General features: G+C 55.7%; 2 protein-coding genes across 2 annotated transcripts; one reads left to right on the forward strand and one right to left on the reverse strand.

The window, feature by feature from the left end:
• Nucleotides 1-10,534: 10,534 nt before the first annotated feature.
• On the reverse strand, nucleotides 10,535-28,727 carry NTRK1 (neurotrophic receptor tyrosine kinase 1). Its single transcript, XM_052636721.1, has 17 exons — nucleotides 28,516-28,727; nucleotides 25,214-25,288; nucleotides 24,885-24,956; nucleotides 23,235-23,303; nucleotides 22,350-22,495; nucleotides 21,981-22,123; nucleotides 19,334-19,466; nucleotides 17,471-17,797; nucleotides 17,052-17,069; nucleotides 16,826-16,878; nucleotides 16,447-16,549; nucleotides 15,805-15,951; nucleotides 15,362-15,492; nucleotides 14,983-15,155; nucleotides 12,504-12,744; nucleotides 11,997-12,155; nucleotides 10,535-10,720 (listed from the first exon to the last, which is right to left on the reverse strand). The coding sequence occupies exons 1-17, from the start codon at nucleotides 28,725-28,727 to the stop codon at nucleotides 10,535-10,537; spliced, it is 2,388 nt and encodes a 795-aa protein (XP_052492681.1).
• A 2,265-nt stretch (nucleotides 28,728-30,992) lies between these two features.
• INSRR (insulin receptor related receptor) lies at nucleotides 30,993-46,676 on the forward strand. Its single transcript, XM_052636720.1, has 22 exons — nucleotides 30,993-31,077; nucleotides 34,329-34,880; nucleotides 36,429-36,732; nucleotides 36,826-36,968; nucleotides 37,159-37,303; nucleotides 38,143-38,357; nucleotides 38,623-38,749; nucleotides 40,620-40,858; nucleotides 41,070-41,237; nucleotides 41,330-41,525; nucleotides 41,722-41,763; nucleotides 41,841-42,061; nucleotides 42,317-42,453; nucleotides 42,538-42,700; nucleotides 42,936-43,041; nucleotides 43,730-43,782; nucleotides 43,963-44,192; nucleotides 44,876-44,986; nucleotides 45,116-45,275; nucleotides 45,572-45,701; nucleotides 45,823-45,957; nucleotides 46,433-46,676. The coding sequence occupies exons 1-22, from the start codon at nucleotides 30,993-30,995 to the stop codon at nucleotides 46,674-46,676; spliced, it is 3,906 nt and encodes a 1,301-aa protein (XP_052492680.1).
• The last annotated feature ends 10,947 nt before the right edge of the window (nucleotides 46,677-57,623 follow it).

Here is a 57,623-nt window from a genome sequence, read left to right on the forward strand (position 1 = left end):
TTATGGTGGCAAAATATGTGTAATATGAATTTTATCATTTTAACCATTTTTAAGTGTACAGTTCAATGGGCATAAAGTACACTCATATTGTTCAACCATCACCACCAGCCACTTCCATAAGTTTTTCATCATCCCAAACTGAAACTGTGTACCCATGTAGCTATAAACTCCTCATTCCTCCTCCCCAGCCCCTCTAATTATACCTTCAGTTTGCATGACTTTGATTCGGTACTTCATATAAGTGGGATCATACATTATTTGTCCTTACAATAGGTATCTGGCTCGTTCACTTCGTTCAATGTCTTAATGTGATGCTGTTTTGTTTTTGTTTTTTAATTTGTTTTTGTTTTGTTTTGGCGTGCCATGGGGCTTGTGGCATCTTAGTTCCCTGACTAGGAATTGAGTCCAAGCCATTGGCCTGGGCTGTGAAAACACTGAATCCTAACCACTAGGACTTTCCCAGGGAAGTTCCCCAAGTTTGATTAGTTTTGACAAATGTGTCATCTGTCAAAAACTGTTTTTAAAAAACGTTTTCCTCTCTCCAAAACTTCCCTGTGCTCCTTTGCTGATAATGTGCCACCCGCTACTCCATCCTCACTCCCCAAAGCCAGTCCTATGAAATCTCTAATCTGCTGTCACTGTAGATTTTTCGTTCTAGAATTTCATATAAATGGACTTATACAATGTGTATTCATTCATGTCTAGCTTCTTTCATTTACCATAAATTTTATGTTCCTTGCTTACCACTGAGTGATATTCTATTGTACAGATATATCACAATTTGTGCCTACACCAGTTGATAGGCATTGAGTTTTTTTTTTCCAGTTTTAGGCTATTATGAATAAAGCTACTATGAACAATCATACACGAGTCTTGTGTGAACATGTTTTCATTTATTTCTGTAACTATTTAGAAGTGGGATTGCTGGGTTATAACAATTATGAATTCTTCGTGTATTCTGGTTTCAAGCCCTTTGTCGAAAATATCTATCGAGAATCTTCTCTATCAGAGAGAAAGGCTAGTGTTGTTTAGTTTGGTGCTTCAAGTGATGGGAGGTGAAGGGAAGGTTTGGATTGGACAGTGCTGCTCACTTTGGGGAAAGAAGGCAAGGTTGGATGTTGCTTCTCCTGACTCCAGAGTTACCAAAAGTCTCCAGCAGGGGACAGCAGAAACCAGAGGACAGATTCCGGGTCCGGAGGCCAAAGACCATAGAGTGGCAGTATGTCTGAGGCCAGAGGGGCTTTGAAGGTCCTTTGATGGATCACTTCCATGGGGTAAATGGGGAGACAGAGGGCTAGAGAGGAAGAATGTGGGCTCCTCCCTCCTTCACCTGGCTCACTTGTGTGGTGACCCAAGGATGAAAAAGCAGATAACCAAGGAGGGTCTTGGAATGCAGGAATGGAAAAAACAGACCCTTATCATCCTTCCCTCCCCTATGTTGTAACTATGAATGGAACAATATAACCTGTCTCCCCTCCTACCCTATAGGAAGGAGGTATTTGCCTTACTCTACCCGCCCCTCCCCCACCCAGTACACGCGCTTCATCCAATCAGCAAATGACACGCAAGACCCCCATGCCTTGTACCCTGGGTATAAAAGTGGATTAAGGATCCCCATTCAATGTCGGTTCTCCCTTGAGCTGGCCAGCTGTTCTAACAGCGTCTCCCATTCTAATGAACTTTATTTCCCTCTCATTCTGTCTCATGTCTGGAAAATTCTTTTCCAACATGCACCTGGACCATGACAACTTGTTCTCATCTTTTCATATTCAGCTCGACTGTCCTTTCTCTGGGAGACTTTCCAGCTTCTCCCCAACCCACTCCTGTATATGAAAGCTTAACTTGCCTCTCTTTTGCTAAACTCTTAGTTCTTCAAGTACTGGGGCCAGGTTGATATCGTCTTTGAGATCTCAGGGCCTGGTACAAAGTAAGTACTCCATGAACTTTAGAGTGAATGGCTGCCACCCTGTGCAAAGATCTTCCAAGCCTCTGCACCAACTCTGCCTCCTGGGCCCAGCCCTGTAGCGAGAAGGATGGAAGTTCCCCTGTTGCCTCCCTGGAAGGTATAAGGGAGTCTAAGGTCCTCATTTACCCTTTTGTTCAACAGCACCGGTTTTTGTGTTTTCCTGTTGTTGGGCTGCATACCACAGTCCTGCAAACCCTGTAATTTCCCAGCCCCAAGATCAAAGAAAGAGCCCAGAGTTATTGATAAAGACATCAGTGGTGTAATAGATGGGGAATCTTACACTTCTGAAGCAAAGTCTTGGAGCCACTGGGGAGGTGGATGTGGTTCCAGTTATAGAGGAATTGACGTCAGGTTGGTTCATGGGTTAGCAGGGTAGCCAGCAGAGGGGCTCCCCCTTTTGATAAACTACCACAGTGAAGATAGTTCTGACCTAAAGATTAGAACAATCACTATCTGGGGCCAGAGATGAGTATGTAGCCGTTTACTGATTAGGCTCTATGATTAAGAGGGAAGGTCAGTCATAGGAGCAGGATGTAGGTGAAGCAGGGACTGGTCAAGCAGATGTACAGAGAGCAAGAGAACAGCCAACTTGGGTGGCCTGATACTGGCGCCTAGTGCCCAGAATACAGAGGAAATGACATCATGCTGATGTTGAAGGCAACTACTAACTTTTATTAAACAAACCCTACTGATTACTAGACACACTTAGAAGATCTTTTCATTTAATAACTTACTAAGAGGAGCAGAGTTTCTCCCCTCAGAGAGCTCACATGCTAATCCAGGAGTTAATTATTGCTTCATTCATTCATGAAAAAAGATTCGGTGAGCAACCATTATGCACAGGCATAGGGTCTAGAGATATGAACAAGACAGGCAGAAACCTCTGCCTAAATATGAAAGGGAATGAAATGAAGCTTTCATCCCAGTAGTAGTGCCAGTGAAGAGCTGAGAACAAACTCAATAAAACCATGATGCGTCAGAAGACAGTGTTATTACAAACAATAAAGAAAAACAAAACAGGAAGAGCCATAGGGAGCACTGGAGGTACAGTTTTTTTTGGAAAGGTGGTCAGGAAAGTCCTCACTGAAAGGGTATCCTCCAGGTGAAACCCCAAATGAGGTGAGGGAGGGAGCCATGCAGATTTCTGGGGTAAGGGCATTCCAGACAAGGGAAGAGCATGTGCAAAGGCCCTGGGGCCACACTAGCTAGGAGACTGGAACCTAGTGAGTAGCAGGGAGCCTGCTGGGAGTTGTTGAGAACAGAGGAGCCTGGAGGTCAAATCTACAGGGCCTTGTAGGTTGTAGTAAGGCTGTTGATTTTTCTCTGTGTAAGACAGAGGTTATGAGACAGAGGAAAGACGTGATTCAACTCAGACTTTAAAAAGAATGACTGTTGTGTTTAAAAAAAAAAAAAAGAAAAAAACAAGCCTGTAAGGGGCATGGTTGGAAGCAGGGAAACTGGGGGAGGAGGCCCCGGCACTGATCCAGGGAGCCATGTGATGGTATGGATGAGCAGAGGTGTCAAGGAGCGTGTGAGCTCAGAGCACAGTAGCAAGTGCTAACGAAGGGCATGGGTGCCTCTTCCCTCCAGGATGGGGAGGGACTGCTGAAGCATTCCAGAGGCCTTAAAAGAGTTTGGAAAGGGCTGGAAAGGACTCCCTGATCCAGCTTGGAAAGAGGAGCTGAGAGTTGACTCTGGGCTGGTCCCACGGTCACCTGGACATACAACTCATCTCAGGCCACTCTCTGTCTCAGCCACAGCCACACCGAGGTGCTCCAGATCACACAGACACAGGGAAGCAAGGGGCCTGCGGTTCTGCCCCAAACACAGCCCATGGGAGCGGAAGGGTCCCTGAGAGCCTCTCGGGAAAACCCAAAAGAAGAAAATACAGCAGGCTCTAGCTGCTCTCCCTGCCTCTCCAGCCGAGCTCATTGTAAACGGTTGGCAGCAATGATGATGACACCGGTTAGGACGACCCACTCATAGGGCATGTGCCTGGCTGACCCTTTCCCTCTCCTTTCTGGATGTTAGTGGAGGGGAGGCTGAAATACAAGCTGTGGCACACACACACCCCACCCATTGCCCGCCTTCCGGCCTGAACTTCCCTCCTTATTTCGGGCTCCCATGTTCCTCCCTGGGTAGTCTCTGACTTGAATCTGCCCAAAAGTCCCCAGCCCTATACTCCTCCTCCCAGCCCTGCCCACGGCCTGCCCGCCAGGCTGCCTGGCACTCAAGCTCCGTCCCTCACTCCCTCCACTCTAGCTGTAATCACAGCTCAGCCCAGACCGCCCCCCCCCTCTTGTGAATAATTGGGGCTGATTTAGGGGCTATCAGGGGAGAGAGGGGGGGGCTAATGGAGTTCGTGGGGGGCCGCCCTGGTGATGAGGGGAAGGTTGAGAGGCAATTAGCAGGGCTGACAGCCTCGGGAATCACCTAACGTGCATGCCTGCCCGCAATAAGGGCTAGTGGAGGGGTGGGGGCGGGGGCCTGCTCCACCCCCACATCCAGGGGTGGACTTGGACTTAAGAAGGGAGCTGGGCCCTCCATCAGCAGGAGGTTGGAGGACAGACAGCAGAAGGGACTTCCAGAAAAACAAGGGCAAGGGAGGTGGGGGGCACTATGGGGAGGGAGGGAGGTTGATGGGATGAGCCAGGAGCTTCTGGTCCTCCATTGCCCCCCACTTCCCAACACACACACACACACACACACACAGGGCCCAGGCTGAATCCTATCCGTCGCTGGGGACCAGCTCCTGATTAATACCAACATTAGTCCTGAACACTCTCCCCTCCTGGCCCCCCTGTCATTAATTACCTCCTCTCCCGGCCCAGCGCAAGGGAAGCCAGCTCCTTCGGGGGAAAAAGAACAGAGTCTGCCCCCCTGCCCAAGAAGCCACTCTTGCCCCCTCCTCCCTGCTGCTGGAGAAAGAGAAGAGAGGAGTCTGGAGGGAGGGACGGAAGGAAGGGAGGGAGACTGTGCCCCTCTGTCCCCAGCACCCCCACAGCGTCCTCTCATCCTGGGAGTCTAGGTTTCGTCCCCACCTCTGCAGCTGGCCTGCCAGGAGCTGAAAGACCTCTGGCTGGGAGAGAGGCCCCGTGGATGAGGCGGACAGTCAGATCCCCGAGCTCCCTGCCCAGCTACATCCCTGGTATTTCCTAGTCAGGAGCAAGACGCTGCACAGATGTGGGCAGAGAGCCCAGCTAACACAAACCTTCACATAGGGACGGCCACATACAAACACAACCCCTGACACACTGGGGCCAAAGTCGCACTGAGTGTGAAGGGGCTCACACACTCTGCTGCGGGGACTGCCCTCCACCACACGCAGAATCACACCAGGAGCGTTCAGTCAGCTGTGTGGAGAGGGGCACATAACGTGTCACAGAACATTCGGGTGTCAATGGAGGAGGCATTGCCTCACATGAAAGTGTATGAGCCTCAGAAGAAGGGATGCCAGCCTTCTCCTCCCTCCCTCCCTCTCTCTCTCTTATACACGCGTGCACACACACACACACCTTAAAGCAAACGGTAGTGAACTGAAACCAAGCCCACATCTACCCCAGCTGTCCAGCCCGGGGCACCAAACCCTATCTCCCCTCTCAGCCCTTGCCCCCCGAACTGTGTCTCTGAGTGCTTCCTTTGAGAAACCCCAGGCAGCCCAGTTCCCACTCAAGGACAAGGGGTGCAGTGGCTTCATGAGATTTTTTCTGAGGCCCTCCCAACACCCCCGTGAGCCCCGTTATAAGACCGAGTGAGCCTGGAGACTCAACAATCGATATCCCTCAAAGATGAAGATGCTAATAACTTTATCCCCTCTTGTCCTCCAACTCCCACCTACATTAGCTCTGACCACAGGCCCCAGGCAGCTGGGACCTGCAGTGGGCGGGCCTGGAGCTGAGTAACCCCTTCAGATCCAGGTGGAAAGCAGGAGGGCAGACCGCTGAAAGGACTTCCTGACACTCAGGATCAGAAGGCCACAGGGACAACAGATAGAAAGCCTCAGAAGCATGTTTCCCATCCCTGGTTGTATACACTGGAGATTCGACTCAGAGTCTGGGAGGATTCATGGCCTCAGAAGCACCCTGCAGAGGTGCCAAGGTCTGAGTAATCCCTGAGGGCTGCCCAGAGGAGGTGAGCCAGGAGGGGAGTTGCCACCTGGGAGCTGACAGAGTGGTGAATGGGGGCTGCTCTGGCCCTGCTCTCCCTGCAGACCTGGCGCTCAGCCTTCACCAGGGCTGGAGACCCACAGCCCACAGAGTTTCGGGGAAAGAGAGAAGCCCCTTCCTCCCTCACACACTTCACAGCCAGGCTGGATCTCTCTTTAAAGCTGCTGCAGCTGGAGGGGGTGGCTGGGATCAAGGGACAAGAGCTCCTTTTTGGTGAGCAGTATCCCCCCAAAAGTCTCCCCAGGTGGTGCCAGTGGCAAAGAACCCACCTGCCAATGTAGGAGACATAAGAGACGCAGGTTCGAGTCTTGGGTCAGGAAGGTCCCCTGGAGAAGGAAATGGCAACCCCCTTCAGTATTCTTGCCTGGAGAATCCCATGGACGGAGGAGCCTGGCGGGCTACAGTCCACAGGGTCGCAAAGAATCGGACACGACTGAGCATCTGAGCACTCACCCATGCACGTCCCCCCAAAACATTCTTCCTGCTAGCCTGGCCTATCGCACCCCAAAGACCAGGGCCAGGCCTGGGACTGGGGGTGCTCAAAACCTGTCACAGGGAAGAGAGGAGGAGGTGGAAAAGGAGGAAGAAGGGTGGTGGGAAAGGGAAGAGTGAAAACAGCAGACATTCACAGAGCACCTACCACCCACCGCTCGGGCCCCACTGGAAGGGGTTGTTTGAACCTCATAATGAGCCTAGGAGATTGGTGCTGTTATCATCTGCATTTTGTAGAGGAGGACGCTAAGACACAGAAAGACTGAGTAAGTTACTCAGCATCACCCAGCTGGTAGGTGCAGAACCCGGCATTCTGGCAGCAGAGTCTACAGGGAACCAAGCCCTGGAAAAAGAGGAAGGGACCCAGCTGAGTGGAAGGGGAGCTGAAGAGCCTTAGTCCAAGGCACCGTTAGAGGCAGGGCTCAGAATAAAACACACTGCCCAGGGACTCTGGCCTGAATCTGGCACTCTCTAGCTTTTTTCTCTGCCCCGTGCATGCACCTCTTGTTTCTTTGCGTGGCCCCAGGCTGCCTCTCTGTCTGCTTGGCCCTCTTTGCCCCTGTGAGCTCCACCAGCATCTCTGGCCCCGTCTTATCTCTGTCTCTCCCGGCTCCAGGTCTCTCTTCTCCCCACTGCCCCAAAGCTGAAGCTGCTCAAACTTTCCATCTTAGCACTGGAGTCCATCAGAACTGGGGTGGGGGTCTGGGGACAGAGAGAAATGGTCTGGGAGGGAACTGATGCTTAGAGCCTCGGAGTCACCTCACTCCTCCTGGAGGGAGGCTGAACTGCCTGGTGGTTCAGCCTGGCTAGACTGAAAGTTGGACTTTCTGAGTCCTGGCTCCTCCTGGGACTGTCAGCCTTTCTCTCATCGAGCAGGTCACTTAGGAAGTGGGCAGGACAGGCTTTCTCCAGCTGGTACTTAGAGAGTCCTTGGCCTGTGGAGTCCGGAATTTTCTCTAGGCTCTCTCTTCAACTTGGGGGTTCAAGCAGACCCAGGACAGGACGCTCTCTACCCAGGCTGCCCCAGCACTCTGCCTGCACTGTTCCTGGAAACCTAAACGGATGCCTTGTTCTCCTGTCGGGAACCTCGCCCCCGAGGGAGCAGGCAGGAAGGAGGCAGAGGCTGGTTGGGAAAGCTGGAAGTCTTGGACGCCTGGGTTCTGTAGAGAGCCCATCCCCCTGCTGGGGCGCCTGGGGACCCACGCTGGCTGCTGCACCGCTGTTTTCTCCTCTCGGTGGAGGATTTGGCAGAAGCCTCCTTAGAGAAGGGAGTTCTGGGTTCTTTCCTCCATGCTGGGTGTTCTTGTAGGACCCACCAGCTCATCTGAGCCTCTGATTCCCGACCGAGACAGCTCTCCCTGAGAGGGAGGGGTAGAGGGGTAGAACCACGAGAGATGCAGGGGCCTCAGATGTCTGATCCCCACAGCCTCAGGTGGCTGTCCCTGGCCCAGGTCCCCATGGGGTCCTCAGGGCCCCATTCCACTGACCCCCTGTAGGCGCTCATCTCATCTGGTGCTCAGCCCTTGGTGTGTGTGTGGCAGCAGCAGGGGTGGGCAGTTAATGGACCTGGCACAGTCAGGAGGCGATTAACAGGGGACGGGCAAGTGTCATGTCATGGTGGGTGGAGGGGGCACCATTGAACACAACGGGATCCAACAGTTGGGGCAGCGGGAACTGTGTGCTGCCCAAGTTTGCAGGGACACGCGTGACTGTGTGGAGTAGGCAGCTGTGCCTGTCAAAGCACTCATCGGCAAGTCCATCAGTGAAGGGGAGGGACTAGGCGGGGCTCCCTCCGCACCACCCAGGACAAAGCCGCAGACACCAACTGCCCAAAGGGATCAGAGTGACTGGCTTCACTGGTTTCAGCGCCTGTTCCCAGACTGATAAAAGCTATCCAGTGCCCTCTCCCACACCGTCACAGAAGTTTCCTTTTCTTGTCTTAACCTTGTTCCCAGAGCCCCTCGCCTCACCTGCCTAGCTCTCCCAGCAACACCTCCAGCTGTGGTATTAAAAGCCTCTGATGCTCTTAACCTTGGAAATGCTTCACGTGCCCTGGCAGGTCCCTTCTGCTACCCGACCTCCATCCCCTCTGCTTTAGCAATGCTCAAAGCCAGCCAACCCCAGGCCCCCTACGCCTCTACGGGCAGAGTCTCCAAGGCTGGAAGTGTGTCCTACCTCCCTCCCCGGCCTGGAAGAGAGGCTCAAGGGGCAGAGGAGGTGGGGGTGATGGGAGTGTGGATGAGCCAGAAGACGTCCCCCACCGGAGGCCATGCTGTTCCCCAGGACTGCCTGACCCAGCTGCTTGTCCCACCTGCGTCTGCTCACGCCACTCCTCTCGCCTCTGTCGCTCCACTTGCGTCCATCCAGCCGTGCGTCTCTTTCTCCTTCTCTGCAGTCTCTTGGCCTGTCTCCACGTCTGTAGGTTTTCTCCCTTTGTTTTTCCGCATGGTCTCTCTTTTTGCACCGTCTCTGGGCTCACTTTTTGGATCTGATCCTCCGACCCTGTCTCTCCCAGCATATTCCAACCAACTCTCCTCCCAATCACTTCTGCTTAAGCCCTCCCTCCCCAGGAGGGGTGCCTCGCCAGCCCCACCCAGCCCAGTACATGAGAAGAGGGCTTTTGAACTTGGCCTTCAGGGACCAGACCCCCCCATCAATCAACCTGCAGCCTTGGGTCAGACCTCCATTAGCACTAACCAGCCTGGACAAGAGGCAGACACCATCGGGCTAGGCCTCGGGGTGATAAGACCCAGATTGAATCACCAGGTGGGGGGAGCTGGACACCCAGGGACAAGAGACAGCCATGCTGTCGGCCCTGAGGAGCCATGGAGAGCGTGGGTTATTGCAGGAGCTGGGCAGGTGATTGGAAGTGATGGGGCTGGAGTAGGGGGGTGGAATTGCTTCTCCCTGCTCCTGGGTGAGGAAGATGGGGACAGGGCCCAAGTCCTGGGGTGGGGGACCTCACCCGGCCTCGGAGTTGACAGAAGCCTCAGGCTACTCAGTAAGACCAGCGGTGTTCCAAGGGACAGAGGGGCAGGGAGAGCACACCTCCTCCCTCAGGGAGAGTGGAACGGGGAGATGGCCCACCTGGTCCTTAGGAAATAGCCACCTTGCTCAATCCCTGGCCTCCAGGAACAGACCTCAAAGCACTTAGAGCCAAAAGGCGTGACAAAGCAGAAGGAAGAAAGGGTCCTGCTTCCCTCAGCCACCCCTTTACCCTCCTCCTTCCCTGTCCCAGCCACACGTACACACACGTGCATACATGCACCCATATATGCAGGCTCTCCCCACCTCTCCTTCTTTCTCAGCCATTTCTTGTATTGTGTGCTTGCTCTGTTCTGGGAACTCCAGTACAAGGAAGACTTACCCCAGCAACGCTTCCATCCTGTCCACCACCCCATCTAACTTCAGTCCCTCCCACTGCAGCCCTCCTGAATGAAATACAGAGACAGGCAATTGGGGTCTGAAGGTCTAGGAAACTTGACCCAAGGCTCCTTCACCACCACACAGACAAGATGGCCATGGTGCCAGGAGGCAAACCACAGCCCCAAGACAGAGGTGACAGCTGCACATGGCAGGGGCGGGCGGCAGGGGTTCACCAGCTCAGGGGAGATCCCACAGAGTCATCCCCTTCCCTGGACCCCAATAACCCCCTCCCAGATGGACGTCATCCCAAGAACTGGCAAGAGACACAACCAAGGGATAATAAATATAATTGCTATGACGGAACCCTGCCTAGAGAAGCAGGAACATCCTGCACTCCCAGACCCCACCTGTCCCCTCCCGCATGCTGAGGGTGAGTTAGATGCTTCGAGATCACCCCGGGGCTGCTGGGAACCATGGCAGTTGCTGAGGGCAGGCTGCAGTACTCCGCATTTGGCTACCCAGCCCCAGGCCCTGGGCCAGCCTCCTAGCCCAGGACATCCAAGTAGACAGGAGGCGCCTGGGCCAGGGCTTGCAGCCGGGCATGCACTTCCTTGATGCTGTGGCGTTGTTGCGGCTCCCGCTGCCAGCAGCCCCGCATAATGGCGTAGACCTCCGGTGGGCAGGCACGAGGCCGCTCCAGCTCACGCCCCTGGGTGATGCGCTCGATCGCCTAGGGCCACCAGAGGGAGAGGGGAGAGGGCACACTGGGCTAGGGGCAGGAGAGTGAGGCCAGGCCCAGCACTGCCTCTGCCTCACTGAGGCTCCCAAGGCAGGCCATACCATATGTCTGGGCCTCAAGGCACCCAACAGTTTAAAAGGAGGCCGTGAAGCCTAAGATTCCTTCCCACTCCCACTCTGAGCAGTGACAGGGATTAGAGCTAGATGGACCCTGTGAAGGCTGGACTAGGGTAGAATTGCATCCCAAAGGGCTGGAATCAGACCCTCAGAAGACTTGCCAGGTGGGCTGAGGAAGGAGAGGGGCCAAGACATTTGCCAAATCCATCAGCTAAGTGTTGAGGGCTGACTGGAAGAAGGGAAGGGTTCTCCATCTCTCAGCTCCAGAGGGCAAAAAGAAAACAGAGCAGGGTTGCAGGGAAAGGACTTGAAAAGTGGATCTCTTGCATTTTAAGGGAGAGGGCAAGGCCACTTTTTCCCTCTTCTGTAGGTACCACTCTGTGGGGACCTAGCTCCTCTGACAAGACACTGCAATGGGAACGCTCAAAGTTTGACTCCAGGAGGGACTGCTAGAGAAGCTGACGGATCCAAAGGAGAGAATGTGGCAGGGAGATGGTTGAAGGGCCTGGAGCCTCTTCATCCCCCGCTTCTTCCCTCCCTCCCCATTAGAGGACTTGGGTTATGGATGGCACTAATTCCATTCCTTCTCTCAGTGCTTGAGAAAATTAAAATCTATAACCCTCTCCCCCACCCCACCAGCCTCCAGGGAGCAGACTGCATTAGGAGGAGAAATGGAAACTGACAGCTGCGAGCCAAGGAGCGGGTGAGGGGAGCTGCTTTGGGAGAGGGAACACCTGGGGCCTGCTCTGGCTGTGTCCAATCCGGGGGGCAAGGGGAGGCGGGGACTGTCCTTCTTACAGTCTAACCTCCAGCCTTCCTGCTGCAATGTCAGGCGCGCCTGGGCTATGTTCCTCTTTCCACGCCTCTCCCTTTCACTCCGATAATGCCTACTAGGTCTAGAAAATGCAGCGAGGGATGGGGGTGTGGGCTCCATTTATAAAGTGCTTTGAGGTTCTCCCAGGAGCCGGTTAAAATAGGAGAAGGTGGAAGAGAATAGGGTTGGGATGGAGGGAGAAGGGCTGGCAGGATGCCGGATGAGTGCCGGCGGCTGTGGGACGAGGGGCAGAAGGGGACAGAATTCCCCAAAACAGAAACCCAAAGGGACAGGGAAGGGGTGGCCGGCAGGGAGCGACCTGCGGAGCGGTACTGACCTCGGTGTTGGAGAGCTGGTACCAGGGTTGCTTGCCGTAGGTGAAGATCTCCCAGAGCACCACGCCAAAGCTCCACACGTCGCTCTCGGTGGTGAACTTGCGGTAGAGGATGCTCTCGGGCGGCATCCAGCGAATGGGCAGCATGGTGCGGCCTCCCACCTGCCGGCGGGCCGGCGGACGCCGCGTCACCTCCAGGGGGCGCCCGCCCCGCCGACAGCCTCTCCCGGCGCAGACCCGCCCCCCGCCCCGTTATTAAAAATAAATAGAAGCGGCTCTCCCTCCCAGGGCTAAGAGGGACACCGTCCGGGACAGTGGAGACAGACCCTCCTCCACTGAGGGCCAAGGGAGTAGGAGGAGGGTTAAAAAACCAGAATCAGAGAGTCTCAGACCCCACACCGCCCGAGGAAGAGGACGGCGTGGCCAGCAAGGGCAAGACCTCTGGGGTACGCGGCCACGCGTGTCTACCGTTTGGAGGCTGGGGGAGGGTTTGGGATGAAAGACCCTTACGCGGTAGTAGTCGGTGCTGTAGATATCCCGGCTCATGCCGAAATCGCCAATCTTAACCACTAGTCCCTGACCCACCAGGCAGTTGCGTGTGGCCAGGTCCCGATGCACGAAGTGCAGGCCTGCCAGGTACACCATTCCCGCAGCGACCTGGCTAGCCACGGCCAGCAGCTGCCCCAGGCCCAGGGGTCCCGGAGCCACGTCCTCCCCGCCAGCCAGCAGCTTGGCATCAGGCCCGTGGGACCTTCGTGAAAGAGTGAGGGAGAAGGGATGGGCTAGGAGGAGACAACCTCGGAGGAGCCTGAGCGTGGGGATGGGGAGGAGCTGGGGGAAATGGGGGAGGGACTCAGGGAAGGTAGGAAGGAGAGAACAGGGGACGCAGGTGTCTGGAGGGGCTTGGATGGGGGCCGGCTGGCGTGCCCACCTCCAGAGCATACACTAGTGCCCACATTTCCCAAGTGCATGCCTTCCTCTCAGGCAGCCACCTTAAACTCCAACCTCAGCATCTAGCTGCCCACTGGCTCCTACACCTCTTGCCCAGCTACATGTCCGACTAAACCCCTGCCAAGATGCTCAGCATCCTCCCCCAGGTGTGGCCCTGCTTCATGGAAGGGAATGTCCCTCACCCAGGCTGTGAGCCTGAAACCCGGGAGTCCTCCATTTCTGTCTTGCTCACCTTTGCCCTTAGTATTCAGCCATTCCTGTGGGATCTGCCTTCCTTCCCACGGCTTCCAGGATGCCCTCCTCCTCCCCACACCTACCCCTCCAGACCACTCCCCAAATATTCCTTCTTCTGAGGCTGTCTGAGCTGGTGGTTTTGTCAGTATTGCCCTTTTCCTACTGGCCAACTTTCTCCTCATCCATTTGTTTCTTCATTTATTCCAGACATTTGGTAAACACCTCCAGTGTGCCAGGCACCAGAGCCACAGTGGAGGGTAGGAGGCAAATAGACGGGTTACAGCAGTGCAGTGTGAGGGGCGCCTGAGGGCACTCAGGGTAGGGATGGAAGAAGTTAGGGAAGGCTTCCTAGAGGAAGTCATCTAAACAGAGATTCAAGCCCTTAGGAAGGGAGGCTGATAAACCACTCGAAGGGATGGGAGACATGAGTGGGTTATGCGGCTAGGAAAGGAGGCCCAGTGCACCAGGCAGAGATAGAAACCCAGGGGCAAGGAGAGGCAGACGGCCCCTCCTGGGGAAGTCTTCCCGACTCATCTAGGAGCTTTCATGAGTCCCTCCTCTGGTTTCCTCGTGTGCTGTCTACCATATAAAGCTGCTCTCCCCACATCCTGGGCCCCAGATGGGTCCTCGCTGATATCCAGTCCCTAGCAGGGAGCCCACACCATGTCTGGTGAGCAAGGGGAAGGGCTTCTCTCTGGCCTCCTCTTGACCTGGATTCCTCTGAGCCAATCCACCTCCACACATAACCTCAGATCTGACCTTACCTCCCTCCTGCTCCACATCCTCCCGGGGCTCCTCCCCATCCTCAAGATAAGCTCAGACTCTGAGGTCTTTTCCAGCTGAATTCTGCAGCCTGGCTACGTGAATGACCCAGCACTCTCAGTAGGGATGTTTAGAGACCAAATCACAACCATCAACTGTACAAAGACACTCATTCAAAACCACAGTCCCCCGTTGTCCCTTACTGGTGGGGAAACTGAGGCCAGAGAGGGAAGCTAGTTGGCAAGGAAGGCTCAGTTAACAAGTCACAGTTGATCCCAAACCCTGGCCCTTTCTGCTCCATCCTGCTCCGACCTCGGGGGCGGAGGCGGGGGTGGTGTCCACCTCGTCAGAGAAGAGTTCAGCAAATGGAACACGTGACCATCACACATCTGGATCATTTGTTACCTGTGTGTCTTTGGGCAAGTCACTGGACCTCTCTAAGCCTCATCTGAGAAACAGGTACATTTCTAGAAATTTAAGTTATTAAACCTATCAGAGTTGTTCTGTCTCAAGCCAAAGAAAGGAAATTTGAGGGAATTTTCCTCAAGTATAAATTGCCATATATGTTAGGTAACTATGAAAAATGAATATCCATTTAGATTATTACAGATATATAGGTAAAAGCACATGCAGTCATAAATGAATCATAAAATATGTAACATAGCACCTGGAACATGGCAAGTGCCTGATAAATGTTTGTTATTGCTGTTATCATCATGATCCACATTGCCCCTCCTATGGAACCGGCTTCTGTGCACCACACACAAGTGCACGCACACACTCCGCAAAGCCCAGCCATCCTGCAGCTTCAGCTCATGGCTTCCGCTAATGCAGTCTCCCTGACAGTCACTCTGCTCTCCACACGGACTCTCCCCACATCCACACATCTGCCTCAGAGCTCCTTGGGGACAGGAGCTGTGCCTTCCTGCTCCTTCCTGGTATTCTCCCCACAGTTCAGCAGACAAGCCAGGATGTGCTTGTAGGGAAGGGAGGACAGGCCATGAGCTGGGGGCCAGAGCCAGGGCCGGGCGGGCCCTCGTACCGGAGGAAGCGGTTGAGGTCACCATGCCGCATGTATTCAAAGACCATGAGCAGCGGGCGGCCCTCAGTGCAGACGCCGAAGAAGCGCACAATGTGCTGGTGCTGAAGCATGGTGAGCAGCTCGGCCTCGCGCTGGAAGTCTTGCCGGGCGCTCTCAGACACCTCCTTCAGTGCCTGGATGGTAGGGGTCAGACATCCCTGGATGGGGGCCCAGTCTTGACCACCCCACACCCCAGCTGGCCCAGCATCCACCCCCAAGTCGTGAACTAGGCCAGGTCCCAGCCTCTCCCCTCTCCCCCATCTTGAGCACCCTGTCCTGGCATGACAGTGCCCTGGGAGGTGGGCCCTGGACCACCAATACTTCATGGCCAGGGTCTTACCTTGACGGCCACTAGCATCTTGTCCTTCTCGGGCAGTAGGTTGTGGCACTCGGCAAGGAAGACCTTCCCAAAGGCACCCTCACCTAGCTCCCACTTGAGCACAATATCTCGGCGCTTGATGTGATGAACACCTGGGAGGGGGGGCTTGCAGGATCAGCCAAGATCCCCAGTCTTGGAAGAGGGATGGGACAGGGGCAAGGACAGCACTGTCCCGCTGGGTTGTGCTTGGCACAGGGGGTGCCCAGCAAGAGGGAGGGTCACACTGAAAGTGAGCCTTCACCAAGTCCCATGATGTGATGGGGATGTGGGTAGTGGGGGGCTGGGAGGGAAGGCTTGTTCAGGCATGGGGTGGGCAAAGGCAATGACACACAAGAACCTCTGCACATGCACACACATGTACAAACACACACAGGCTCGCCCCCACCCTTGACCCAGCCCCTCACAGGCATCACTGAAGTATTGTGGGTTCTCAATGATGTGGCCTTGGAGCCCAGAGCCTTTGCCCTCTGTGGGAGACAAGGAGCTGCCGCCCAGAGTCATGAAATGCAAGGACATGGCCAATCCATCCTCTGGAGCCAGCACAGCGGGGCCTGGGAAGGACACAGTCACGTGGAGGGGTCACAGCCCAAGCACACACCCTGGCTCCTGCCAGCTTGCAGGGTGCCAGGTAACCCCACCTCCTAACTTGCACGGGAAGAAGGGAAGAACCGAGGAGCTAGGAGGCAAGACAGTCGCAGGGGGAAGGGGAGGCACTCCAGCCATTCTCCTTCTGGCTCCTGTCCAATCCCAGGCCCCGCGGGCCACCAGAGAACTCCCCCACTGCCCCCCCGCAGAGCTCAGACCTCCCAGATCCACTTAGCGTTTGACTACAATCCAGCCACCAATTAGCAGCCGCTACTTCTGAAACTACCCTGGCTTCAGCACCGACACACTCACACTCACGCATCCTCATGTATCCCAAATACCCACTCTCTAGAACCCCATGTGTGCCCAGGCCCCCACACAGAGGACAGAGTTGGGAAGAACCAGGAGGAAATAAAGCCAGGGAGACAGACTGACGGCCCCTCCGCAGCCCCTCTACTCACGGTTGATCCCAAACTTGTTCCTGCGTCCACATTTGTTGAGCACAAGAAATGTTGTAGAAAGGAAGAGGCAGGCAAAAACGGCCAGGCCCACGGCCATCGAGACCTGGGGGTATGGGGTGGTTGGATCTAGGGGTCATCCTGAGCCCTCAGAGCTCCCCACTAGTCAGCTAATTCTCCATCCTGCATAGATGCCCAGAGCCAGGCCCCCACACCTGCCTTCTCCTCCCCCCGGCCCCCGAGTCCTGGCTGTGACGGTGCTGATGGAGCTCAGGCCAGCCTCTAGTGCTCTCTGTGCTCTGACTGGAAGTGACATACAGAGGAGCCTCCAGCCCAGCCTCCTGTCCCAAGTCCCGGACAAGCTTCCACTTCCCATGCTCACCCCAAAAGGAGTCTCATCCTTCTCCACTGGGTCTCCGGAAGTGCTGTTGGTGTCTGTGGGGACACAGGGTAGAAAGGCTTTGTCACAGGTTGTATCTCCTCCACAGACTCCCCACCCCGGCCCCAGCTGAACCCTCAAGGGTCAGGTTAACTGTGCCCCCTGCCCCAGCGGTAGCTCCCAGCTCCAGGGACCAGAAAGAACCTGCCCTCCGGCCTGGGCTACTCACCCACTGGCGAGAAGGAGACTGCAGCAGGAGGGAGGAGAGAGAGCGATCACATGGAGGAAAAGAGCAGTGAGTCCCCGTTCCCCTCTGGACTCATCCCTTTGTGGGTGGGAGGGGGAGGGGGAGGCGGAGTTGCTCCAGCTGGGCCAGGGATGCCCTGGTTCATGGCTCTCTCTTCAGCCAGCCCTAGTGAACGGAATAACTCAGGGGTGCAGGACTCCTGGGGCTGGGGAAGGCTGGGGCAAGGAAGCCAGCACAGAGCTGGACACCAGAACTCCAGGCTACTTTCCGTCTGGGACCAGGCCCTCCAGCTTCCAGGGTCAGGATCTCAGTGGGAAGTGGGCCAGGCCTCCGCGGATACCTGGATCTGCACCCGGTTGGGGCCCAGGGAGTGGGAGCAGGGTTCAGGGTGGCCCTCACACCAGGAATGGGGTCCTCAGGGTTGAATTCGAAAGGGTTGTCCATGAAGGAAGCCATGACCCAAGCGGCGGCCCGGCCCAGCGGGTTGGTCGCCAGCAGCGTGTAGTTGCCGTTGTTGACGTGGGTGGGCTGGTTGAGGCGCAGGCAGCCGTGGCGCACCGTCTCGTTGGCCGCCAGCTCCAGGAACTCAGTGAAGATGAAGCTGGTCTCGTTGAGCGCGGAGCCATTGAAGAGCCAGCGCAGAGAGGGCGCCGGCTGCCCGTCCACAGAGAAGGGGATGCACCAGTGGTGCTGCTCCACGGCGGGCTGCAGATGCACGCTGGCCGGGACTGTGGGCCGGAGAGCGTGGCAGTGAGAGTCGGGAGGTGTCCCGGGGAGGCGGAGGGCGGGCAGTCCGAAGGGGGCAGGCCTAGGAGAGACTGGTCAGCGGGCTCCCAGAAATTCACAAGGAGAGATGTTTGGAAGAAAGCTGACAGCAAGTCTTAAATAAAGTCAGGCAGCGGGTGTATACATTCAGAAGCTTAAAGAATTTAAGTGGTGGGTTTAAAGCAAATAAGTAACAGTCCTAGAGAAGTAAGGTTCCAGCTTATGGAAATTAGACATGGAGTCTTTGGGATGAGGGAATCCAGAAAAATTTAGTGCAGTCAAGCTTAAGGGGATGTGGAAGGGGCCTAAAAGATCAAACAAGCAAATATATATATATATATAATTTTTTAACTTTTTGGAAAAAGATATGGGTTTAAAATAGGCCCAACCTGAAAGAAGTAAAAGACCTTCAATAATAGAAAAAAGTATATATATATACACATATATATGTGTGTGTGTGTGTGTGTGTGTATACACACACACACGGGGTTTCTCAGTGGGCAAGAACTGGGTGAAGCACTACTGCTAGAGAATCCACCTGCCAGTGCAGGAGACGTAAGAGACACAGGTTCGATCCCTGGGTTGGGAAGTTCCCCTGGAGAAGGAAACGGCAACCCACTCCAGTATTCTTGCCTGGAGAATCCCATGGACAGAGGAGCATATATACACACCGCTGACACTGGAATTCCAGCCAGCATTCATACAGTGGCATACTGTTCAGCAGTGAAATGAATGAACTGTTACTCCAGTTAACATGAATGAATCTTACAAATATAATGTAGAGCAGAAGAAATGAGACACAAAGTAGTATATGAGGTATGATCCATTTATATAATATATAGGATCAGACAAAACTCAACCATGCTGATAGGGAAGCATATGTGTGTAAAATTAGTTTTAAAAGCAAGGAGATGATTGTCACAAAAGTCAGAATGGGGTGGAGGAGAAGGATGGGGTTCTGAATGGGGAGAAGGGGGTATCTTCTGAAGTGTCTGTAAGCTGAATTATTGTTTAAAGTGTAGATGTTTTATGTACATATCTACATATAATATGTTTCCCAAGAAAAGAAGAAAAATGTATACAATGTAGATTTTAAATAATTTGTTGGCAGACCTAGAGAAATTAGGCAGTGAGCCTAAAGAGAAACTTGCATGGAGAATTTCTTCTTTTAAAACTAGGAAGTAGGGCAAAAGTCCTACAGAGGAATGAACGTGAAGAAATACAAGGGAGCAGAGAGAATGGATGTAGCTGGTGTTGAGGGCCTCAGGTAGCAAGACTTGGGCAGGGGGCCAAAAAGAAATCCCTCTCCATGCCTCTGGCCTTGACGAGCCCCCAGGACTTCCCTCAAAGGATCAGTTCATGGGAATCTGGAAACAGCTGGGAGGGAGCAGCTGTGGACACACGTACATCCCACCCCTTTCCTGTAGCCCCCGACCCTCACATCCTCTTTTCAGGGAAGCAGGGACGGGGTGGGCGCAGAGGCAGTCACTGGCACTCACAGGAGACATTGACTTGGACGGAGACTTCAGCCCGGCCCACATCATTCTCCGCCCAGCACGTCACGTTCTTCCTATTGAGGTCACTGGTGACATTGGCCAGGGTCAGCCCCAAGGACGGCAGACTCCCAGATTGCTGGGTCAGGGAAAAGAGGGGAAAATCAAGAAGAGCTTCAGCTGGCTTGGGGCTGGAGGCAGCTGGGCAGGGGGCTGGAGGGGCAGAGCTGATGTCTTTGGGGAACCCCTCTGACTCCAGGTGGAAAAGAGAGGGAGGGACGGGAAGGGAAGAGGAGTGGGAGAGAATATGGCAGAGAATGGCCCTCCTTCAGAGCCTGTTTACACCTTCTCCTGGATCACTGATTCAATGATCTGAAAAATCCAGAACACAACCAGTAACCTCAAAATAGGCGCCAAGTCTCCCAAACCATAAAAGCACCCATCTGAACAGCTGAATACATGTCACAAATCCCAAGTATACAAATATACACAACCAATTGGAAAACCAGCTAGGACCTCACCACCTACTCATTCTTGTTTAACACATAATTCTAAGAAATTTAGTCTCAGCCCAAGGAAAGTCAGAAACAAAGAGATGATGCTGATAACAGGGTAGCAGTCAGAAGCAACAGTAGAACCGTGATGAATACCTTCGGCAGATGGAAAAAGAGGGTGAAGTTAGAGAGAAGCTAAGTGACTTGGTTCTGAGTCATCATCGAAAGATTGACTCAGATTCAGATTCTCTTCCTGAGACACCACGGAGGTTATATGGCCCTAAGACAATTTTTAATCTTGCTGAATGAAGATTTTCTTATTTTGTAAACCAAGGAGGTAGACAAAATGATCTTTCGACATTTTTAGAAAGCTATTTTCATCAAATGGTGAACATAAATGAAGTAGTGGGCAAATCTGATTTTTCTGGAAATTTCGTGAATGTGGAATCCCTTGAATAAATGCCAGGGAAGGTGAAGTTTCTCTGGGCTTCGATTGGAATATGTGAGTTCAAAGACTCCAGAAGAGCTGTCCAGCCTCTTGTGCAAGCCCTGAGTTTCAGCCACTTGAAGGGGGAGCCCTGCCCTAAGCTTCTCTCGGCTGTTTCATCTCCTCTAAGTCACCCTGGAATATGGTATCCCATGAACTCTTCCCTTTGAGCTGTTCTGCCACTCTCCTGATGGTAACCTGATGGGGACCAGCCTCCCCACCCCCCTCTATTTAAGCTAGGGGATGGCTTTTCTACAGGATGTCTCTAGAAGACAGAAGTGAAGCTCCCAAAGAGAACAGCAAAAATCTGGAATTTCTCCAAACATATAGCTTAGCAAAGGTCTCTCCACTGATGGTCCTGGCTAGCCTCTTGCTTCTGCCTTGTCCACTGTTCCGTTACTCAACCTTAGAGGCTCTGATCTATGGGGCAGGTGGGGCCCCTCGGTGGTCACTGTCCCCCTTCCGTGTCTAGACCTCCTGCTCAGGACTCCAGTGGCTCCTCCTTCAATGTTGCTCCAGGTTGTTGCTGTTTAGTCACTATGTCTGGCTCTTAGCGACCCCGTGGACTGTAGCCCGCCAGGCCCCCCTCTGTCTGTGGGATTTCTCAGGCAAGAGTACTGGAGGGGGTTGTCATTCCATTCTCCAGGGGATCTTCCAGACCCAGGGATTGAATCCGCATCTCCTGCTTGGCAGGTGGATTCTCTACCACTGAGCCATTTGGGAAGCCCAAGGGACCACCAGCAATTCTGGGGTTGATTACCTTTCCAAAGCGAGGGCCTCCAAACTAGACACCACACCCTGCTTTCACTGGCCTGACTCCTTCCAGGGACTGGACTCTGTGTGTCCACCCACGTGGCGCCAGCTTTTGGGTGGGCACAGCCCAAAGTCAACCCCTGCTGTCCTTGTCCGTGAAACCTCCTGAGTCAGTTATGGCTACTCTTGGCTGCCTGTTGCCAGCCTAAGGACAAAGGGCAGGATCTGGGAAGATGCCCAAACTGGATAAGAGGGCTAGAGGCCAGCAAGTGCCCAGAGGCAGGCAGAACACCTGAAGGCCATCATGTCCATCTCCTCAGTTGACAGATAAGAAACCCAAAATGCAGGCGGATTGGGGGATTTTTCCAAAAGTCACTCCAAGGATTAATTAGTGAGAGAGCTGAAACCAGAACTGTGTCTCCCTTACTAATACGCTCATCACACACCCAGGAGGATGCTGCTTCTGGATTCTCTAGAAAATGACTGGAAGGGCCTGAAGAACTGGCCTGGATATAGGACCACAAATGTTGCTCCCTCTCCGTGGTCCTCAGTGTCCTTATCTAGAAAGGCGGATTGGAGAGCTGGTGTGTTGGGTTCCCCGGGTCAGCTCCAATATGGGAGGGCTCTGTGACCCTCTCTCTTTGCAGCCAGCATATCTTCCCAGAGTGGGGACCTAAGCTCTAGCTGATCAGTGGAGCCTGGGGTCCCTGCTGGACCAAGGTCTGCCCTAAGGGCATGTGGTGTGCCTATAGCTACCCAACAGCACAAGCCTGAGTCCCAAGGGTCTAAACCATCTCGGTCCATCTCTCATCCTTTATGTGCTTCTTATTTGCTATCTCTCTTTCCCTGTCTTTGTTCCCTGTGCTTGGGTGCATCAGGAGGGGGGGCATGGGGGCAGGGACAGTGGAGGGCTTCTCACCATCACTGTGGCTGACCCGTCCACCTCCGTGAGGATCCAGCCAGCCTGCTCCAAGTCCTGCCCCTCCACCTGGCACTGCAGCCACACGTCGGCCCCCACATCCACAGAGGCATTGGACATCTGGATCTTCAGCGTGGGCTCACCTGGTGCCCGAGGGGTGTTAGAGCTGGGAGAGGCCTCCGAATCCTGCCTGGGGACACTGATCCTCCCCCCCCCCCAGTGACCCTGCCCCTTGCCCCTCAACCTTCAGTTTCCCCCAGCTCTCTCCCCCAGTCCCCCCTTCGGGGCTCGCCCCCTAAGCTCCGCCCAATGCCCTCTCCCCAGGTGTGCCCCTCTTTCCTAGCCCTTCACACCACCTGCAGCACCTACCGCAGCTGGCGTTGGACATGAGGGCAAGGGGCCCCTGCCCGGGACACTGGAGCTTCTGTTCCCGCACTCCTCCCCGCCCCTCCTCCTCCCAGCGCTGCAGCCAGAGCAGGGCACAGGAACAGTGCAGGGGGTTCCCCGACAGGACTCTGGTGGGTGTGAGGGGAAGAGAGAGAGTTGGGGGAAGGGCAGATGTGAGGAAGTTCTACAGCAAGAGGGAGTGCGGTTAGATAGCGGGGTGGACTGTCTAGAGGTGAAGGAGGGGGGACATGGGAGAAGTTCCTCTCATGGACCCCCTTTCACGAGACATTGAAAGAAACAGAATGTCCAAAATCAAAGACAGCCAGCTACAGGCTATACAGAATTGCCCCACCCAGGCTCCCCAGGGTGGCAAGCCAGGTGAGGGCTCTGAGTAGGGTGGCAAGGAGGGAAGGGCACTCACTGCTTTCTGGAGTGACCCAAAGGCCTCAGGTGCCCACCAAACACATCCCACTGCTGTCCACCCACCCCACGAGCTTGGTGTGCTAGGAATGTGGGCAGATATGCCCTTGTGCACAGGCCCAGAGAACTGTGCCAGCCCCCGGCCCTGAGAACACACAGTTCTCCACACCCCTACCCCCACCCCAAATGTGCCCAGGGCAATAATCCCCTCAGTGGCTGCAGGGACCCCCAGCCTCTGCTTTGATGCGGGGAGGGGGGTTGGTTCCCAGACATCCATATGGACAGCCAAACATGCCATCCCCACAGAGAACCCCCTGCGCCCCCAACAGTTCCATACAGACACAGTGACATACCTTCACAGAGACGTACAGGCACTCGAGGGCCCACACAGAACACACACACACTCACACACTTGCTGCCCTTGCCCCTGGAAGCTCCCACACTCACAGTTCCTGTAAGGAGAGGCCCTGGACCGTTTTCCAGGAGAGAGACTCCAGAGCGTTGAAGGAGAGATTCCTGCAGGAGTTGAGACAGAGCAGACAGACCCCTTGAGTGACCTGACCTCGGTCTGACCCAGTGTGAGCAAGGGGAGGAGCCAGGAAGAAGTTGACATCTGGCTCCCCCACCCTGGCCACAACCACAAGTAGCCCGTGGGCGAGGCCTTGGGTGGGGGGACTGATTAGGCTCTTTGAGTCCCATCTTCTCCCTGGGACAACAAGGGTTAACCCCACTTAACCCCCTCCCAGACCCCAGGGAGGAGGGGGTCTGAAGGAACAGCCGCTCCCCCTCCCCCACCCTTGGCCCCAGCTGGCAAAGTGCTGAGGCCCCAGCTGGGGGCAGGGGCTCCATCTGTGCTCCCACTGAGCCCAGGACCGGGCCAGCGAGGAGGGGAGGATGGGCTCCCACACTCGCTTGCCCTCTGCCGGATGCCTTGGAACTCAGAGTCCTTCCTCAGGCCCCCTCCCCACGCCTCCTTCCTTCCCCTCCTCAAGGACTAAGGAAAGGGACCCCAGGCCCCCAGCCCCTAGCTGCAGAGACAGAGAAAATGAGTTTTTCAGCGAGGGGCCGGCTCCAGGACTCTGCGACCTTCTGCTTCTGAGGGGCCTGCCCTGACCCTTCTCCTTGCCTGGCTGTCTTTTGGTTTGCGGGGGCTGAGTTGGAGAGTAGCCACTACACAGGGGTCATCAGCAAGACCCATTCTAGCGCCAGGCAGAGCTGAGTGTACCTCTGTCCTGCCGCTCACACTTATATGACCTCAGCCCAGAAACTTAACCTGGCTGGTTCTCTGAATCCTCATCTACAAAATGGGGATGACGCTACCTCTCTCACCAGGCTAATGGTGAAGATTCACTGACAATAAGTATAAGAAGAGGTGTCACTGAGTAAGCATTTTTAACTGAAGCCCCCACACCTAGTCAGGGAGGTAACATCACCTCATCCTGTCACTGTTTTTGAATCACAGGACACAAGAGTTTAGAGTCCCCAGCACAACTCCGTGAGTCAGAGGCTCCCACCACACTTCCCATCTCCCCACCTGCCCCAGGTGCGAAGGAGGAGCTGAACTCCTACCCTCAGGAGGCCAGGGGATGGTTTACCAGGGACTCTAAGGGTCTTGCCTTTGGAGGTCTCTCTCGCACATGCCCCTTCTCTACAAAAGGGGTGCCTGTGACTCCCAGGGGAGTGTGCCAAGTGACTGATCTGATCCCCCAGCTCCCAGGACATCCCAGAGGTCAGGAAATGGTTGGGAGACAGAGTACTAGTCAGAACCCAGGGTCCCGCTCCTGATCCTTGCCCCCTTTGGACTGAGCGTATCTGAACCCTGGGAAGAAAACCGAGGCAGACACCTATGAGAAGTGTCCTGCAGCATGAAGCATGGAAGCGAGACAGCAAGAAGGACCTTCTAGTTGGCAGGGGCAAGAGCTGAGAGGATCACCATCCCTGAAGTGGATGAGAAAAAGGCCTAGGAGAATGGGTGGGATGACTTCCCTAACCAGGCTGGGGCCGTCCTCAGAACAGTGCCCTGGGGAAGGCCAAGCCCATTAGCCGCCCAAGCCTAGGTGTCTCCCCAGCCCACCCTGCCCAGCCCGGGTCACTCACAGTCGACTGAGCCGCGGAGTGAAATGGAAGGCATCTGGCGCCACAGAACGGAGACCGCTCTTCACGATGGTGCTGGGGAGGGCACAGCGGGGTCAACATTGAGGGGAGCAGTTACCTGGGCTCCTGCTCTCCGCCCATGCCAGCCCCCCAGTCTCTAGTGCTGAGCCCCAAACACCTCCTCGGCAACCCTGGACCCAAGGCCACCAAGCTCTCTGGCCAGCCAGCCCCTCAGTCCTCGGCCACCCCGGTCCGCCCAGGCCCCTCACGCCCTCGGGCCTAGCACCCTCCCTGACCCTCTGGTCCCCCAGGCCCTGTGCGGAGCCCCTCACAGTTTCCTCAGCTCCCCCAGGCCCCTCAGGTCACTGGGCTTCAGCTGCTGCAGATGCTGCTGGTTCTCGATGTAGCTGTGGGGAGAGGGGATGGGAATCACAAGGGCCCAGGCCCACACTCGAGTCCCCACACTCACCGGCCTCCCTCCCTCCCTCCCGACCACATGCACCCACAGGCATCCAGTCACACAGAGACCTGTTTACACGTGTAACCATGCACAGGCAGGCCCACACACACCCATCCACATACGCACAGAGACCCACGGCCTCACACAGTCGCTCAGTCCCCATGCCTGCATCCTCACACTATCACACATGCATGCTCTCACACATTCAAGCACACACACACAGATGTGTAAAGACATACACAGAGATGCACCTCCTCACATACACCAGCATATGCATGCGTGAACCCACAGATGTCCCCATGAGCACGCTTACACTCTCCCATACAGACACACATAGCCACATAGCTCACGCATGCACACACATGTACATGCATGTGAGAATGTGTGGGCATTACTCGCATGCATAGACACACATGAGTCCATTCGCAGCCTGGCGTCCTGCTTTTAAACACAGAGCCTCTCCTGCACATGCTCAACAATGGGGGGTCATGCTCAAACACTCGCTTCCATTTCCACGAGGGGCCTGCGCTCATCACTGCCACTGCCCCACCCAGCACAAAGGAAGGCCTGGGGCCATGAAAATACGCACTCCCAAACACACCCGCTCAGAGACCACTGTCTGGGCTCACCCATACTACTGGGCATGTGTTCGAGGGCACATGCAAACACACACACACACGCCACCCTCTCCCCCTCAAAGCCACTGGCCCCTCCCCACACTCAAGTATAAACCCCTCCATTCTCCGCCCCCCACCCTGGCATCTTTCAGCAAAGCAAGTGACAGGCATACAGGCTGTCAGTCAAGGACCCCTTGAGCCCCTCCCTGCCCCAGAGAGGAGAAAGGGGCCATGAGAGAAGGGAGTCAGAGTTGGGGATGTGAAGAGGCATCTGGCCATCTCACACAGTGAGAGAGCAATGGGAAGGCTGGGGGTGGGGGTGGTGGCGGGGGTTGTGCAGAAAAACAAAGAGATAGCAGAACAGAGACACCTAGGAAGAGGAACTGACAGGAAGAGACTGGCAGAGAGACAGAGACAGACGAGGAGAAAGACAGATAAGCAAAGGGAGACAGAGAGATAAGCACAGAGAGCCAGAGAAAGCAAGATAGGGGGGAGAGAAAGAAAGAAGTAAAAGCAGGCATGCGGGGCTGGGGGATTTCTGCTGCCCTGGGGCCCTGCCCAGCTTCTGGATCTCACACACCAGGGAGTTCCTGAGAAGTCAGCTGCCCTTGCAGGGGCACGTCGTGTCCCCCCACAATGCCCCCCACCCCTGCCGCACACACACAGGGGCTCCTGACTCACTGCCTGTTCTCAGAACTCTCTCCCTCTACCCTGTGCTTCCTCAGCCTGTGGGAACCAGGGCCAGCCTGAATGACCACTCCCCGCACATACACACACTGCCTGCCCTTCCCAGACTTGGCCCCTGCAGGACACCCAGGTGTCAGGTCATCAGTCCCCTGAGGTCTAGGGAGTGAATTCCAGTGACTCTGAGAGTTGGTCCCTATCCTACCCACTCACCCCTCAGCTCCTGCCAAGAGAGCCTAGAGGTGTAGGGACCTCAGGAGGGGGTGAGGGACCCGGGCAGGGAGTGAGAAGGTAGGGTGGCCGAGTATGTGCAAACTGTCAGGAAGCGTGCTCAAAGCTGCCTCATTCGTTCGGATTCATAATCAATCTGTCTATTCGAGTCCATTATCTCCTCGTTAGCTCTGCGGGTGAAGGAGGAGGAGGGGACCTTGCAGATGGAGGCAGGGGTTAGACTGCTGCCCCACCCAGAGGGGCAGCTCCACTCACACCCTGCGTGGCTTCCAGCCCCCGGCCCTGACCTGCCCACACTCCCCACTCCCACTTCCCCCCTGCTGGACCCACGAGGGGCTTGAAAGGGAATCAGGAAAAGAGAGTGCTGATGGGGACCATTCCAAAGCCTGAACCCTGCTTTGCAGACCCAGAGTGATAAATGCACAGGACTGGGGGTGGCAGTCTGGACTTCGGGCCTCCCTCCCATCATGCAGAAACCTAGGTCCAGACCAAGACAAGGCCATCTCTCCTCCTGGCCTCCCTAGGGCCATTAGGGAGCAAGATGGAGTACCTTCCCGTTAATTACCACAAGATACCCGAGTAACTCAGTGCCAATTATCGTAGGCTGCTCAAGTCACTTCCAGACATTGATGGCCCCTGCCACAGATACCTTTCAGCCTATTACTGCATGAGGCCAGGGTTCCTTGCCCACTGTCTAATCCCAGGCCTAACAGGAGGAGGATATTCTAGCAGGTCTTTTCTTCTTCTAGAAGTCTTGCTGGCCCCACCAGCCACATAGAATACTCAAGTATTTTCCAGACACCATCATATGATGCTTGAGTATCTCTAAGCCAATTATTATAGAATACTCCCATAAGTTTCACCAGTTGCTAAAAAGTACTTGAGTATTTTGTAACCAATTAATGCAGGATGTCAGAGCACTGCAAATGTTGAAGAGTCCTCCCAGTTTCAGGTCTGGAAGGGAGGAGAATCTCTCAGCAAGGGCCCTGTCTCCCTATCCAAAGTAGGGAGAAAAGGGTGGTGAAGGAGATGGGGATGGGAGAGGGGAGCTTGGAGGGGCTCTCATTTCCTACCTCCAAATCAAGCTGTGGTGGGGAGGAGAGATGGTGGAAATGGGGAGAGGAGAGCTCAACCACCAAGCTATGGGCCCCTCAGCGCCTCCCACCTATTTCAGTTCAATTTCCAATTCAAGAGAGAAGAGCTGACTTTGCCTGGTCATGACAAGGAAGGGGGTACGGGAGGATTTATCCCTGGGAAAGGAAAATGGTAAAGGTACCATACTGGGGGTGGGGAATGTTCTCTGCAGATAACCGCCTTCTGTATAGGGCAGAGGGTGGGCTCCTGGCTGAGCTCCAGAAAGCGATTTCTAGAAGGCTGGGCTCTCTCGGATCTAGTCCACAGAGAGCCCCCCTTCCTCTCCTCGAAGCTAGCACCTAAGCTGCCCGAGCCCAGCATCCAGGCAGTAACTGCGGAGGCTGTCAGGGCAGCAGAGGAAAACCAAGGCACAGCCGAGACTGGCTTGTGTTATCAGTCTCCCGCCGCACCCGCCCCTCCTGATACAGCACGCAAGCGGTGAGTCCGCGCCCACGGGGCACGGCCATGCCCGCCTGTCCCCGCGCCCCCTGACTCGCCAGACACTCACAGCTCCGTCAGGTTCTCGGCGCCTGGCAGGTGGCGGAGGTTATCCAGGGCCCCCGGCCGGGTGCAGCGCAGCCCCGAAGGGCCGTGGGGGCAGCAGACATCGGGGCAGGATGCAGCGCCCGCAGATGCCAGCATCAACCAGGCCAGCAGGCTTCCCGGCCCTGTAGCCCGGAGGTGCCCGCCAGGTTGCCCGCCCCGTCCGCCTGGTAGCATCGCGACGGCGCCCGCCTCGCCGCGGCCGGGCAGCCGTCTGTGCGCTTGCAGCTGCCGCTGCCGGGCCTCCCCCGACATGTGCGCTGGGCGGTGTTAAAGACCAGCCGCCAGGAAAGGGCGGAGTCAGAGGCCCCCGCCCGGCCTCGCCCCGCCCCTTCTGTCTCCAACCCCGCCCTCTCCTCTTCTAAGTCGTGAACTCTGCCCCAAACCTTTTTCGAGGCCCCCGGCTCCAGCCTACTCCCCCAAGGTCCCCCCAGCTCCAGTAGATGCAGAGGGGCAGCCTCAGAAAGCCTCAAAGGTGTCTGCTGGGAATGGGGCTATGGGAAGTTGATACATTATTTTTCCCAGCCTAAAGCCGCTGCATTTAGCTGGGAGGGGAGATAACTGAGCTTGGAAACCGTGGTAGCCCAGGTCATCCTAGCCAGCCCCCGGCCTCAGATCTCACTACGCATGGTGCGCGTACCTGAGGAAGTGTGCATGTCACTTGGGATAAATTAGGGGAAATACTCCCTAAACCCTAGAAAGAAATAGGGAGGGACTCCCAAGAAACCAAACGCAGGAGCTGGAGAAGGAAAAAGAGAAGAGACAGAAAGGGATGATGTCGCCCCCAAACAGCCGGAGAATGGAGACTCGGGAACGGAGACGCCGATTTCCAGGAGAGACCACAGGGTGGCGCTGGCGGCCCGCGCGCAAGGGGTGAGCTCCTCCGGAGTTGGGTGGGTGGGGGCGCAGTCTGCAGCCCCTCACTGGGCTGCGCCTGGCGACCCAGCGTCAGCCACTGACCCGGGCCAGCCAGCACTGGCCCTCAGGCAGGGTAGGGCCAAGCTGGGCTGGGCAGGCATCGATCGCCGCTCTGACAAGAGCATCGATTTCTCCGCGGAGAAATTAATAGATCTTCTCTTAGCTCCTCGGACTCGGGAGCCGCCCGCGGGCGGAGCTGGGGACACGTCGGTCTAGGGAGGCCGTGCACCCGGAAAGCCCCTGGTCCCTAGCACCAGCCAGAGGACGGGTCCCAGCCCCTTCACCCCGCGGGCCTCATGCCTGGGAAAGGGGAAGGAAGAGGGGTCCTGGGGGAGGGACTCTAAAGGAACCCACGAAGGAATCCCTCCGAGGGGAGAATTTTCCCCACCAGGGCCCCAGAACACATCTTCCCCCCAGTTCCCCAAGAAAGAGACAGAGACCGACCCACCGAGCAGCCCGAATTCAGGAAGGTGGCGAGACAGAGGCGGAGCCCACGGGGTGACTGCCCTTTCCACGACGATTTTGGTTGGAACCAAGGGACTTAACTGGGACAGAGCCTAGCGCCAAAAACCTCCTAAGGAGGCTGCGGGGGCCTCGGAGAAGCGAAGGGCTTGGCTATTCCGGAGACGGGTCGTATAACCGCCAGGTTTCAAGCTTAGTTTGTCACCCCGCAGGTGTCAAGGCAGCGGGTAGCAGAACTCAGAACCACCCGTTCCCCGGGGGTGGGGGCTGCTTCCTGCCGCTCCGGCTAGCCGTGCACCCCACCTGGGAGAAGTCCTCAGGGGCGGGGGTGGAGGGACCCACCGCTGCTGCAGCGGGGTTGGGGGGAGCCCTGTTCTAGGCCTACCATCCCCCGGTATTTGGGCCTTATTTCCCCAACAGACCTGTCCACCCTTGAGTTGTCAGGCTAAATATTTTGGTTGGCGGGAGAGGCGGAGAGAGCCGAGAGGTCCCAGTAAACCAATCCGTTGGGTCTGGGGCGGGGAAGCGGGAGCTGGGCGCGGCCCCTGCGTGCCGCCCTGGGAGATATCGCGGCAGCGCGGCCAGCTGGCGCTGGGGAGGCGAGCGCGCACGGAGGGATCCGGGGAGACTCTCCCCAGAGAGTCCCGCGCGCCCCGGGAGCCCCACCTGCTGTCCTCGGCCTGCTCCCGGGCTTCTGCCCCAGCCCTCGGGGCTGACCAGGCCTCTGGCGCTGTCCTTTGCTCAGCACCCTGCGTGACTCTTTCCCCCTGGAAGCTGGAGTCGCCCGGTTGCTGTCTGCGTCTCCGTCCTCATCTCTCTGTCTCCGGGTGCACACTGAGTCTCTGGCTCCAGCGGCCTGTCACTGTCTGTGTCTCTGTGGCTCTCATTACTTCTTTTCTGTCTCCTGCCATCTCTATGCAGGATTCTTTGTGGTTCTGCCCCTTCCCTTCCCTTTCCCTCTGAAGCCTGCCTCTGTGTGTCCCTTAGGACCCGTCAGACCCTTCTACTGTCTGGAGCCATCTGGAGAGGAGCCAGGACTGGGCACAAGACAGGACCAGGACAATGGCAGTGCCCAGTCTGTGGCCATGGGTAGCCTGCCTGCTTGCAGTCCTCCTCTCCTTGGGATTTGGCCTGGACACGAGAGAGGGTGAGTCCCCAGCCCTGTCTCCTGGAGCCCTATCTCCCTCCCAGCAGACTGGGAGGCCAAACGCTGAATTTCCACCCAGAACGTGTCTATTTCCCTACTGGGACCTGAAGACTGGGGGTAGCTCTCAGAAGGACTTCCCACCAGGGAAAGCAGTCAGTTTCCCACATTAAGGGTGTTTTCCTCTCCGTTCCCTGGGAAATGAGAAGGACCTTGAAACAGAAGGATGGATAGATGCCCTCCATTTCTGCTTATGAAACAGCAATCATAATCCTAGTAAAGCCTGAATGAGAACCAAAGTGGGGGGAGGGGTAGTCTTAGAGGTCATTTCTAGAATCGCTGAATGGGAAAGGGGGCCAGGATGGGAAGGAGCTGAGAACTAGGCACCATTAAGTAACTGAACCCACTGTGCAGACGGGACATTGAAGCTCAGAGAACTGAAAGGTCAAGCTAGACTGATGTCCTGAACTTCTGCCTCTGGGTCCTGTCCTGTGTCCCCCACTTTGAGGGCCCATCCATTGGGCTAGGGGGCTGCTTCAAATTAGTCCCCAGGCTAAACACTGTGTAGTTTGGGGGGATGGGACCACGTAGACAAATTGGCTCTCCTGGAGGTGCTGGGGACTTGGCAGGGAGAGGAAAAAAATGCAGGTAGAGGAAAAAAATGCTGAGAGTGGAAGATTCAGAGGCAGAAGGAGTAAGAGATGTCCTTCTCCCCAAACCCACCATTCCCTTCCAGACTCCCTTCCAGACTGAGGGAGCTCAGGAATCCAGTGCTCTGTGCCTCAGGGGTCACATGATGCCCTCAGACTGGGGGCTTCCAGGGCAGAGCGGAGTCTCCCCTTCCTGTAGAGACAGAGGGGTGACGTGAATGGGTTGGGTTACAGAGTCCCCAGAGGCACTGCCTGCAAGGCATAGCCCCACCGCCTGCACCCCTCCCCTCCTCCACTGCTGCACCAGGACAGGGCATAGCAGATGCCAGCCAGGAGCACAGTTGTCAGGACAGGAGCACGCCCCTGGGGTGTGGGGGGAGGGCGGTGTTTGGTCAGGGGACCCAGATGTCTGGTTCCCAGTGCAGCTCTGCACAGGGCCAGGTCTGGAGGGGAGGCAGGCAGGGGTTAACCTGTGAAGGTCGGTAGATTTGTTTTTCCAAATGACTCCCATCAGGGGAGCCCTAGAGAGGCCAGGGCATGATGGGAAGTGGCATGTGGGCTCCTGAAAGAACCCCCCATCTGCCTGCAGAGCCTGATTGGCCTTTGCCTAGTGGGACTGGAAGTGCTTTCTCATCCCTCTCTCTTTGTGTGCGTGCATGTGTATGTGCAAGTGCTCAGACACACACAGTTGCTGGGTAGAGCTAAGCACAGGGACCATTAATGACAACAGGGAGAAGGTATGAAGTAAGCCCCAGGGAGCCAGCCTAGCCTGCCCACCCCCTTTAAAACATCAGGGGATGGGCCTGGGTATCTAAGATGCCTGCCATGTTGCTTGAGGGCTGGGTAGGAGGGGAGGGAGTGGACGCTGGAGACGTTAGCAGGACTTGACTAGCAAACCAAAAGATTCAGACCTGAATCTTCTGAGTGAGGACCGTGGAAAGTACCTTGGGAGAAGGGAGTGCAGGAACCAGGTATCTAACCTATTAGGGGAATCGTTCTAGGTGACTTGGGGAAAGAAAGAAAAATGAGGCCAGGGTCCTGGGACCCGAAAAATCCAAACACACCCAGTTCCCTGAGGAAGGAACTGACTTGAGATCCAGATGCCATCAGTTCAACTCACAGCCCCTGAGTGCCCAGTGCTTCCTGCCCTGAACTGGGCACCGTGGTGACTGACAAGGGCCCCAACCACAGGAGAGTCCCTTCTTGGAAGTGGTGACAGAGAGATAGAAAGCAATGTTGCAGCAATACCCTGGGTGTTCTGGCGTGAGTGCTGGACTAAGTGCAGCAGAGCCTGAAGGGGAAGTGATTAACTCAGGGTCAGAGCGTCAGGGAAGGGGGGCTTGACCTGAGGCTTTCTGGACAAGAACTGAGGGGTTAACAGGCCAAGAAACTTTTCTAAGGTACTAGTGGGGCCCAGTTTATCAACGTCCTGGAATGTCAGGCTGAAGAATTTAAACTTGAACTTTTGGCAATGGGGAGCCATGGAATGTTCCTACGAGAGTAAACAGATGCTGGGACCAAGGTTCTAGCTTCCTTAAGCCTGGGAGAGAAGGGGAGTGTATGAAGTTCAGACTATCACTTCTCAGTCGCAGAATTCATTCATTCATTCCTTCATCAAATATTTACTGAGCACCAATTTTGTGCCAAGCACTATATCAGGCACCAAGGACACAGCAATGAATTACATGGTGATCCCTGCCCTTCTAGAGCTTACAACAAACAAAATAAAGAAGTAAATTGTATATTAGCCAGTGTTAAGCATTTGAAAAAACACAGTAGGAGAGGGAGTAGGAGGTAATAGGGTGATCAGAGAAGTCCTCACTGAGAAAGTGACATCTGAGCAGAGACTTCAAAGAGGTGCAGAGCCATTGCGAGGGAAGAGTGTTCTAGCCAGAGGGAGCAGAAGGTGCAAAGACCCCAAGGCAGCGGCTTGGCGGGCTCGTTTGAGAAACCACAAGACAGCCGGTGTCTCTGAAGAAGAGAGGAAAAGGGGATAAAGTGGGAGAAGTGCAGAGGCCATGTAGGCTGTGGTGGGGACTTCAGCTTTTCATCAGTGATGGAGGCCGCTGGGGTGCTGTGAGCGGTAGAGGAGTGTGATCCAACTTGTGTGATGTGTTTCCACTCTGGCTGTGGAGTGGAGGATAGAAGAGAGAGGGGAGAGGGCGGAAGTGGGGAGACCATTTAGGAAGCTGTTACTGTAAAGTCAGGAGGAGATGACGGTGAAAGCAGTGAAGGTGGTTCTGGGTATATTTTAAAGGTGGAGCTCATAGGGTATGGGCGTTAGAGAAGGAAAGGAATCAGGGAGGCTTTCGCTTTGGAATCTGACTGCAAGAAGAAAGTTGCAGTCAACTGAGAAGGGGACGTGAGTTTGGGAGGGAAGGTCGGGGGCTCACTTTTGCCCAGGTGGGCTCCTCTGGTAGGGATCTCTAAGCTGCAGATGAAGCCTCTGAGGCCCAGAGAGGAGGTTCCCCCGACATCCACAGCAGAGCCTGACTCTGCCTTAATGTCCCCTCCCAATATGGTTCCCTCCTCCCCAGATGCCAGGGCAGGATGGGGTGCTTGGCCCAAGCTGTACTGATGGCTACCTGCCACTTGTACCCGCAGTGTGCCCCAGCCTGGACATCCGCTCAGAGGTGGCAGAGCTGCGGCTGCTGGAGAACTGCAGCGTAGTGGAGGGCCACCTGCAGATCCTGCTCATGTTCACAGCCACCGGCGAGGACTTCCGTGGCCTCAGCTTCCCACGCCTCACCCAGGTCACTGACTACCTGCTGCTCTTCCGGGTCTATGGCCTGGAGAGCCTGCGTGACCTCTTCCCCAACCTGGCGGTCATCCGCGGTGCCCGCCTCTTCCTGGGCTACGCGCTGGTCATCTTCGAGATGCCACACATGCGGGATGTGGGGCTGCCGGCGCTGGGGGCCGTGCTGCGTGGGGCTGTGCGTGTGGAGAAGAACCAGGAGCTCTGCCATCTCTCCACCATTGACTGGGGTCTGCTGCAGCCTTCACCTGGTGCCAACCACATTGTGGGCAACAAGCTGGGCGAGGAGTGTGCCGATGTGTGCCCCGGCCTGCTTGGCGCCACCGGTGAGCCCTGTGCCAGGACCACATTCAGCGGTCACACCGACTACAGGTGCTGGACCTCCAGTCACTGCCAGAAAGGTGGGCACTGGCACAGAATAGGGCCAGGGAGCACAGGGAGGGCAGAGGCAGATGGCACTGGGCAACCATAAGAAGGTATGTGTCCGTACTTTGCTGACACTATTTATTTTAACTCTCATTCATCCTATGTCTTTATTTCCATTTTGCAGATGAGGCAACTGAGGCTCAGAAAAGTTAAATAACTGATGTAGCATCAGGTAGTCAAGGGGTAGGCACAAGACAGTATCAGGTAGTCATGGAGACAGTAAAAGAAAGTAAAAGTCGAATATGGGGGAGAAGAGTAGCTTGAATGGATACGAGCCAGCTGCGTAAGAGGCAGTATGAGGCAGAGGTCGAGAGCAAAGCCGACTGTCCTGGGTTTGAATCTCAGCTTTACCGCTTACTGGCCGTGTTCATTTCGCCTCTCTGTGCCTTGATTTCCTCATTTGTAAAATGACCGTAGCACTGTGATGAGGAACAAACTGTTCTGTAAAACATTACAACAGTGCCTGGACCATGGTAACTGGTTCTGTTTCTGGTGCAAACCGCCACAGTACAGGCTGGAAGTACTGAAATGGGGAGGTTGGGAGCTGGGCGGAAGAAGAAGGCAGGTGACAGATGAAGAACAGGACAGGTGAGGACAAATATGTGATGTGGGATCTTTTTCAGGAGGTAAGGTGCCTGGAGGGGAAGCGGAAGGGAACAGTGGAGAAAAGGAGGGGTGGCATAAGGTGGTGAAGGCTGGAGGAGGAGGTGGAGGTTGTAGAGGAGGGAAGGGAACCTTGAGAGGTTGGGAGCAGATCTGGGGCCCCCAGGCTGGGGTTCCTTCCATGCAGCCCCTGGAGGTCAGCTCTCTTCACCCCAGTGCCTCAGCATCAGGGCAGAAGAGTAACCGGATCCCTGCTATATCCACGGTGCCCCCACCCCCGAAGTCTCCCTGTTGGCTGTAAACACAGCTGCTTCATGTCCTCTCTCGTGTATAGTGTCAACACGCACTGGCTGACCCCTGCCACACGCATCGCTCCCACGGACACATCCAGCTGCCACTGTGCAAAAGGAGCCAGGCTCCCAGCACCCAGCCCCAACCCCTCCACATCTGCTTGGGGCTCCCTTCCACCCGGGGCAGAGACTGAAGAGGGAGGAGGGATGGGCAGAGGCCTGGGTCGAATGACCAGGGATGGCCCCTTCTCCCACACACTCCCAGGGCCACCTTGCCCTAGTCCTCACTCCTCAAGAGCAGCGGGCTGGTTCACCTTGGCCCCGTGCCCAGCGATGATCTGGGCACCAGGCCTAGACAGGACAGCAGGCGGGGGAGCAGGAGCCCTGACGGACAAGGTCACTGCCTGGTCCTGAGTTCCAGTACCCCCGACTAGGCACTGTGGGAGGCGGGGAGGCACAGAGAGGGGCCGTGGCCGTATCTTCAAGAGCCCCCATCTGAGGAAGAGTTGGCGACCAGTGTCATCTGAATTGGACAGATCTGGGTGCAGACCAAGACTGTTAGCCCTTGGGGAGAGGGCAGGGAGGACCAAGGAGGTGCAGGTAAGGTCTAACGCAGCACTCTGCCCGCAGTGTGCCCCTGTGCCCGTGGGCTGGCCTGCACAGTCAGGGGCGAGTGCTGCCACACCGAGTGCCTGGGAGGCTGCAGCCGGCCAGAAGACCCCCGAGCCTGTGTCGCCTGCCGCCACCTCTACTTCCAGGGCGCCTGCCACCGGGCCTGCCCGCCAGGCACCTACCAGCATGAGTCCTGGCGCTGCGTCACAGCAGAGCGCTGTGCCAGCCTGCGCTCTGTGCCTGGCCGTGCCTCCACCTTCGGCATCCATCAGGGTAGTTGTCTGGCCCAGTGCCCTCCAGGCTTCACCCGTAATGATAGCAGGTGAGTGTCGGGCGGGTGGGGGGCACCTTGGAGCAGTGAGGAGACCCACACTGGTCCAGGACTCATGCCACATCCTCTGCTTGCCCCTACTAGCATATTCTGCCACAAGTGCGAGGGGCTGTGCCCCAAAGAGTGCAAAGTGGGCACCAAGACCATCGACTCTGTCCAGGCAGCACAGGATCTGGTGGGCTGCACCCACGTGGAAGGGAGCCTCATCCTCAACCTCCGCCAAGGCTGTTAGTGCCTTCCAGAGCCACACCCTTCCTCCTGGCCACACCCTTTACAATGACCCAGCTAAAGCACCACTTTCCATCATCCTGGGTCCCTGCCCTGAGGGCCCCCTTCCCTGGGCCCCCAGCCAGCTCCCCCAAAATGAACCCATCACTTCCCTTGCCCTGGCTCCAGTCCTGTCTTCCCCATCCCCAGATAACCTGGAGCTGGAGCTGCAGCGAAGCCTGGGACTGGTAGAGACCATCACTGGCTTCCTCAAAATCAAGCACTCCTTTGCCCTCGTGTCCCTAGGCTTTTTCAAGAACCTCAAACTTATCCGGGGGGACACCATGGTGGATGGGTAAGGGATCAGAAATAGTTTGCTCTATCATATCTCCTCCCCAGCATTCCCCAAACTGTAGTCAAGTGTGTGGGAACCAGCTCTGCCACTTACTAACTATGTGACTCTGGGTAGGTTAACTTCTCTAGTCCTCAACTTTCTCATCCATAAAACGGGGTTAACATAACACTACTTATTTATTAGGGCCGTTGAGAATATTACTGAAGCTGTTATGTATAAAGCACTTAAAACAGAGCCTGAAACAAAATATATAAAATTGCATTTACATATCACCCTGTATGGATTGCCTTTAATTGTTGTCATCTGATCCCCTTAGCTGCAGAGCAAACTGCCTAGGTTTGAAACCCATTCCTACCTCTACCAGTCGAAGCTTACCCTTAATGTAGCCAGGATTTTTCAAAATAATGTTTTAAATTATCAGCCAGCCAAGTGGTTTCTCGCGTACCCCCCAAGGGGTCCCCACTCCAGCTGGAAAGGCATAGCCCCAGGCTGAGTCTCACTCCGCCCTGTGTCCCCAAAGCCAGGACAGAGCCTGGCAGAGAGCAGTGCTCAGTTAATGTGAGATGCAGGAAGGAAGAAGGTGGAAAAACTGTTGGCCTCATTTCACTGATGAGGAAAACACAGAACGTGGGTGCCTTGCTGGACGCCACACTCCTGGTCAGTGGCACAGAGTGGGTGTGTACTAATGCCCCACGTGGACCGGTGTGGGTGGGCTGCTGTGTGCCCTGCCTCCCCCGTACCCCTAGTGCAGCCCCGTCAGGAAGAGCCCATAAGACACTCCCTTCCTCATCCCTTGCCCCCACCTGCCGTGCAGAGCAAGGTCCCCTGGCCTCCCCCAGGAACTACACCTTGTACGTGCTGGATAACCAGAACCTACAGCAGCTGGGGTCCTGGGTGGCTGCAGGGCTCACCATTCCTGTGGGCAAGATATACTTCGCCTTCAACCCACGCCTCTGCTTGGAGCACATCTACCGCTTGGAGGAGGTGACTGGCACTAAGGGACGGCAAAACAAGGCTGAGATCAACCCCCGCACCAACGGAGACCGCGCTGCCTGTAAGGCCCGACACCCCAAGCCCCAGCACCTTGGCAGTGAGAGAGGGGACCCCAAGGAACACCCAGACACACACACACACTAGAGCACACCAGACACGCCCCAGGGTGGAGCGGAGGCTTGAAGGGAACGATGGGATAAGTTCTCTTCAGAGGCCACGTTAAGGGTAGGATGCTGCGGGGTCAGGGTCGGGGCTTGGGAGTAGGCGGCTCAAGCAGGTGCTCTCAACATAGTCAAAAGCAGGTGTTCGCCTTTTACCCCACCCAGGCCAGACTCGCACTCTGCGCTTTGTGTCCAACGTGACGGAGGCCAATCGCATCTTGCTGCGATGGGAGCGCTACGAACCGCTTGAGGCTCGTGACCTACTCAGCTTCATCGTGTACTACAAGGAGTCGTGAGTGGCGGGGGCGGGGCCAGATGGGGTAGGGTCGGAGAGGGGCGGGGTCAGTGGGGTGGGTGGGGCGGGGCGGGGCGGGGCGGGGCCAGGGTGGGGGTGGGGGTCAGAGCCTGACCAGGCCAATTTGTTGACCACACGTAGGTGAGGGCAGAGCCCTGCGGGGCTGTGGAAAGCCAGAAAGCCAAGAACCCCGAGTCTCACTCCCTTGTAGGGCTCACGTCTGGCTCTCCTCTCACCTTCTTCATCCCTCCGTGCCTCAGTTTTATCTCACCCAGTGATGAAGAGGACAGTCAGGATTTCTGAAAGCCCAGGAGAGGCGCCCTGCTGGGAAGACTTGGATAATTAAAGCTCAATTCACTATGCTAATGTTTTGTACTGACCACATGCTCCTGCCCCAGCAGCGGTTTGGGAAGTACCCACTAATTTGGCCAGTTTTATCCACATCTTTGCCAGCATTTCATTAAAGCCTGAGGAAGGGCGGTAGCAGGGACAACCAAGAACCAACTGCTCTTTTCTTTGGAGAGAATGTACCGACGATAGCAGGATGGATAGTGGTTAGACCACAGGAAGGACTTCTCCAAAAGCATGGCTAGAATCAAAAATAGAAATCTTTAGAAGAGAGAGATGGAGTGAAGAGTACTGTCGCCCTTTATGGTAGATGGGAGATGGGAGCTAGCTGGATTGGAATAATTTCCTATGAATTAAAATGGAGGGATCTTAGTTGCTCACTAGCACAGGGCCTAAGGGAACCCAGGTGGCACAGTGGTAAAGAATCCACCTGCCAAGCAGGAGACACAGGTTTGATCCCTGGGTCGGGGAGATCCCCCAGAGTAGGAAACAGCAACCCACTCCAGTATTCTTGCCTGGGAAAGTCCACGGACAGAGGAGCCTAGTGGGCTACAGTCCGCAGTCCATGAGGCCACAGAGAGTCAGAACATAGCTGAGCAACTTAGTACACACACACGCACACAGGGCCTGGCCTGGGAGTGGGGGAGAGATCTACTCACAGGGCCAAGGCTCTCCTAGGCCTCAGTAGAAGATGAAGGACTTTAGCAGGACGAACTGGACAGTTTGTTAAAAACAGATTCCTGAGCCCCACACCCATAGATTCTGATTCCATTAGTCCTGGGCAGGGCCTGTAAATCTGCATTTCTAACAAGCTCCCAGGTAATGCTGAATCCTCTGGTCCACATATTGAGGAGTGCTATCATGGACCACAATATAAAGCCACCCCCCAACCTCTGGCTTGTGCAGCTCACATTCTGCATGACTATACATGGCTGTCTTTGGACTCAAAGGGCAGACAGTCTTAGAGGTTTTTCAGGAAACTCCCCTGGCATCTGCCTTGCAGTGTGGCTATGGCTATGCTCCCTTAGAGATATATACTGTGGGGTGTGTGCATGCGTGTGGGTGCATGCGTGTGTGTGTGTGTGTGTGTGTGTGTGTTAGTCGCTCAGTCACATCTGACTCTTTGCAACCCCATGGACTATAGCCTGCCAGCTTTCTCTGTCCATGGAAATCTCCAGGCAAGAATACTAGAGAGGGTAGCCATTCCTTTCTCCAGGCAATCTTCCCAACCCAGGGATGGAACCCAGGTCTCCCACACTGCAGGAGGATTCTTACTGTCTGAGGCACCAGGGAGGCCCTATATACTGTGGATCATGGCTCAGTTTCAGCTCTGAGCAGATCCACTCAGTGAGTGAGTCATGCCCACAGGGCACCTGCCCCAAAGGGCAGACCCACATCTGCTTCTGAATGCCCTTGCACACACCGGGAGGAGAATGACCCTGCCAGTCTTGCAGTGCTTCAGAGAAGAGGGGGCAGGGCTAAATGAGCTGCCCCTCAACTCCAGGGATGGGTTGTTCAGCCCATTCCAGAATGCCACAGAGTACGTAGGTCCAGATGCCTGTGGGGCCCAGAGCTGGAACCTGCTGGATGTGGAGCTGCCCCTCAGCCGCACCCAGGAGCCGGGGGTGACCCTAGCCCCGCTCAAGCCCTGGACACAGTATGCTGTGTTTGTACGGGCCATCACACTGACCACAGCGGAGGACAGCCCCCACCAAGGAGCCCAAAGCCCCATCGTCTACCTCCGAACCTTACCGGCAGGTAGGCTGAAGCCTTTGAAGGGGGTGGGAGCTAGATGCCTGGCCCCTATGAGAATGGAAGAGCACGGGCACCGGAAATGGAGAAGCTGGGTCACTGAACACCTGGTCTACAGAGGCTGGGAGGCCGGACATCAGAGAGAAGGGCCCATTACCCGACAGTATTTAAAAGGGGGATCTGCAGTCTCCGCGTTGTACCCTCCTCCCACCCTCAGCGCCCACAGTGCCCCAGGACGTCATCTCCACGTCCAATTCCTCCTCCCACCTGCTGGTGCGCTGGAAGCCACCGATCCAGCGCAACGGAAACATCACCTACTACCTGGTGCTGTGGCAACGTCTGGCAGAGGACAGCGACCTCTACCTCAATGACTACTGCCACCGCGGTGCGCAGGGAGGAGGCGCGGGCCGGAGGGGTTGGGATAGCGGGCTGCGGGCGCGGCCAGTCTAACTACTTCCTTGCCCGCCGCCCCTCCAGGCTTGCGGCTGCCCACCAGCAACAACGACCCCCGGTTCGACGGAGAAGACGGGGAACTCGAGGCCGACAGGGAGCCTGGCTGCTGCCCTTGCCAGCACCCACCTCCTGGGCACGTCCTACCACCGCTGGAGGCACAGGAGGCGTCGTTCCAGAAGAAGTTTGAAAACTTTCTACACAACGCCATCACCATTCCCAAGTGCGTCTCGGCGCGAGAAAGCCAGGCGGGAGTCCAGGGTGCTGATGGGCGGGGTTTGTGAGGGGAGGGGCGGGGTGGGTAATGGGTTGTGGGCGGGGCCTGAGGTTGTCGGTGGGTTAGGAGGCGGTGCGCCCCTGCAAAGAGCACTGAGGTGCGTTCCAGGCGAGCCTGACAGGGCCCTCTCCGGTCTTCCCAGATCCCCTTGGAAGGTGACATCCATCAATAAGAGCCCTCAAAGGTGAGCGGGGACGGAGCAGGGGCCGAGAAGCGCGGTTCCCGAGGCGGGGCCATGGCTCTGACTTGCGCCCTCTCTAGGGACTCAGGGAGGAGCCGACGGGCCGCCGAGGCCCTCCGGCTTGGGGGAAACAGCTCGGATTTCAAGATCCAAGAGGACAAAGTGCCTCGGGAGCGAGCGGTGCTGAGTGGCCTGCGCCACTTCACAGAGTACCGGATCGACATCCATGCCTGCAACCACGCGGCGCACACCGTGGGCTGCAGCGCGGCCACCTTCGTCTTTGCGCGCACCATGCCCCACAGTAGGTGACCCTCCCCCAGCTCTACCCTGCCCACGCACCGACCCCAAGGACCCTATCTAATTAGTGCTCTAACTAGCCAGTTTGACAACCTCCCACCTCCCTGCCCGCTCCAAACTCAGGGCCTCTCCTTGCTCATTCCTGCCAGTCCCCATAATCCCAGAGTTTCCTTGAACCTTCCAGTTTAGCCCCCTGTGTTTGAACATGAAGGTGAGAAGAAATAATTGTAGTCAGGTTGCCTGATGGCCTCTCCTGCAGGAGAAGCTGATGGTATCCCAGGAAAAGTGGCTTGGGAGGCAGCCAGCAAGAGCAGTGTTCTCCTGCGCTGGCTTGAGCCACCGGACCCCAACGGACTCATTCTCAAGTACGAAATCAAGTACCGCCGCCTGGGAGAGGTAGGCACCCCAGGAGACACCCTAACCTAGCCCCAGTCTGTCCCTCCATCCTCTTCCTAGCCAGCTATTCTGTGCTGCCCTCAGGAGGCCACAGTGCTGTGTGTGTCCCGCCTGCGATATGCCAAATTTGGGGGTGTCCACCTGGCCCTGCTGCCTCCTGGAAACTACTCTGCCAGAGTTCGGGCAACCTCACTGGCTGGCAACGGCTCCTGGACAGACAGTGTCGCTTTCTACATCCCTGGCCCGGGTATGCTACCCTCTGTCTCAGACCTGTATTCCCAAAGAGCCCCACCTGGGCCCCCACCCACATCTCCCACTGTGGAAACCGCAGGCCCCTCCACCTTCCACCCCATCCGCCCCGCATCCTCATCTCCCACTGTGTCCTTGACCCCCTGACTTCCCCATCTTTTTACAATTATTATTGTTTTTTTCTTTTTTCTTTTTTCTCCATCTTTGACCCTCTGCTGTCTTCTGGCCACCAGAGGAGGAAGACTCCGGGGGGCTGCACGTCCTTCTCACCGTCACCCCTGTGGGGCTCATGCTGCTCATCATTCTTGCTGCCCTTGGTTTCTTCTACAGCAAGAAGAGGTGATGATGAGTCCCACTGATTCCCAACCCCCTTCTTCTCTGAGCCCTCATCATAACATCAGTGCAATCAGATGGTAGTAGATGAGACAGCAGAAAGGACTTCCTTAGAAACAGTAACTCTTCCCCTGGAGGCATTGACATACCTGGAGAAAAGAGACATGCTTTTTAATTAGGGTGACCAACTTGTCCATGTTTGCCCGGGACTTTCCTGATTTTAGTAGGAACAGTCCTATATTCTGGGAAACCCCTCAGTCTGGGCATCCTGGGACTGTTGGTCCCCACACTCTCAGCCTGAGAGCTAATGAAACTGGTCCGATCATAGCAGAGAAAGAAGCAGGAAATCTCAGGATGTGTCCTGGGCTTCTTGATGTCAGATCCCCCTGGAGCTGAATATGACGGGGAACTGAGGACAGGACTTTGATTAGCTGGTTCTGAGAACTAGCTGAGGAGACCAGAGCCTTGCTACTCCTGTCCTCCCTATTCCTAGCCTGTCAGACCCCAGATCCCAGGACTAGGACCAAGACTAGCTTGGGAAGTCCTTGGGGTTCCCCAGGGGTCACCCTGACCAGAGCTAAGGTAGGATCATAACCTCCTTCCTCCTTGGAGTACCCCTCCTCCTTGTCCTCTGACATGGCTCCTTCCTTCCCGAGGACCCTTCCAGGCTGACCCCCTTCACCTCCCATTGCAGAAACAGCACCCTGTATGCCTCTGTGAATCCGGAATACTTCAGCGCCTCTCACAGTAGGTCTGGGGGTGGCTGGACAGGTGGTGTGGGGAAGGGAGACCAGAGGGGAGAAGAGACAGACTTTCAGGCCATCTTGGAGAAGGCAGCCTTGGAACCCGAGCCCTTCAGCAGGAAGAGGGTGGGTGGAGGTGTGGCAGAGAGCAGTGTGCTTGCTCGTGACCCCCACTCCCTCTCAGTGTACATCCCCGATGAGTGGGAGGTGCCTCGGGAGCAGATCTCCATAATCAGAGAACTGGGCCAGGGCTCTTTCGGGATGGTATACGAGGGGCTGGCACAAGGACTGGAGGTTGGAGAGGAGCCCACGCCGGTGGCCCTGAAGACCGTGAATGAGCTGGCCAGCCCACGAGAACGCATTGAGTTCCTCAAGGAAGCCTCTGTCATGAAGGCATTCAAGTGCCACCATGTGGTAAGGAAGGGTCAGGTCCAAAGTCAGGGTCAAAATTAGGATGAAGGTCATGTGGTTAGAGGGGAAAGATCAGAGATGAGGTCAGGGCAACATCAAGTCCAGGACTGGGACTGTGGTTAGGATCCTCACTGGAGTAAAGGTCATGGTAGGGCTATAATAGGATCATGGCTAGGGCTGAGATCAGTCATGGCTGAAGGTCAATACTGAGTGTTCAGAGCATTATTAGGAGGGTGACTGGAGTCAAGGTCAGAATTGAGCCAATCATGAAGACTGAGATGACAGATACAATTACGGTCATGGATTAGGGAGACTTCCCTAGTGGTCCAGTGGCTGAGATTCCACACTCTCAATGCAGGGGGCCCAGGTTCGATCCCTAGTCAGGTAACTAGATCCCAGATGCCACAGCTAAAGATCCTGTGTGCCGTCAACTTAAACAACAACAACAAAAAAATCCCACGTGCCACAACTAAGACCCAGCAGCAACCAAATAAATATATTTTATTTTAAAAAGGTCATGGGTTGGGGTCAAGGTCATTGTTAGGTCAAGATGAGGGTTATGGTCATGGCTAGGGTTAGGAGGATTGTTGTCTGAGTCAGGTTGTGGTCACAGCAGAACAAGGTTTTGGCCAGGTGGGTTAAAGGGACCTGAGTAGACCCGCAACCAGGCTCTTTCTCCATGCCAGGTGCGTCTCCTGGGCGTGGTGTCTCAGGGCCAGCCAACCCTGGTCATCATGGAGTTAATGGCCCGAGGGGATCTCAAGAGCCATCTTCGATCTCTGCGGCCCGAGGCAGAGGTGGGGACCAGGAAGCTTCTGGGTGGAGGCGCTGGGGAATTGGAAAGGACTTGGGCAGTTGAAGGCATAATGCTTGTGTAGGAGTCCAGCCTCAAGTTCTTGCTTCACCAGCCCGTCTCTTGGTTCTAGAACAACCCTGGGCTCCCACGGCCAGCACTGGGAGATATGATCCAGATGGCTGGTGAGATTGCGGATGGCATGGCCTACCTTGCTGCCAACAAGTTTGTGCATCGAGACCTAGCGGCCCGGAACTGCATGGTGTCCCAGGACTTCACTGTCAAGATTGGGGGTACAGAGGGGGCCAGGCAGGTGGGGCAGCCTGGGTAGAGAGACTCCCCCAGCAAGGCAGGAGAAGACAGAGGCCTGTCCCTCAGCTCTGTCCCTGATCGCCCCCTGACCTGGATCTCCGTCTCCCCGTCTGAGGACAGCAGGATTTGGATGGGGTGATCTCTGAGGTCCTTGGAGCCCGTACAGTCCAGGATCCTTGGAGACTGTGGAGGTGGAGGGGGTTGGGAGAGATACTCCTGGGGCAGGAGCTGCTGACTGGCTCTGCTGCCCCACAGCCCATCCACCCTCCCTTTCCAGACTTCGGGATGACTCGAGATGTGTATGAGACAGACTACTACCGCAAGGGCGGGAAGGGGCTGCTGCCTGTCCGCTGGATGGCCCCCGAGTCCCTCAAAGATGGAATCTTCACCACCCACTCTGACGTCTGGTGGGGCCTGGCTGGAGCAGGGGGCTCAGGGGTGTGGAGGCAGGGTCTGGCATGCACTCCCTAGGGTGTACTGAGCTGCATGAAGCATGCGGGGCTCAGGCCCTCCTCCCTGTCCTCCCAGGTCCTTCGGCGTGGTGCTCTGGGAGATTGTGACCCTGGCTGAACAACCCTACCAGGGCCTATCCAATGAGCAGGTGCTCAAGTTCGTCATGGACGGTGGAGTCCTGGAAGAGCTGGAGAGCTGTCCCATTCAGCTGTGAGTCACCCCAGCCTGGCCCTGCCTCAGCCCTGCCCTGCCAACATCTGCCCCACCCCTGGGAGTCTCTGAGGCTTCTACCTATGCTCATCCCCAGCTCTGAGCCCTTCAACTTGAAATCCTGCAACCCCCATTTACTCCCCTGTGACCCAAGCTCAGTTGGTAAAGAATCCGCCTGCAGTGCAGGAGACCTAGTTTCAATCCCTGGATTGGGAAGATCCCCTGGAGAAGGGCATGGCAACCCACTCCAGTATTCTTGCCTGGAGAATCCCATGGACAGAGGAGCCTGGTGGGCTACAAGTTCATAAGGTCACAAAGAGTCGGACACGACTGAGCAACTAAGCACAGCACAGACCTGAGCAGACATACTCCCCCCATGACCCCGTCCATAACCCCCTCCCTCACACTGATTGGCCCTCTCAGTGCAGGAGGCAGGAGGCGTGCACCCCTCTGACACTGCCCCCGCCTCCACCAGGCAGGAGCTGATGCAGCGCTGCTGGCAGCAGAACCCGCGCCTGCGCCCCACCTTTACCCACATCCTGGACAGCATACAGGAGGAGCTGAGGCCCTCCTTCCGCCTCCTCTCCTTCTATCACAGCCCAGGATGCCGGGGGGCCCGGGCCTCCCTGCCGCCCACTGATGCCGAGCCTGACTCCCCCCGAACCCCAAAAGAGGCCTCTTCAGACTTCAGCCCCCAGAATGGGGGTCCAGGACATTGAGGGGCACTCCGTTCCCTGGCTGGTTGGCCTCCCACGGACAGAGAGGAAGGGACCTAAGCTTTGCAGCCGTGAGAGGCTGAGACGTTCACACCCCAGCCCCATGCTGAGACAGCCGAAGGAGACACAGAGCAGAGCGGGACAGGCTGGGGGGGTGACAGGGAGACCACAGCTGAGTCATGGCAGGGAAGATTTCCTCAGGAATCCGAGTTCTCCGTGAGAAAGTAAACGAAGCCACGGCAGCAGTGGAGATTAGATGGTAGACAAGACGCTCTGAGTGAGAGAGCCTACTCAGACTGGAAAGAGAGGCCGGGCTGCTCTGAAGGCAGGGTCTGGGGACCCCACCGGCGGTTTTGGAGCCCCTGTGGACACCTGGGGCCATCAACACGCTAGAAACCAGATGAGCCACCAGACTCGGGCCTGGAAGCCTTTCTGTCCGCGTTTGGGATGCTGGGGCTGAGCATCCAGATGACCGCTCTTTGTACCGCTGTGTCTCACCTCCTCCCCTGCCCCATGCCATAGTGCGTGTGGGGAGAGCGCAGGGACCTGGCTGAGTGGCTTCCCAGCCTGGCCTCGGGGCCTGCCCTCTCCCCTTCCTCTCCTTTGCCTCACCCAGGGACCCCAAGCTTGGTGCTCCCCCTTCCTCTTCTCCAGGGCCTTCCCTCGGTGCAGACTCACCCCTTCTCCCAGGCCCTTCCCCTCAATCCCCCTCCTGCCCTGGAATTATTAAGGCCTTAAGAGCCTTGCTTCCTCCCTGCCCTCACGCCTGCCCCCCACCCCCACCTCTCATGGGAAGACTGGAGAAGGCAGAATAAAGGCCAAGGTCTGTCTGTACCCTGGTCCCGGGCAGCCCATTATCTCTCCATCTATATGGTCTTAACATTGGATGAACTTCCTCCCTCCCTCCTTGGGGACCTGAGGTGGTGACCCTGAGGCAGTGATACAGGATAAATACACTGCTGTCAAACACCACCTCCATGAGGCCCTGAGCAGCCAGGGTTGCCACGGCAGCGACGCAGAACAGCCCTGCTATTATCTGCGGCTCAGGTGGCCAGAAGTGGTTGAGCCCGGCAGGGGAACCTTTGTATCCGGCCTCCCAGCCTCACCAACCCGTCCCCCCACACCTCATCTTTAGGTCATCTCTCACTGTTTCCACTGGATAGACATTTGCTGGGGTCTCCCAGGACAGACGTGAGGCGGGCAGAACAGGGGATGGGGGAGGAGGGGTCTTGATGACATTACCAGTCCCTGCTGGATGGCCCCCTGCCAGGGCAGGGAACACGTCAGAGCAGAGTCTTTGTGTCTGGCGCCCCACTGTTCTGCCATCCCTGGAGGCATGTTAAAGGAACACTTGGGAGTTGGCTTCCAGGTTCTTATGGCAGTGCCATCAGGGCATCTGAAGGGGAGGAGTTGCAGATGAATGACTTAAAACCTTGCTGAAGGGAGTGGTAGCAGGAGGGGCTGGGCCTGACTCAAGGCTTTTTAGAATCCTGTACCAGTGTTTCCTGCATCCAGGTCCCTGGGGCCAGAGCTCCCATGCCACATGCTGCCACACACACAGCAGGTCTAGGGAGTGAGCGCTTGCTCACTCCAGCAGCTGTCCTGCAAACCACAGCTCCTTAAGGCATGACTGGAGTGGGTATGAGTCTGTGCAAGGCCATCTCTATATAACAACCACAGCTCACGTGCACCATCCTGACAAGGGCAGGAAGGACCTCGCGTCCCACCGCACCCCTGCCCTGCCTGTCATTGGTGACTAAGGCAACAGTGACCCCTAATGGTTGCTGGCGGAATCACAGCTTAGGGAGAAAAGAGTGGGGAAGGTTGTTCTTGCCTCCCCTGAGATGCTGGTCTCAGAGAGGCCACTATTGAGTACAAGGGAGGAGAGACTCCACACAAGAATCCTGGATCGGAGACCTGCACACTCGCACAGATCACACCGGTTACCCTGCACTTGCACAGGCCCAGAGAGGGCAGCACTGGGGTCCAGCTCTCTCCCCACTACCCACATCCCCTCACCTCCGCAGGACGGAGCATGGCATGCTCAGGAAGTGCTGGCCATCTGAATGGGGAGGGGTTTAAAGAAGGGATTGGGAGCTGAAGAAAAGAGGGCTTCAGAAAAAAAGTGTCTGTGCTTTACCTCTAAAGATGAGTAGCTGGTGGCTGACCCAAAAGAATGTTTGGGAGAAGGATGTAGGGATACTGGAAGACAAACTCTACTGCCATCTGTACCCTAGGAAAGAAACGAATGTATATTGTAAATAACTAGACTCCAATAAAATTTAAAAAAAACAAAACCTGGATGTAATAAGGCAGCAAGAAAGATGGTGGTTAGATTTCAGAAGGGACTTCCCAACTATACAGAGAAGCTTTGTGGGGGTGGGGGGGAGGAAGTGTCTCGGCTCTCAGAGACAGCTAGAGACAGACAATAGGCTGACTTGGCAAGGGAAAGCAACAGACGCACGCCACAGAAGCAAAAGGATGAATGCAGTGACTAAAAGGGTCCAGCGACGCCCTTGATTTTCTCCTCTTCCCCAGACTCAGGCAGAACTTCAGTAAAAATCACCTGCAGCTGGCTGGGAAGGGAAGAGAATGGAGTGGAGACAGATTGGCATAAAAGAATGAAATGTTTGGGACCTCCCTGCTGGTCTAGGGGTTAAGAATCTGCCTTGCAATGCAGGGGCTGCGGGTTCAGTCCCTGATCCAGGAACGAAGATCCCACACGCCGTGGAGTATCTAAGCCCAGGTGCTGCAACTGGAGAGCCTGCGCTCTGCAGTGGCAGATCCGGCATGCCGCAAGGAAGACCTAACACAGGCAAACAAAGCGAAAGTGAGGTCGCTCAGTCGAGTCCGACTCTTTGCAACCCCATGGGCTGTAGCCTACCAGGCTCCTCCGTTCATGGGGTTTTCCAGGCAAGAGTACTGGAGTCGGCTGCCATTTCCTTCACCAGGGGATCTTCCCAACCCAGGGATCAAACCTGGGTCTCCTGCATTGCCGACAGACGCCTGACCGTCTGAGCCACTAGGGAGGCCCTCAAATAAATAAATAAATATGTAAAAAGGAATCCCATGTTTACCAACTACCCCTTTGGAACTGTTCTTATGCCCTCGACAAGTCCCTCACTTGAGCAAAGGGATGCTGGAGGCTATGGGTCTGATGTCCCACCCCCTCCAAGCTCAGGATCCACTGATGCCTCTTCGTGTGGTAGGAGATAGGTGCCTTCTACAGTGAGGGACCCGGAGGCCTGGGCTAGGAGGTTTGAGATCAAGTGGTCGAGGGTCAGGAGAGCTGCACCACTAGATCAGGCCTAGGTGGGGGCAGGACGAGTTGGGTCCTCTTCCTCTAGGCTCTGGGCATAGGGCAGTAGACTGCAGCCAGAGTGGCTGCTGGGTGTCATCACAGGGGGGAAGAGCAGGGTTCAAGGACAGGAGGGCCAGCATCCTGCTCCTGCTCCCAGGCCATCCCCAAGCCCCATGCTCCCTCCAAGTCCTGGGCACTTGGATGGCAGGGCACTGGGTCTTAGCTGCCCAGCCAGGGAGCAAATGCAGAGTAGAAACTTGAACCTTCTGCTCGGCAATGCTGTGGAAGCCCCTCCCCTGGTCAAGCAGTTGTCTGTCTTCCTCTCCAACCTTCAGTTGTGACAAAGGGCAGGGGAGATGTTAGTCACAGCCATTGCCCCACAGCAAGAGGCTTCCAGCCAGAGGCTTCAATGCACAACCCCTTGGGCCATCAGCACCCACCCCCGGGGCAGAAAGGGGAGTTTGGGGGGTCCTCTCATCCCCGTAAGGCTGATGGGCAGCGTGCTGGCACCTCCTGCCAACTCTTGATCTTTGCCCGGGAGTTAGAGAGCTTGAACACCCTGGCTTCTCCTGGTCACCTTCCATGAACGGGAGCCCCTCTGGGTCACTCACCTAAAGATGCTACCAGTGAGTGGACACTCGGGTGGTATTATCTGTCCCCAGAGAGCGAGGGAAGTGACCCTGAATGCGTGTCGAATCAGGAATCCGGGCTGGTAGCGCTGGGATGGAGTCAGAAGGGAGGCACTTGGTGAGCCCAGGGACATAACATCAGGAGCTTGAGATCAAGTGCTCAGGCACCCCTGATGCTGGCTGAAGGAAGGCACTTCTAAGGAGCCACAGAGCTGAGAGCTGTGGTGTGCTTGCTGTGGAAAGGAGGCCTGAGGGCCAATGGGCAGGCATTCCCAGTGGGTGTGGTGAGGGCTGGCGTGCTTATCCAGCCCGGATATCTGGGTCACCAAACTCAGGGCCACCTGCCCTTCTCCAAAGCCAGGCGATGAGGCCCCTGCCCGGGATGGTCTTGGACTGAGCAGGCCGGGAGCTTCTCTTCCCATCTTCAGTCCTGCGACAGAGGGGAGAAAGGAGAGATGGGGGGTGCGGTCAGTGTGGGGTGGGCAGGGGCAGGCACTCCCAGGATAAAGATGTCACCTGGAATCCTAGGACAGAGAAGGCGGCAGGAAATTCCTTCCTGCCTCTGTCCCCACCTCCACCCCCAGCGGCTGCAGCTCTCCAACCCCAGCACCACGGTGAGATGTCCGGCAGAGGGAGGGCAGGAGAGGATGAGGGTGCTGGGGAGGGGGTGAGGGGAGGGAGCCAGGCAACGGCAGGGAGTGTGGAGAGGAGACCCAGGGAGACGGGCGTTCAGAGCCTCTCCACACACGTGCACTGGAGGCTCTGCAGACCCTCCACCCCTCGGCTCTCTGTGGGTCTGCCCCTCCTTCCCCACTCATAAGCAACAACAGGGAAACTTGGTGTTTAGTCGTATCTGGAGGTGAGGGGGGGGTTCACATCCTGAGGGAGCAGAGGGGGCCACCTAGGTTCCCGCCCTCTCAGGTGGTGTCAAGTTGGTCCTCAAGCAGCACTGGACAGAAGAAGGGAAGTGGGCAGCAGTGCAGGGGGAGAAAAGGGAAGGGTGACCAGGGTGGCCGCAGGGAAGACATTCTGAGACTATGCAGGAAGATTCTCAAGCAAACGAGACAGAGGCCCCTTCCTCTCTGAGAGGCAGAGAAAGGAGAGGGGGTGAACAGAAGGACAGAGGTTGACAGCTGGGTCAGGCACAAAGACAGAGAGATAGAGGGGTCTAGCCAGCATCCATCTCCTCAGATGGCAACTGGAAATTGACTGCTGCCCAAAGCAGGAAGGATGCAGGTAGGGCTATAGAGAGGCTTCTGGGGGGCAGGGGTGGGGGAGGCCCAGGTGCCAAGGAGGCAGAGGTGGCCTCTTTTGGAAGCAGAATTACATAAGGGAGAGACCTCCCTCAGGAAGGCCAAGGGCTGAAATAAGATAGTGGATGCCAAGTGCTTCGTAAGCTGTAGAGCACTACACAAATGATTGTTGTTGTTATCTAATTGTGATATCATTTAAAAGATGCCTCAGAAGTACATTTAGTGCCATGGAAAGATGGCCGCAATGCGCTGAAGAGTGGCAAGTGGAGGTTTCACGCAATATAAATGCAATTTTTTGCATTTACATGTACAAACCCAGAGAAGTATCTGGAAGCATAAACATTCATCTGGGAGGTGAGGTTATGTGTGATTTATACCTTCTTTTTGCTTATCTGCATTTTCTCTTTATGTTTCTTAAAGAACATACATAATTTATGTCATGAAAAACAAGCAGTTTGCTTTGAAAGGAATGAGACTTCCTCCAGCTTGGGCTCAGGAAGGGTAAAGTCCCTGGCTCTGTCCTCTCCCAGCCTGGTTGGGTACTTCAGGGTCTGACCCATACATATTCTCCAAGAACATTTCTCCTCCGTGCTGTAGGCTGGGCCAAAGTCAGTTTTCATGAATTTAGGACTGGCAGTTTGTTTTCATAACCTCACGATGTTTCCGGCTGGGAAGATATAAAACGGGGAGGTCGAGGAAGCAGAGATTCCCAGCAACTTTGGGCTCACCCGAAGGGAGGCCCACAGCCTGCTGCTTGCGGTGTCTTTAGGGCCACCTCCCCCATCCACCCCCGCCAGATCAGCCTTTACTTACAGTGGCTTCCAGGTGGCGGCAGCCTGGGTTCCCACACCCCCTCATTCCTCAGCCCTACCCACGTACCACGGTAATGCCCAAACATGGCTTCCTTTTGCATCCCTTCCTCTGCCCTCTGCCAGCCTCTCCTCCCTGTCAGAGTGTGGACCATCACAGCCCTGGAGTCCTCCCCCACACCCATTTTTCCCCACTGGACTCTCAACTCCTCTCTTTCCCAGCCTCACAATATCCTCCTCCCTCCTGCGAATCCCTCCCCCAGAGCTACTCAGAATACTATCTAACATCAATAATGTCTTCTGCTGGCAGAGCTTTCGGTTTCCAAAGCGTATGGAAAGCCCACTTTAGAGAGGATGGCATCAGTGATCTGAGAGGCGAAACGACTTGTCTAAGACCACACAGTCAGTTTCTGGAAATCCAGCCCCTTCCGCCGCCCCCATGCCTCCAGGGCTGAGAGGAAAGTGATTGTCCTCTCTTATCCTTCAGTCCATGCTTTATCTCAAATCTTCCCTGGCATGTCAGCCTTCCATTTCTAGCTGCAACTTACCTTTCCAGCATCATGATCCGTCCCAACCTAAAATAAAGTCCAAGCTCTGATCAGTCTAGACTTTTCCCTATCCCCCAGCTTGCACCATGCTGCCCATCACCCAACCTGGCTCTACTGGGACTTGCCTCTGCATCTGCCCCACCTCCTTCCCCATGTTTGGTCTCTGAGGCTCCCTTATCACACCATCATCCACAGGGCACTGGATATAGGCTACCATACATAGCCACAGTGTTCTGTCAGGACTCCCCTTAGGAAAACTGAAACCTCATAGGTATTTCCACAGAGAGTATTGAACATAAGGCATTGGCTTTACTGGTGTGGGAGGACTCAGCAAGAAGGGAACAGTAAATAACACAGAGCCAACAGCAGGAGGAAGCTCCCACCCCTGGCTTGGGAGAACAAGTGGTTGAGGTTGGGGTTGTCAGAGGCTAGAGTCTCAGGGAAGGGATCCCTCTGGAGGTGGGATTCAGATCTTGGAGGAAGTAATGTTGCCCAGTTGGTGCTGGAGCAACATTGAAAGGAAGCAAATGGAAGAAGCAAGTCCTCCCCTCTCTCCTTGTAGCCAACCTCCCTGTTGGCAAAACCTAATAAGAACCCACTGGAAAATATGCTCTGCAAAATATAGTTTGCAGAGTCAGGCCGAGCCTCACAGAGCAGAGTATAGCGTTAGAACTGAGAGATGACAGGCAAGTGGCCAGCACCCATGATGGCCAGTATTTATTATGATTATTATAACTAAAAGGTATTGAGCACTTTCTACATATCTACATTTGACATGCACTCTAACATAAAGAATAATCTGGTAGGCTTCCCTGTATCACTGACATTGGACGAATGAGGGAACTGAGTCTTCTGAAAGTTAAATAACCTGTTCAAAGACCTACAACTGGTAAATGACAAAGCTGGGATTCAAAGTCAGATCCATCCACACTTAAAAAAAAAAATTCTCTATCTCTATTTCCTGAAGATGCCCTAAGCGTCTTTTTTTTTTTTTGGCCACACTGCTCAGCACGCGGGATCTTCCAGGGATCAAACTCATACCCCCTGCAGTGGAGGCGCCCACTGCACCACCAAGGGAGTCCCACCCACACTTTCCCCGCATCATCCTGTTGTCTACAAGCTGCCCACACCGGGCTAAGAGGGCCCTGGAGAGGGGTGGGCGTAAGTCCTCGTGAGCAGGATGGCAGATTGTACAGCGGTCTGACTGCAGCACCAAGCCCCCCCAGAGCATATCGTGTGTGCGGAACCTCTGCTTACAGCAGGGCCTGCACTGAGTGAAGGAGCCACGTGCGTGCTCCGTCGCTCAGTCGTGTCTGACTCTTTGTGACCCTATGGCCCATAGCCCTCCAGGCTCCTCTGCCCATGGGACTCTTCAGGCAAGAATACTGGAGTGGGTTGCCACCCCCTCCTCCAAGGGATCTTCCTGACCCAGGGATCAAACCCACGTCTTTTATGTCTCCTCACTGGCAGGCAGGTTCTGTACCACGAGCGTCACCTGGGAAGCCCACAAAGATGGACAAAAGCCAGGCCCTGCCCTTGCACAGGGCACTGTCTCCCGGGCAGGAAGGCGTGCAGACAGATCACTGCAGTGTACCATGGCAGTCCCCCAGAGCTGTGCAAGACCCAGGGCTCTGCGAACCCCGTAAGTGATGCTCAGATCTCATCATTTCCCTGCTGAGAGTCCCCCAGGGGATCCCCAGAGCCAATCAGCAAAGACAAAACTCCCAGGCAGGCTGATCTCTCAAGCTCTCTGCCCCTCACAGCCATGCCATCCCCAGAGGGCCCTGCAGCTCTAAGCCTCTATATCTTCATTCACTTTGCTCCTTCAACCCAGAATCTCCTTCACTCTCCCCACCCTCCCCTTCCTGTGTATCCTGAGGATCACCTGCTCACCCTTTAAACCAGCTCTCTCAACTACCAATGCCTCTCTGAAGCCTTCTTGACTTCCTTCTGCCATGCATCCTTATCCTGGGCAAAATGGACCACTCCTTCCTACATCTCCCACATCTCTAGCTTCTACTTTAGCTCCTGTCACTCTGAATTATCTGGGTTTGTTTACCCATGCATCTCCCCTGCCCTCATGTCTTATTTATCTTTGTAGCCCTTGAAACTATCACACACTCCAGCACATAATACATTTCTAATAGATGCTCCATGAAACCATGATAACAAACCAGCCAGGGGCGAAGAATGTAGAGAGGAAAACATACTGCCTTTGGAGCCAGACCCGAACTGAATCTTAGCTAAGCATACTTACTAGTTTGCTTGAGCAAGTTATTAGTAATTTACTGCACCCGGCCTTTGTCAAATGCAAGGTCCACTGCACTCTCACAGCACGATGCCCAACACCTGCAGGGCTATCTGCCTTCCCCTTCAGGTGGTCGTGGGTGAGGTTCAGGCCACGTGTGAGGGCCTTGGCCCCAAGGGCTGCACCAGGGAGTATGCAGGTCTGACTGCCATAACACCTTCCCAGCCAGAGTCTACACTCTGGACATGCTGGAAGAGAGAGATTCTGAACCCTAACTCTCCCAGGCCCCCTAGACCTCAAGTTCCAGCCCCCAGTGTCTATGAGATCCCAGACTCCACTGAACATCTTCCTGTGCTGATCTTTAACCCTCCTGGTGCCTTCGGCGGCCCCCAGCTTCACAGATCCCTCATCGCGTCTGGAGCTTCCTCTGGTGGCCTGGGGTCCCTGGGTATCACCAGGATCCTCTACACTTCTCCACCGCTGTCCCTTCCTGAATACCTCCAAGCAGTCCGGGGGCCTCTCTGTCACCAAGAACCCTCTCTGCTGGCCCTCAGACTCCCCAGGTCCCTCCTCTCCGACCCTCTCCATCTCTGCCGAGCTCTAACCCTGCGCCATCTGGCCGCGCCGCCAGCCGGCTGGCACAGGGGCTCGGGGCTCGAGCTGCTGCAGGATTCCTTCCGCTGCACTGCCATCACCGCTGCCCAGCCAGCTCTTTCCTTGGACGGGTTGAAATTCGCTTTAACAGCACATTCAGCCTGAGCAGACTTCTGGCAGCACAGACATTCCCCAAGTACCCACAGCAGGGGAGAGAAGCAGAAGAGAATTGGGGAGGGCAAACTGATCTGACCTGGTGTGCTCCTCACAGGGCCCCAGGTCTTTGCCCAGACTTCCCCGGGACCTGGCAGCCCTCCCCACCCAAGACTTCTTATCAAGGTCCAGCCCAGATGCCCCACATTGCTCTCTCCCCTGGGACTCCCTCTGTCACTCCAGTCAGAAGAGAGCTCTCTCCTCTGAGGTCTTGGAGGATGCACATGGCTCTGGGCTTGACTGCTTCTCCTCTGCGGTCCTAGCCACCTTAGAACCCTTATCTCCTTGAGGGGAGATATTTGGTATATGGTTTAATATTTGGTGTATGGACTGAATTGGGCCCCCTCAAAATTCATATGTTGTAGTCCTACCCACAATGTGACTATATGTGCAGATAGAGTCTTGAAAGAACTCATTAAGGTCAAAGAAGGTCATAAGGGTGAGGCCCTAATCCAACAGGATTAGTGTCCTCAGAAGAAGACGACACACCAGAGACACCTCCCGCCCCCGGCTTCCCCATGTGAGCCCAGAGGAAAGCCAGTGTGAAGGCATGGTGGAAAGACATCCAAGCCAGGAAGAGAAGCCTCGTCAGAAACCAACGCCGCTGGCACCTCCATCTTGGACTTCCAGCCTCCAGAACTGTGAGAAAATAAATTTGCATTGTTTATGCTGCCCAGTATGTGGTTTTTGTTTTGGTAGCTCAAGCAGACTAATACATCCAGGAACTCAGGGAAAGGGTTCTAGGAAGGGAACATCAACAGGCAAGCCATCCCACACATGCCCATGAGCCCTTCCTGTCATCGGTTCAGCTGCTCACAGGACTGAGCAGAGGGACCAGCCCCAGTTGCTAGGAGCCCAGCCAGAGGGAGGACCTGAGGCTGCCCCTACACCCCAGCCTTGAGAAGGCTGTGGTTAAATGTCCCCATCACGGGGCTAGGAACTTATAGAAAAGAAGGGAACAAAAGACCCAAGCTCCTCCTACAAACCAGCAGACCCTTTGCTGGGCTCAGCACCCATCTGCAGATGGAATCCCCAGACCACCTTTCCAGAGAAGTGTTCTTCCTCCAAGTTTTGGACCAGGCAACCGAGGCTTGGCGAGATCAAGCAACTCACCCAGGTTGACCTTGGCACAACGATGGAGGGGGGTGAAAAGTCACAGCCTCAGAGAGGCTAAGGCTCTTCCAAGCACATCCACCTGATGACATGGTGAGGAACACGTGGGATTTCGACGGCAGACCTGGAACCTGGTCTGTGTTTTGGGGAGGAGTCCACTGTTTCTGGGTTTAAGAGAATTCTTCCCCTGCCAGAGCTGCTGGCCTGGGCCCAGGCCTCCAGACAAAGAGAGTGAGTAATTC

The sequence above is a fragment of the Budorcas taxicolor genome, chromosome 3 (genome assembly GCF_023091745.1).
Source record: "Budorcas taxicolor isolate Tak-1 chromosome 3, Takin1.1, whole genome shotgun sequence".
NCBI classification, from domain to species: domain Eukaryota; kingdom Metazoa; phylum Chordata; class Mammalia; order Artiodactyla; family Bovidae; genus Budorcas; species Budorcas taxicolor.

Coding starts and splice junctions, on each gene's coding strand:
- NTRK1 (XM_052636721.1), bottom strand. CDS start 28,727: ATGCTACCAGGCGGACGGGGCGGGCAACCTGGCGGGCACCTCCGGGCT. Junction 22,496..23,234: donor GGCCTCTCCTTACAGGAACT/GTGAGTGTGGGA, acceptor CACACCCACCAG/AGTCCTGTCGGGGAACCCCC. Junction 12,156..12,503: donor ACAGCACCGACTACTACCGC/GTAAGGGTCTTT, acceptor GCCCGCCGGCAG/GTGGGAGGCCGCACCATGCT.
- INSRR (XM_052636720.1), top strand. CDS start 30,993: ATGGCAGTGCCCAGTCTGTGGCCATGGGTAGCCTGCCTGCTTGCAGTC. Junction 37,304..38,142: donor GGGGACACCATGGTGGATGG/GTAAGGGATCAG, acceptor GGCCTCCCCCAG/GAACTACACCTTGTACGTGC. Junction 42,062..42,316: donor TGCGCGCACCATGCCCCACA/GTAGGTGACCCT, acceptor CCTCTCCTGCAG/GAGAAGCTGATGGTATCCCA.